Source organism: Monodelphis domestica, chromosome 2 (assembly GCF_027887165.1).
Source record: "Monodelphis domestica isolate mMonDom1 chromosome 2, mMonDom1.pri, whole genome shotgun sequence".
NCBI lineage: Eukaryota > Metazoa > Chordata > Mammalia > Didelphimorphia > Didelphidae > Monodelphis > Monodelphis domestica.
The window spans coordinates 338606740-338678828 of NC_077228.1; the positions used below are offsets into that span (position 1 = coordinate 338606740).

Below are 72089 nucleotides of genomic sequence, written 5' to 3' on the forward strand. Positions count from 1 at the left end.
TTTAAACATTGTTTCTGTTGCTTTATATAATGTTCAGTCATTCCCCAATTGATGGACATTCCCTCAATTTCCAGTTACTACAAAGAGAGCTGTTATAAATATTTTAAAACATATTGATTCTTTTCCTTTTTCCCTGTCATCTTAGGATACATACAGACACAACAGTGGCATGCTGGGTCTAAGGATATATAGTTTTATAACTTTCTGGGCATATTTCCAGATTGCTTTCCAACATGATTGGATCAATTCATAGTTCTACCAACAGTGTATCAGTATCCCCATTTTCCCACATCCCTTCCAACATTTGTCATTTTACTCTTTTATCATTTTAGTCAATCTGATAGGTGTGAAATAATGCCTCAGAGTTGTTTTGATGTGGATTTCTCTAATCAGTATTGACTTAGATAATTTCGTTATGTCATTCATATATATGACTATATATAGCTCAGATTTCTTCAGCCAAAAAGTGTCCATAATTTTTGACCATTTATCAATAGGGGAATGACTCATATTCTTCTAAATTTGACAAACTTCTTTATGTATTTTAGATATGATACCTTTAAATCAAGAACTTTATAAAATTCCTTCCCCCTCAATTTTCTGCTTTCCTTCTTATCTTGGGAAGATTATTTTTATTTGAATAATCCTTTTTCAATTTAATATAATCAATATTATCCCCTTTATATCTCATAATGCTCTCTATCTCTTATTTATCCATATTTATAATTAGATATGAAGCAAACAAGTACATAGACAACAGGAGCAACTAGGTAGTACAGTGGATAGAGTGCCAGACCTGAAGTCAGGGAATCTCATTTTCCTGAGTTCAAATCTGGCCTCAGACACTTACTAGTTGTATGACCCTAGATAAATAATTTAACCATGTTTGTCTCAGTTACCACATGTGTAAAATGAGCTGGAGAAGAAAAAGGCAAACCCTCTAGTATCTGTGCCAAGAAAACCCAAAATGGAATCACAGAGTCAGATGTGACTGAAATGACTGAGAGGCAAAAACATGTGACGCTTTATGAAACATAAAATGAGAAGGAATCCTAAATTCCAATCCTATTTTCAGGGAGAAGAGGTAAGAAGAAAGGGAAAAGGTCAGTGTTCTAAAAGCATTCCAAGTTGGAATTCTGAATTCATAATTCATAATTCGACCAGCATTTAATATCTATCTTACATATGCAAAGCACTGTACTAAGTGCTGAGCAATAATAGTGCAGTAGACATTTCAGTTACATTATGGGTTAAGTTGAAATTTACAATTTCTGGCTGGATTTTAAACTCGGTTAGGAGACTCCTAAGGGGAAATTAAAAAAAAGAATCTTTCTTCAGTTTTGTGGACTTAACCGCTATATGTAATATATTGTGTCTGTGGGAAAATGCTCAGTGTTCCAAACAGTTGACTCACAAACTTTTAGAACACAACCAATTCTTAAGCTAGTGGCTGCCTGGAGAGACCATTGTAGGCAGGGCATTTTCCCAGCATTTCATAAAATGTAGTGGTTCTCTTGCCTTCTGTTTTCTATTTTAGGATTGTAAGATCACAGATCCAGAACTCGAAAGGACTTCAAGAGCCAGTTACTTCAACCCACTTATTTCACAAGTGATAATACTGAGGCCAAGGGAAATAATTGGTTTTCTATCCAGATTCTCCAACTCATGAGTCAGTAGTCTTTCCCCAGGACCATAGTACTAAGATTGTGCATTTATTTAGAATTTTATCTTGGAAAATGAGAGAATTCTTTAATTAAATAATTAAATAGCACACTTTGGATTCTACTGTTTGTGTGTCCTTGGATAATTCACTTAATCTTTCTGAGCCTCAATTTCCCTATTTAATAAATGAGGGGGTTGGATTAGAAGACGTCTAAGCTTTTTACCTTTTTTTTTTTAAGACTTCTACAGCTTTTTAGCTTTAAATCTATGATTAGACCTGCTTTTGATTGACTGATCCAAAATGCTAAACATTTTGAGGCATTGGTCTAATACTCCTTTGCATTGGCTGAAGGATTTCAAATTATCAGGCAGCTTGTCTTTATAACATCTTAAAATTTCAGGTATAAAATTTAAAAACTATGTTACTAGACATGCTAGAAGGAGATCTGGAAGAGTTGGGTTTGATATTTGCTCTGATGCTTACTGGCAGTGTTAGGGTTATGGACAAGACTTGTGATTTCCTTGGTGTAGGAAACCGGGGTCAAGGTCTACAACACCCCTGGTACTACTGAATGAGATTAAAATGCAATTGGCAGGGGGCAAGTAGGTAGCTCAATAGATTGAAAACCAAGTCTTGAGATGGGAAGTCTTGGGTTCAAATTTGGCCTTAGATACTTGCAATCTGTGTGACAATAGGCAAGTTACTCAATCCCTGGCCCTTACCACTCTTCTACTTTGCAATAGAGTCAGTGAATAGAGTGCCAGATCCAGAGTTGGGAGGACCTGGGTTCAAATCTGACCCAAGACACTTCCTAATTGTGTGATTTTGGGCAAGTCACTTAACCTTGATTGCCTAATCCTTGTCATTCTTCTGCCTTAGAACTGCTACTAAGACAGAAGGCAAGAGTTTTTTTTTTTTAATGTAATTGGAAAATAGGTAACAAAATGAATAAAAATACAATAAAATATAAATAATATGTAGTCTTCTAAGTCAATATGCCTCCCAGGTATCCTTATGTGCCATTTATGGCTCTTGTTTCTATGGGAGCTTGATTCCACTGGTTTAGGGAGCTCCCAGGGATGAACTTGGTCAATGAATGCAAAGCTGTAGTTTCTCTTAGAGAATCTAGCTTCTTTACCTTGGCTAGAAGGGGTATGGCTGTGAGGGAGACTTCCATTAGTGCTCTTTTCCTTCTTACCTTTTATGGTCAGCTCTTCTTCACAGCTCCAGCCTTATGGGAGAATGCCAATAAATTGAGTCTATAGCAGCAGCTTGGCCCTTATTTCCTGGGTTAAGAAGCACCTAAACTAATTGCCTAAAATTGAAAGAGAAAAAAGGGGAAGAAATCCAAAAGACAAAAGGTTTTTAGTCACTTGCAGATCATGCTCCATTCCTTGATTTTTAGAAACAGATCTATCTGTTGTCACAAAGCAGTGCTATGTTCTGAGTCATTTTTCTCAGAAACACACAAAAAATTGTCAAAGAAAGAAAGATTTCAGGCATCTGTATACTAATTAATTTTTGACCCCAACTGATTTTTCTTACTGTTCTTCACTTAATGGGGATGAGAATTTCAAGTTAATGAAGGCAAACCAAGATCTCTGATTTGTTGTTGCTCAACCTCTATTTAATAGTAAATATCCCATGGAAAGAAAGGGGAAATTAGATAAATAAATACGTTGCCTGATATTGCCCTTATGAGTCCAAGGATTGAAACTGATATTGTAAAGGTTTGCTTAGTCATTTATGTTGTCAAATCTATTTTAGGAAGATGGTGAGATACCAGAAGAGGCCAGTTGCTTTATAATGGGATAAAATTACTTCTGAAGGATAAAATTAGAGCACAGGGATAATTTTAGATTTAATTCAGCATATTACTATATAACTTACATTACACAATAGTATATGGGTATCTCTAGAGAACGGTAGTCATTATTACCTGTATAGTATGGTGAGTGAAAAATACTGAGATGATTTTTAAAAAAGTCTAAATACCACCCAGAGTATTTTAAGTTATTAGAGTCTTGGAGTTAGGAACACATCAGTGTTTTTTTTTGGGGGGGGGGAGAATTCGACTGGAAAATTGTAATTTAATGACTTCCTTCATTAAATGGGAAAATCAGAATGAGGACGCAAATATGTTATTTTTCTATTGAACATTGAACTGGGGGCAGGATTCACTTTGACCAATTTGAGAGCACACTTCTCTAATAAGCAGTACTCTGGTACACTGGAACATCCAGGGCATAGGACAATAAAAGAGTTCATTGCTTCCAGTCTTGAGCCAATTTACAACATGTTTTCACTTTGTAACCTGCCATAAATTGGTCTGATAGTTGGCCAATAAAAGGATCTTTGATATTTGGGATGAGAATCAAAGCAAATCATTATGTGAGGCCCAAGGTAGACATGGTAACCTAGTGTTAAATGTCAATGAGTTCCAAGAAGAGGAAAAAAGAATTGCTTGGGAGTGGGGAGTGTAAAAAATAGACTCGAATACAGGACTACAATCCCCATGAGCCTTTGCTCCACTTCCCCAGAATGCCTTGTAATCTCACCTGGGCCGAGATCTAGAAGGAATTTAAACTGATTCAAAGGCTTTTGAAGGGTGGGCTTTTTTTTGGACTTCCGTTTTGGAGCAGGCGGTCTCTTGCGTGATGTGAGATTATTTTGTCTAGGCCTCTGGCCTAGGCACATGTTTCCTACTTGTATATTCTTTAATCTTTAACCTTTAATAAACCTCTAAAAATATAATACTTCTTGCAGAGAGAAACTAATTTCTACCTGCCTCAGTCTCCCCATCTCCCCTAAATTTTAACTGTTACAGGAGTATGGTGGAAGGATGGTGATAATACAATAGGTAGCCACCAGATTGCTTGATTAGATAGTGGAGCTGGCTTGGACAAGCTTAGGAGGACTAATTGTTAAATTTTCAGTGTGAGCATTTACTTATTGGAAAAGAGCAAACACTACAAATCAGGGCTTGATTTAATTATTTTGTTGATTGTCTAGAATTAAGACAGCATTAGAGAAAATGTTAATAATTTGGATTATGTGTCATGGGTATATTCCTCCCATCTCTAGAGCTGGTTGTTAAACATTTATCAACACATCCCTGATAAAAACAACTTTTGTTTGCTTGGATATTGTTGATATGATCATGTACCAGAATTAGAAGTATAGGAATAGGGTAAGGAATACATTGATATATCTTATCCTATGTGTACTAATTACTTATAAGTATTGGGAAACATGGAATTCCAAAATCAGCTCCTCCCTGGGACATGGTCTGAGATATGAATCATCAAGGAGACAAAGAAGAAGCATTCCAGTGTCCCTTTGACTTTAGGGTGCATCCATTAGCTCAGCCTGGCCTATGAGGAAGGAAAGAAGGGAAGGCCAACAGAAGGACTCATGATCAGAAAGATGGCAGAAGAATCTGGGAGGAGAGTCTAACTGGAAGCAAGAGGAGGGAAGTAAGGTTTAAAGAGGGAGGTCATGGATTCCATGGTCTTCATATCCCTTAGGTCCCAGATCATAGGGCCCCATGCCAGTCTAAGGCAGTAAATAGCAATAGTGATTTCACCACTGAGATCAGATCCAAACATAACAACCCAGCTAGGGAAATTTGCTCTAGGCAGATAAACCAGAAATGGCAAAAATATATAGGTCATGGGTAAGAGAGGGGGAAAGAGGAAGAGGGAAAAGAAGATGGTGGGGTAGGGGAGAGAGAGAGAGGGAGAGAATGAGAATGAGAGAGAGAGAAAGAGAGAGATAGAGAGAGAGAGGAGAAAGAGAGAAACAGAGAGAAATGGAGGAAGGGAGGGAGAGAGAGAAAGAGAAAGAGAGAGAGAGAGACAGATAGACAGACAGACAAAGAGACAGAGAAAGAGAGGGAGGGAGGGAGAGAGAGAGAGAGAGAGCTAGCTGCCTTCTAGTAGACCAGAGTATCAGTATTTCAAAAACATTAGCCTGATTTTGGGGAGATAGGAGTTCTAGTCCTAGTTCTTCCATTAATTTGTTTTATCATCTAGGGAAACTCAATTCCCATCTCTTGGTCTTAGTTTCTCCATCAATAAAATGAGATTGTTGGGCTAAATAATCTATCAGGTCCCTTCAAGCTCTAAGCCTGTGGGAATCTCTGATGGGGGTGGAGGTATAGTGACTTTAGATCAAGAGGGAGAGGAGGGTCAGATAGGGTAGGGCATGTAGGTAGTATGAGTTGGATATCCTGTGGGAACTGTACTCCATAGTTGGACCTGATTATCCACATCATTATAGCTAGCAATTATATAGCACCTTAAAGTTTGCAAAGCACTTTACATAAATTAACTCAATTGATCCTTCTGACAACTCTGTGAGGTAGCTGCTATTATTGTCTTCATTTTACAGATGAGGGAACTGAGGTTAAGTAACTTGTCAAGAGCCTCAAAGCTAGTAAGTGTCTGAAGCAGGATTCAAATTCAGTTCTTCCTTGCTCAATCTACTGCCCCACCTAGCGGCCCATCAAAGAAACAAAGTGTAAATTTCATAGAACTACTGGGTATAGAAAAATCATATCTTGTGGGTTTTTGAGATTAAGGAAATGGGCAAGTTCTTAGCCAAGTGGTCAACATTTTATGGACTATTGTGCATTAGATCTCTTCCTGGATCACATCACATCAGTTTGGGATTAGAAAAAAAGATTTGTAGACAACTAGACATCTGTGAAAGCAGCAGAGGACTTAAAAGTCAGTAAGAAAGCTGTCAGAATGAGCAAATAAAAAAAGAACTAATTTTTATGAGAGGGAAGCTCAAAGCATAAACACAGAAGAAGATAATGACTTAAAAACACCCACACGCAAAACCTTAAAAACTGCAGCTTGGAATACAAGTCTAACAAGAACTTCTAGAAGTTTTTTAAGCTAAAAATGATTAAAAAAACAAATGAAAGTTATGGAAGAATACGAAAATTAGAATATCAGAGACAAAACCTTGCCAAAGAAAATAATCTTTGAAAGTTAGAATTGGCCAAAAGGAAACTAATGACTCCATAAGACATAAAGACATAATAAAACAATGTCAAGGGATTAAAAAAAATTTCACAGAAAATGTGAAGTATTTCATAGGAACAACAATTGACTTAAGAAGGAATTGCTTAGAGGGAAGTAGAATGATTTGGCTTTAGTTTTCCTCCCCATACCTCTGCACTCCTTCCCTTCCTCTTTCAGAGAAAGACCAAAATTTGGGATTTTCAGCAGTTATAATAATATTCCTGGGACAAGAGAAGCTGGAAACAGTATCTACACTGGACATCAAGGATAGGGTGGACATGATGAAGAAAAGGGCAACTTTAATGTCAACTACAAGCCTAAGAGAAAAGCAAAAAAAATGTGTGTGTGTGTGTGTGTGTGTGTGTGTGTGTGTGTAATACCTAAGGGGACCTTCAGGACTACCCCATATAAAGGAGAAAAGAAGATTTCCAGGAACTGGGATCTGTGAGTTACCTTCCTTTGCTACATGTGCTTGAGTCCACTTTCTATAGGATACTATATGAACTTTTGGGAGAGTATGAGATACTTAGAGGAGTTGGATATTTTATACCAACCATCATAGTAACAGAAAATTCCTATTTCTAAAATCTAATTAACTCTGACTAATTCGTATCAATTGGTAATCATGAGAAGTATTGGAAGGGGGAATTTATGAGCTATAACAATGGCACAACATCTCACAAACCCTCAGGGACAAGGAGCCTCCCAAACACTGGGGACCAGTGCAAGTGTTGGAAGGGAAAGGATATGTATTTATAAAACACCTACACTATGTGCCAGAGTTTACAAATACTATCTCATTTGATCCTGCAGAGTGGGTGCTATTATTACCCTCATTTTACAGTTGGGGAAAGAGAGCCAACTAAGGTTAAACGGCTTGCCCAGTATCACAAAAGCAGTAAGTCTCTTAGGTTTCTTTTGAACTCAAGTCTTCTTGACTCCAAGTCCCAGGATCCATCCATTGTTCTACCTAGCTGCCAAGAGAATGCTGGGACAATAGCTTGTCTGCTTCTGTATAAAAGTGACTCATGGACCAATGGAGAAGAGATTTGGAGTGAGAAGGCTTGACTTCAAATCCTTCAGTCCCAGCTTCCCCATCTGCAAAGGGACAGCACTGGAGTAGATGATTTCTGAAATCCCTTCCAACTTTAGATGTTTGAGCCTAGGGCTTTCTGAAAGAAAGTAAATTCAAGAAAGGAGATACAATTTCACCAGTGGGTTGGGGCTCTGAGCCAAGTTTCAAATGGGGAGAACAATGAATCAGCATACCCCCTTAACAACTGAGTCAGTGTTGCTCTGTAAAGAGAGGTGGAGCTGAGGAGTAGAAAGGTCACTAACTTTCGGTGAGTCCATACAGAGCATTGCAATTACTCAGCACTTCTTCCCCATGGGGCATGTGCAAACCATCGAGATGAGTGGAGGACTTCCCAGGCAGAGGAGATCAATGCCATCTGGTGGTTAAATATACAAATTCTAAAATTTGGGGTGACTCTAGGAAAACACAACACTATGAAGCAAATGTGTGTACTGAGGCTGTTCCTTAAAAACTACTAGTAATAGCACTTCTAATCTCTTTGGTCTCACATTTGGTCTTCAAATACTGTGACTCCTTGGGCCAATGACAAAATCAAGATGGAAAGAGGGGTGAAAAGGAAGGAGAAAACCATGAACAATTACACAGAAGAGCTTGTTTATGAATCAAACTTACCTCTAGGTAGCTTGAGTCCATGCAGAGTAGAGTCTTTACTTAGAGTCAGGTTTGTGGATAGATTTCAAGGAGTTAATGAATTTGTTTTAGTATTTTGAGAACTGCATTCCTTTTCCTTTCTTTTTATTTATTTATTTATTTATTTATTTTTTTAAACCCTTACCTTTTGTCTTGGAGTCAATGCTGTGTATTGGTTCCAAGGCAGAAGAGTGGTAAGGGCTGGGCAATGGGGACTTAAATCATACAGCTAGGAATCTGAGGTCAAATTTGAACCTAGGACCTTCCATCTCTAGATCTAACTCAATCCACTGAGACACTTAGCTGTCCCTGATAGTTGCATTTCAGTCATGCCATTAGCTCAATGGAGCATAGATTTAGAGTTAGAAGAAACCTCAGAAGTCATCTAGTCCAACCAGCTTCCTCAAGGTATGGCAAGGAAACTGAGAGCCAAGGGAGTCTGTCAATTTGCCAAAAGTCACATAACTGGAAAGTGGCAGATCTAGGACTTTAACCAGGACCTCTGACTCCACCCTTACTGAGGCTTCCACTTCCAAGTGATGGTCCAGGATTTTTCTCTTAAGCAGGATCCTGTCTTCCAACTGCTTCCTCCTTGACAGCATTGCAGACACAGAGCAGGTGGGCTTGGATTCTCTGGCCTCTCTTTATTTCTGATGCATGTCTATTTATCTGTATTTGCTCAGGTCTTGGCGGATGGTGAAAAGATATTTCCAGCATCCCCTGATGGTTCTTCCTTCAAGCTAGAGCAGGAGGAGGTGTTGCAGCTTCTCCTTGATTTATTTATTTTTCCCTAGCTGGAGGACCACACCGCCTCCTGTTCATCATGGAATCTTGGTCGCATAAATCATACTTTTAAGAAACCATATGTGGCTTTCCTTCAGTCCCAGAGAAAGTTTTAGAGTGAGAATCTTTGGTAAGATGCAAGATTGGAGAGAGGGGGCTTGAAATGAATCACTGATTGATGGATCCACCTAAGCCACAGGTGGTCTCTATGACCAGTAGAACAAGCAAGAACATCCTGGGACTGTGCCTGGCACACTTTGGAACAGGACTGTGAACACACTTTGGAGTCAATGGTTAGTGGGGATGCAGAGAGATACAAGTCATTAGAGCTTGATTCTGGATTGTGAAGAATTTCCTCTCTCTATTTCAACTTGGCCATCCTTGACCATTTTAACAAGTTTTACTATCAGCGGAAAACAGTTCTATTTTGGTCTGAGCTTCTAGTCTGGTCAGAGCCTAAAAATGCTCTCTGTTCTTCTATAGGAACACCCACAAAATTCATGGGAAAATAAGAAATAGCTGGCATTCATATAGCACTTTAAGCTTTGTAAAGCACTTTACATGTTAACCCATTTTATCCTCACAAAAACCCTTGAGCGTTGTATCTATTTATTATCCCCATTTTACAACTGAGTATATTGAGGAAGGCTAAATGATTTATCCAGGATCCCTTGGCAAATTAAAGTCTGAGATCGTTTTTAAGCTTAGCCTTCCTGATTCCAAATAGAGCTCTCTATACATTACATCTGCTAGTCAACTAGCTGCTAACAAATCCCGAAGTCAAAGGAAAACGGATAATTAGACTGAGATCTTAGGAGCAGGGATTTTTTTGGATGACATTTCTTTACCCTGTACCTAGCACAGTGCCTGGCACATAGGCACTCAATAAATGTTTGTCAACAGACTGACAGACAAGTCACTGAAAATGGACAGATCTTTCTGGTGTTGGCAGTTACTTTATGAATTCAAGAGTTAGTTGAGTCAGTGGAGGTGGTTCCTGGTTACTCTAAAACTTTTTGGTGGAGATAACCACACATTGGATCTGAAGGAACTTAAAGGCTGGTCAGAAGTTCTGGACTTTGTGAAATGCTCAGACAGTACTGGCTTTAACCAAATGATCTTCAACATAACACCCAATCCCTGAGGATCAAGGACCCAACCAGGAGCTGCTAAGCCATGTGTATGTTTCAACAAGGAGCTGGAATATAAGTCCCACCAAAAGGGGCTGGAGCAAATGCCAAGCTCTCTAGGAAGTACTCTTGTCTGCTCTTCTAGGAAAATTACACCCATGCACATTTTCACTCAGTCATTTTTCAGTCATGTCTGACATTTTATGGCCCTATTTAGGGTTTTCTTGGCAAAGACACCAAAGTGGTTTACCATTTCCTTGTCCAGCTCATTTTATAGATGAGGAGACAGTAGAAAAGGGAGTTAAGCGACTTTTCTAGGGTCACACAGCTAGGAAGTGTCTGAGAATGGATTTAAACTCAAGAAGAATCTTCCTGGCTCCAGGCCTGGCATTCTATTCACTGTGTCATCTAGCAGTGTGTATGTGTGTGTGTATATATATATACATATATATATATAATATGCATATATAATATATGTGTGTATATATACATTTTATATATTAAATATATTATATATCACAAATATATTTTTAACTTTATATATTACAAATATAACATTTACAGCAATATATAAACATATATAAAATATATATTAGTATATTTTTATTTATACACACCCATATACACAAACACAAACACACATGTATATATTATAAATTATATATTGAGTTAAATATTATATGTACATGTTATACATTATACATATTTAAATGCTATATATACCAATATATATTTCCTGACAAAAAACCTGTGAGCTAGACAATATTTGAATATTAGTGTCTCCATTTTACAGGTCATGCATTCCTAAATATAGGGCTGAAAGCGACCTCAGAAGCTGTCTTTTCCAACCAGATTTCACAGATGAAGGAATTGAGGCTCAGAGCCATTGAGTGACTTGGCTGGAGTCACACAACTAATAAGCATCTGAGACAGGATGCAACCCAGATCTCCTGACTCCAAGACCAGCATAATTTCCTCTACTTCTGCCTCCCTCTCAACAACAGTTTCTCTCTCCATCTCTCTGTGCTCCTTTTCTGTCTTTTATCTCTCTTCTTCCCCCCCTCTCCTCCCCTCTCCTCTGCTCTCCTCTCTTATTTTCTCTTCTTTTTCCTTCTCTTCTCTTTGTCTCTATCTCTTTATATATTTATAGATTATATGTAACACACATATATGTCAGGGATAAATTGATCTATATGGACCATTCTAGGAATCATGCCTGGAAATTTTCAAGGGAGGTCTGAGCACCTGCTTCCTGGAATGACTCCAGAAGTCCAATTCAATCCCCATTACTCCCTTCTCCTGGTTAAATATTTGTCATTCTCTACAAATCACCTGGGAATGTATTTTGCACATTTCCCCATATTCAAAATTCTGGAGAGTTCTATGGGGTGCTGGGGAGGCTCAAGCATTATCCTTTCTAGTTCTTTCCACAGTGCCTTGCACTAAAGTCTTAAACACATGTGGTATAGTTCTTATTGGCTCCCCTAAATGCCATTCCATTTAGCACAGTCCTTATATACACAGTTCATAAAATTAACAGTCTTTAGAGAGTTCCTGGGCCTAACATAGCTGGTTTATCTAGAGATCACAGTCTCTCCCAAACACAGTTATGTAAATTTAATAAACTAGAAAGCTTTTACTTTTTTGCAAAATGCAGCAAATATTTTAATTTTTATATGAGAAAAGGAAGTGTTCAAAAAGGTATATATACGTTTCAAGTTACTGTAATTATTTCTGTGAGAAAGTTGCTGTAGATAAAAACAACAGTTTTATTTTTAAATTTTTATTTAAATTTAACCAACAGTAGAAATTGGTCAGTGTATTTAAAATCATGACAAAAATCTCTCTGATCCCTAGTTGTCCATGGTAAATTATTATGATGTTATGTATTTAGGGTAACATGCCAATACAGCATAATCCCATGGCATTTGGGTGTTCTTCTGGAGATTAAAACTGTTTTTCTTGGGATAAATGCAGCAATAAAATACAAATCAGTTGATAAAAAAAACCATTTCTCCCATAACTCCAATAATTTTCAGGGCATGTCAACTGATAGTAGTCCTGTCATTCCCAGTTCTCTTAAGGTTTACATCATTGCACTGTTGCCTTAAATATGTCTTGTAAAAGTTTGTCCTCTGTTAAGCCAATTTAATGACTACAGCTCACTTGAAAGAATTTTTTCTTCCATTTGAAACTTTATTGAGTACTGCTTTATTCTTTTTTAAAAATTTTATTTCTTTAATTAATTAATTTAGAATACTTTTCCATGGTTACATGATCCATGTTCTTTCCATCCCCCCTCCCATAGCCAACGAGCTATTCCACTGGGTTTTAGATTGATTAAGACCTATTTCCATATTATTAATGTTGGCAATAGAGTGATCATTTAGAGTCTACATCCCCAATCACATCCCCATTGGATCATGTGATCAAGTGAATGTTTTTCTTCTGTGTTTCTACTCCCACAGTTCTCACTTGAAAGAATTTAGCTGGTTGGTCTGTTTATCTAGTGCAGCATACTGGACATTGTTCCCCTTTTGATGATCCCATTCTAGGAGCTTTTTGACTTGATCAATTCAACCATGAATATTATCCAATATACATTGGATTAGTAAATTCTTTATTTCAACTACATTTATGTTTAATTCTCTAGAAATAAAAGAAATATGTATTCTTGTGTAAGACAATTTTATAAGTACTTGTTTTCTGATGTTTTGCAAAAGCTTTTTGATGTGCTCTCTTATGACAGGATTGCCCCTGACATTGCTGTGATTTCTTTTCAGAATCTTCTCAAAGTAGGTGATGCTATTATTCTGACAGGCACTTAACTAAATTCATCATTGCTAGAATCTCTGGATCATTTTTCTATGGCTTTACTTCCTGAGAATCAAATGGATTTATTCCCAGCTTCATTAGTATGTTTAGCATGTTTGCTAAGATCAAATATTTTAAGCTAGTGCTTCATCTGGAATTACCTGACTTCATTCTCATTCTTGAATGCTTCAAAAACAATCACTATGAGCCTTCTCAAATTCACCTTCTCTTAAGTGCATTTTACCAACACATTTTCTAATGACACCCATGATCAGTGGATGGGAGATGACTGACTTGTTATGCAGTGATTGTCTATATGATGTTTTGAATTTTTTGTAATTTTTCTGTGCTGTATACATTTGAATGCTTACATTTCCAATAATTGTATATCTTTTTAAGGTCATCTTCATCATCTATTTGATATGACTGATGCAACTGGTGCAAAATTTTTTGACGCTTTCTATATTCTTCTCATTCTAGATAGAATTTTCCATGCTTTGTGTTTGTCCTAAACCACAGCCTATCATTCTTAGCATTTCTCAGAGCTCTCAGTGTTGTTTCATAGAATTCCTGCTGTAAATCCATCTGTTTGGAAGGAGATATAATCAAGAATAGATTAATGGGCTTTTCAGACGAATTTCCTGTGATTGCACTCCAAATGTGGGTTAATAGTTGTTTAATATCTATTCATCATTTCTGGAGAGTTTATCAACTTGAAGTTTATTTTAGTAATCTACTTCAGTGCTTTAAATCCCCATTTTCCTTTTCACCTTCCAGCTCCAAAACCATCTGGAAACTGCTTTGGAGTCACCTTCCTTCAATGCTTTGGAATTGTAACACTGATTTTCCAAATCCACATTTGGTTCAGTTACTATCTTTAAAGTATTCTAGGTCATAGCCCTCTTTATCATCACACATGAAATCATCCTCCATGTCAGACATTTTCACAGAGCTTGTCATAAGTTATCACTTGCCTAATACTCATAAAGGGTTTATTTTTGTTTCTACTTTCATGATATTTCTCCTCTATATCCCCTCTTTTAAAAAAGTATCCCCTAAGGGGGCAGCTGGGTAGCTCAGTGGATTGAGAGCCAGCCCTAGAGACGGGAGGTCCTAGGTTCAAATGTGACCTCAGACACTTCCCAGCTGTGTGACCCTGGGCAAGTCACTGGACCCCCATTGCCTAGCCCTTACCACTCTTCTGCCTTGGAGCCAATACACAGTATTGACTCCAAGACGTTTAAAAAAAAAGTATCCCCTCCTTTCCACTCACACAGCTGTCACCTTGGAGTTGAATATGAGTTCTGTTCCACAACACTCTCAACTGTGGTCTGAACTAAATTAAAATGCAATTGGGAAATATTTAACAAAAATAATTTAAAAATACAATAAAACATAGATAATGTTAATATGTCATTTTCTAGGTCAATACTAAGTCTCCAGTGATCCTTTTGTGTCATCTATATCCCACCTGCTCCTCTTTCTTATTTGATTTTGACACCATCCATTGAAGGCCCTGTCCTCCCACCTAGACTTTTGCAATAACCCATTTGGTCTATTTGATTCAAGACTCTCTCCTCCAGTCCATTTTTAACTTAGCTACCAAGGGATCTTTCTAAAATGTCATTCTTTCCCTCTAATAATCTCTAATGGTTCCCTATTGCTTCAAGGATCAAATAGAAAATTCCCTATTTGACTTTTTAAAAATTTGGTCTCTTTGTTTTCCTATGCTTTACTGTCTTCCTTATACTCTACAAATCTACAACATCCTCCTTCCTCCCCAATTTAGCATCTCATTGCCTGCTCCTCATGCCTAGAATGTTCCCCCATCCTCAACTCTGCCTCCTGGCTTTCTTCAAAACTCAGCTCAATTCCTAGCTTCTGCAGGGGACTTTTGTGCCCTTTTTTACCAGTACAGTTTTCCTTCTGAGAAAGGAAAACTTTTTCTTCCATCTACTCTGTATATATCATGGATATAAACAGACAGTTCTTGATTTACCCATTACAAAGACTTCTATGTAAAATAATGTGAACCTAATATGAATTTGGGGAGGGAAGGGAAGGAGGGAGGGAGGCAAGACTATTTCCCTCCTCCTTCACCTCCCATAACTGATGGAGGGGGTCAGAATATATCTCAAGGACTGAGTTAGAGAATGAAGAGTAGGAGGAAGAGCCTAGGAGAGGAAGAAGACATTTCGGGCAGACATATGTGCAATGGATTGGATGGTGGCGGTCTCTCCATAGCCTCATTCTTCTGATTTCACTTGGGGAGTTGTTTTTTAGAGTTGTTTTTCTTTTCTTTCTTTTTTGGGGGCATTTTTTTTGGAAGGAGTGAGAGGCTACAGAAGACTAAGTTGAGGGGCAGGAGCAAAAGCAGATAAAGAGAGAGCAAAGTACTGTACAATATAGGGGTTTTTTTGGAGTACAGATTCCTTTCAGAGTTCTTTATATAAAATGATATGAATTTACATTAAGTGAGAAATGTTTATATAGCTGTTTGCAACTCCTCCACTAGAACATGAGATCCTATAGGACAAGAACCGTGTTTATGCCTTTCTTTGTAGGTTATGAGGTCCCCCAAAACAGTTCTTGGTGCATTTTATTCTTTTTAGTTCTAGGTGAAGGGAGTGTAATTTTTAACTTTGTGGATTTAAAACGCTGGGAGAAGCAAGCCACTTGGCTTGGTTGAACACCAATATTAAGTCTATAGTCAACTTACTAATGATCCTTCAGAAGCAAGAAGAAACTTTTGGAAATCTCTTCTGTAACCAGGTCAGAGAAATCTGAAATAAGGACTCATTTAACAATCCTGCCATACCTGGACATAAACTTGGTGAGTCAAATGTAGTAACTGAGTTCAATTATAAACATACCCCCAGGTATTATGAAAAATGTATTTTTTTTCTTTTTTTCTGAGTTATACGCATATTATCACATAAAACATTCCCATATTATTCATTTTTATAAGTGAATAATCTTACAGAACTGAAACCCCCAAACATATACCCAAATAAATAAGTGATAAATCATATTTATCATCTGCATTTCTACTCCAACAGTTCTTTCTCTGGAGGTGGATAGCATTCTTTTTCACAAGTCCCTCACAATTGTTCTGGATCATTATATTGCTGATAGTAGCAAAGTCTATCACAGTTGACCATTCCACAATATTGCTGCTACTGTGTACAGTGATTTTCTGGTTCTGCTTATTTCACTCTGTATCAGTTCGTGTAGGTGTTTCCAGCTCTTTCTGAAATCATTCCTTACATTCCTTACAGCACAATAGTATACCATCACCATTATGTACCACAATTTGTTAAACCATTTCTCTATTGAGGGACAGCCCTTTAGTTTCCAATTCTTTGCCATCACAAAAAAGAGCACACACACACACACACACACACACATATTTGTAAAAGCTGGCCCTTTCCCCTTTTTAAAATCCCTTTGGTAATGTCATATCTTTAAAGTAAATATCCAGTTGTAATTAATGATAATTGATATTAAGTGGACCAGAGATTTAAGTCACTGGCACTTATAGAAAGCACATAGCCAGCTGATGCTGAAAGAGATTAATTCGGAGGTCAGTAGAAAGAAACCAATTGAATCTATTTGTCAAAGTTCAGCTTGGATTTTGCAAGCAGTTTGGCATCAAAGCCCCAAGAAGCAAGAAGTGGCCTTCAGGTCCCTTTGTTAAAGCTAATTAATGCTAAGTAGTTATGTGGAACTAGGGAGAAAACAGCTAATGGGGGCTTCAGATGATTGCATTAGAGAAAAGGACGTTTTTAATTACCTCACAATACTCTAGAACCTTGAAGAGATGTGGTCCTCTTGACTCTGGGGAGAATGAGCCAGACCTGTGCATACCTAGATATAACCATGGACATGGGATTTCATATGTATTGTGAACTCTGTTTAAAGTCCTGCTTTGCCTTTGTCACTCTTAGAAAGCTTAGAAAGCTTTTTTTGTCTTAGAAAGCTGCCAAAGGCACTGAGAGGTCATATTACTTGTCTGAGGTCCCTGAGATAGGATGTCAGAAGCAAACCTTCAATTCACCACACTATACTGCATCTCAATAACATCTCACATATTTTTAAAAAATAACCTTACCTTCTGTCTTAGAATCAATACTGTCTTAGACTCAAAATTGGTTCAAAGGCAGTAAGGGCTGGACAATTGGGGTTAAGTGATTTGCCCAAAGTCACACAGCTAGGAAGGGTCCGAGTTTACATTTGAACCCAGGACTGTCTGCCTCTGGAACTGGCTCTCAATCCACTAAACCAGCTAGCTGCTCCTCTCACATATTAAGATTTTTCAATGGCAGGGACCTTCCTGCAACCTTGTTCCAGTTCAAGTTCATGTAAAATTGTTCCCATTTTACAGATGAGGAAACTAGCTCAGAGAGGGTTAAGCGCTAAGTCACAAATCACAGTTAATAAGTTTCCGTATCTATTCCAGATGTCCTGACCCGAGGCCCGTACGGGCTTCAATGATCCACGATGAATACGAAACAACTTGAGGTGGCTTTGGAGCTCCCCGGGGAGAGCGGTTGGCCACCGGCTCCCCTTGTCTCCCTAGATTCATCCTTCCTCCCTCCAGACCTTGAGCCAGGGTCTCACTCGCTGGGAAGGCCAGCCGCCTTGGAAGTGGAGGGGAAACCGTTTTGCAGGGAAGAGGCAAAGGATTTGCCTAGTGAGAAAAAAAAAATGCGCTGAGCGCTTTGTCTAAGAGCAAAGAAGCCAAGTCTTACTTCTACTAGTAGATCTCAGCTTGGGTTCCCGATCCCTCTGAGAGCTCCCACCCCATTCCCCGCCCATCCTCTCTCCCGGCCCCCCAGCCCATCCCCTAGAGAGCCCAGGGGGCTCTTCAATTCATTACTGGACTGCTCCATCCCATCACCCAGGAAGTGCGCATCCCTGCTGGGAGATGCTGAGACTGCATTCCTAGGGCAAGGTCACTTTCCCCTTTTCTTTTATCCCTTTTAATTCATTGAGGAGAGGGCACTCCCCAGAATTTCTGGTCCCTCCTTCGCTCTCTTCTTTCAATCCCCGAAGAATTTCCTCCCCCTGCCCTCCAGATTCCTTCCCCACCCTCTTCTCATTTTCCTCTCCTTCCTTTCCAGAGAAAGACCCCTCCCATATCTTTTCACCCTGAGCTCGCTCCGAAGCCTGGGAATCATCCACTTTCCCCATTTCTATTCCCCTCCTCTGCGCCCCCCTCCCCTTTCCCTCCTCCTTCTCTGGAAAGAACCACCCGGCTTCCACTTCGCCTCCTCAGTCTCCTTCACAGTGCTCTTCGGTGGTGGCTCTAGTTCTTGCCCATGCCCTGGTAGCCCATGGCATTGGAGCTCTCCTTTAACCCATCCACGAGGCTACATGACCGAAACAGGAATCCCCTAAGCCAAGCTGGGTAGTATCTGTGCGGCCGTGGTTCCACTCACCCTTCGGGAGCCAACAGGTAGGAGCAAGTAACCTTTCTCTTGATTCATGTTCATGACTCAGAACACTAGACTGTGTCAGAGGACATTGATTCAAATCCTGCCTCTCACTGACCTTGGCTAAGTCCCTTCCCTTCCCTGGCCTCAGTTTCCTCATCTATAAAAATGAAGGGAAGTTATATTAGAAGTTCAAAGTTATGATTCTTTGATCTCACGATTCTACCGAATGAGACTTTCTCCCTCCCTCAGTTGTGCTTAACTTACATCCTCATGCTCTCAGAGACCCTGGGAGTATCTCTAGAAAAGGGCTGGTGACTCTTCAGGCAACAGAACTTTTAAGTGCCCCACGGATGAGGACTAAGCTCAACACTTGCAGAAAATTTCTCTTTGGACAGTTTCTCCCATTCCTAGCCTGGGTAATAGGGTTGCAGAGAAGTTTTTCTTTTTTTCCTTTCTGCCACTACATATGCTTTAAATATTAAGTGACAGTGTTTCATTTGGAATCCAAATGAAATTCTTGCTATTTAGCAGTATGAAGGGTTTGCCTCCCTTTTAATTTATATAAGTATTAACAGATGCCATTTTAAAAAAAGGTGTAAAACCCATTCCTGGAAAGCCTACTCTTCTTGTTGAAAGTATCTTTGGCAGGATTATAGTGGGTGGTTTTCTTTTTCTCTGTTTTCCTTTCTCTATCAACCTAGCTGCACACAGACAACCAAAAGAGCCCAGAGGGAGCATTCACAAAGTCTTGCAGAGAGAGACTGGGCTGCCCATCCCCTCCATCATTTCCCCACTAGTGCCTGTTTTGGAGAGGAGGAGACTAAGTACAGTCTGGCTTTCTTCTCTATCTCTAATTTCCCCTACACTGTTCTGAAATGAGTTGCCCCTTTTAACCTGATGGCTTCCATGATTGGAGAAGAGGTTCAGGGAGGGCATAAACTGACCTGTTCTTGAAAATGACTTGGCCATCTGTAGAATCATGCCTAGAACCAAACTAGCTCAACTTCTAACAGAGAAGGTACCCACATGAGGCATTTAGGCTTGGAAGAAGTGACTGAGCATTTTCAAGACTTTATAAGTTGATTAAGAATTGTTAGAGGGTCTCTACAAGTTTAGTAAGGAGTTCAATTTGGAGACAATGTTGGCAACATGGCATTTGGGCTGATTTTAAGTAAATGTTCATAGAATCATAGATTTCCAGCTGGAAGGCATCTTAGAGGTTGGCTTAGGTCATCCCCTTCATTTTAAGGATGTGGAACCTGAGACCCAGAGAGGCTGAGTAATTTGTCTCAGAACACACAGGCAGTAAGTGTTAGAACAGGGCTTGCTTTACCCATATTTTCTGTGGGAGTTGTTTGAAGTGGGAGAGAGGCAATGAATATTGGTTAGCATTGATTGTTTCTGATCAAATCTGAATCAAATACTTGTTTATTTCTACCTGTCTTAGATAACCAAGTTATGCTTCCTGTATTTAAATATAGTATTTACTTGCTATGTGAACAAATCACCTTTCTGAGAAGGTATTTCTTCATCTCTAACAAGCAGAGGTTAGACTAGATGATCTCTGAGGTCCCTCCTACCTCTAAAACTGGTGGCACAGTACACAGAGTGAATCAATCAACAAGCATTTATTAAGTGCCTACTATTTGCTACTGCTACTTGGTATATAAAGAAAAAAATGTAGGGTTTTACCCGTAAGCAGCTTATATTCTATTAACCATAAAGGACACTATTATTTTTTAAAATTTATTTCAGCTCAGCAAAAGCCTACTGTGCTGGGCATCTTGTTAGTTGCTGGCAATACAAAGACCAAAATTAATAAAAGTAATAATGATAATGACAATACTAACTCTAAACAGTCCATGACCTCAATGAATTTACATTCTATTTGGGTGATTTGTATTTCCAGATTTCATGTTCTCTTCCTATTCTTTGTGACTAGTTAAAAGGGATGATCACCTAAGCTAAAAAGTATCATGACTAAGTAAACTTATAAGTCTGAAAATAACTCGCCATCAAGAATTTATATGGGTTTTCTGCTGTAAGAAAACTCAGTATGCCAAACTTAGAGAGCATACCTTATTCATTTTGATATTTTTTTTCTTTTCCCTCTTTCTACTTGGCAGGAATCTTTATTTTAGAAAAGACCCCAGTGCTGGATTTCTTCATGAATAAGTTCCAGATTAATCGATCCAGATTTCTTTGAGATACAGCTTTTTAGAAATATACTTACTGTGTACAGTGAGACTGTACCAATAAGACTTAGAGGCACCCAAAAGCAGTGAAATGACTGTATGACTGAATAGCAATCCACAGTGCCTCTGCCATCAGCCCTCCCCCCAAAGTACTGCAAAATGTCACAGACATTATATTTTTTCCATTCTTCAAACTGCATTTAAAAATAGGGCCACAGACATTCCCAACATCTGTTGGAACAGTCTTTTGACATTTGTTTTCATAGAGAGGCCAACAAAAATCTTAGTGTTTGTTGATTGATTCTAGTGTTCCTAAATTCCGACATCTACAATATGGGTAGTGGGCAAAAGAGTGTTCCCTTGCAATGATGAATGAGGTAGCTGTCTCTACAGCTTTAGAAGCTTCAGCAGGGATCTGGGTCGAGGGAAATCAATTGGCACCACAGTGATGGTTGGCAAATGTCTAGCAGAAAAGTTGGCTGCTAATGGATAATAATAATATCCCTCAGTTCATCAGTCTGCACTATGTAGACTACACGGTAGTTTCCTTCATGTAATACATTCCATATGTAACAGGCAGTGGATGGTGGATTAGATTTGGAGACAGGAGCATCTTGGTTCAAATCCCATCCCTGACAATAATTGGCTGCAACCTTTTTGAAACTCATCTCAATTTTTTAAAAGTGGGGACAATTGCACTTGCCCCATTGTTGTGAGCTTCAAAGGAGAGAATATATTTTATGAAAGTCACCTGTCATTATCACATTTTACTCTGTTAATCTGTTAACCATTTTTGTACTGAATCTTTCAAAGTAAAATACGATTCACAGATGAGTGAATAATATGGACAGAAATAGAGATAAAGACTGGACCTGTGAATTGAGGGATATAAGGAGGGAATTGTCAAGAAAGGAAACTTCCTCTGCCAGTGCAGGTCAGTACCTTCTCTGCCCCTTCTCACTTTATAGAGAGCCACCCAGAGCCCTGCCTAAAGCATAGATTTTAGATCTTGGCCAGAGTTTCCTGATTTTGAACCACTCTTAATATACTGTGGCACACAGAGTAACAATTCAAATTATTGAAATAAACCTCCGTTTCCTTGACTATAAAATGAGAGTCAAAAGACCTGACTTCTAAGGATCCGTCCAACTTGACCATTCTGTGAATCTCATTGGAAAAAATTCTTGTTTTGTCTCATTCTGCCACCTTGTGGACTTGAGGAACAAAGCATGAAAATTTCTAGCCCAGAACCAAAAATTGTGTTTGGAAAAATGAATAATATTTCTTACTTCATAAGAAAATCAGAGAATTTGGGGACTAGAAGGAACTTTAGAGATCACATAGCTAAATAGCTAAAAGGATTCTTGGGGAAAAGTTGGTAGTTTCATTTTTTAATTTAACTCATTCAGTTATTTTTCAATCGTGTCTGACTCTTCATGACCCCATTTGGGGTTTTCCTGGCAAAGATACTGGAGTGGTTTGCCATTTCCTTCTCCAGCTCATTTTACAGTGAATAACTGAGGCCAACAGGGTCAAGGGACTTACCCAGGGTCACACACAACTATTAAGTGTCTGGGGCCAGATTTGAACACCTAAAAATGAGTCTTCCTGACTCCAGGTTAGACACTCTACCCACTCTGCCACCTTATCATTCAGTAAACATTTATTAAGCATTTACTATGTGCCAGGCACTGTGCTAAGTAACTCATTATTCCTTATGACTTTGAATTTTTCAGTCGTAGTATTTGGAGAAAATAAGAGAAAAGAGATCTACAGTCTAACTTCCTCATTTTATAGATGAGGTTTGATGACTTGTCCAAGGTCACATAGATTGTAAGAAACAGAGCCAGATCCTTTGACTCCAATTCCCTTGCCAATATCCCAATTACTTCCCAAGCCATAAGCATTCCCAAGTCTAGAGTTGTGGTATGATAAAAAGAGTGCTAACTTAGGAATCAGAGGACTTGGGTTCAAATCCAACCTCTGATGCTTACTACTTGAGTGACCTTGGCCAAATCCTTTAGTTTTCTAAGTCTCAATTTCCTCATTCGAGAGGGTTATATTAGCTTGTCTCTAAGCCCTAAATCAGTGATCCTTTGAATTCATCTGAGACCAGCACTCTACCTTAGACCTAAAAATTAACTCTCTCCTTTTATAGGTTCTTACTGGAGTAACAGACCCCCTAAGGAAAACTCAATGAGGAAGATTTTCTTTCTTTTTGAGTTTATATGAGTATAATTCGTAGACCACTGGTCTGGTAGTTGGTCCTTTTACTCTCCGTGGGGACCTGATTAATTGAGAGCTTTACAAAGACCAGGTGATCATTGTCATAGCTTAAAAAGCTCCTAATGCATTCTTAGGCAACAATGAAGGCACACAGAACCAGGCATAACATTAATGTTAAAGCCTGGGCATAAGAGTTAGGAGTCTGGTTTAAATGTGAAGAAGATATAGATTGTACATTTATTTATTTAAAAAATTCTCACTTCCATCTTAGAATCAATACACTGTGTATTGGTTCAAAGGCAGAAGAGCAGTAAGGGCTAGGCAATGGGGGTTAAGTGACTTGCCCAGGGTCACACAGCTGGCAAGTGTCTGAGGGCAGATTTGATTGGTTATATACATTTAGAAGTGATTTGATCTTTTCTATCTGTATAAAAGAGTGATTGAGATGCAAGTGTCACACAGCTAATAGTAACCTGGTCATCTTCAAGCCTATCTTCCATTAGAGGAGTCAAAGAAAAAGGTTTGGGGGAATATATATTTGTTGCCTTACATTGCCAACTTGAATTTACAACCTTACAATTTACAATTTTAAATTCAGCTTCATTTGCAAGATCAATAAAATGGGTCTGTTTGATTGCAGATGGTAGAAGAAGGAGCAGTGGGTAAAAGCTGTGGAGGAACAGCATTAGTAACATGTGAGCCCCTTGGAGACTAGGATTACTTCTCATTCTGGCTTTGTATTCCAACAGCTTGAACGGTAGTATCTTGAACACAGTAGGCACTTAACGAATGCTTGTGTGGATGGAATTTTACTTCAATCTAAGGAGAAACCTCCTAAGAATTAGACCTTTCAGAAGTGGAATGGGTTGTCTTAGATCAGCTGAATTGCTTAACACTGGAGACTCCTTATTGTGAATGTTATGGAAGAGAATCCTCTTTAACTAAAGGTTGAACTAGATATAGCATAAAGAGCAAGAGTTGGAGGACCTGAATTCAAATCCCACTTCTCTCACTTATTCACTTATCTACATGGCATAGGGCAAGTTACTTAATCTCTCTCTGTTTCTTCCTCTGTAAAATTTGAGAGCTGGACAAAGTCCCCAGTACCTCTTTGTCTATGACTCTATGGCCTTTGAGGTCCCATACAGCTCTAAGACTCTATGAAACATTTCTTTGTAGAGTATTGTGCTGGTGCTAGTGCTCGGGAAGAAGTTATCAAGAGTGAAATGGGCAGAACCAAGAGAATATCATATATAACAACAGAAATGTTGTTAGAAGAATGACTTGTGTATGTCCTCCTCCAGAGAAAGAAAGAACTGATCAGTAGAAATAAAGAGGACATAGTTTTGCATATACATATATCTTTTTTTTGTGTGTGAAATGCCTTCTCTAATTGGGGGAGGAGAGGGAGAGAGGGAGTTATCTGGGTAACAAATAAACACACAAATACATTTAAAATTTTTTAAAAAGATAGTCCCATCTCCAATGGAGTTTACAAGGGATGCAGACACAAATAACTAAAATACAAATTTCTATATATTATGTCCCCACAACAAATAGAAATTAAGTTGTATTTTTGGTCTGAAGTTGGAAGGATACATACTTTCTGAGGATTATCAAAAGAGGCTCCTTGGAAAGGATTCTACATGGCCTGGACCTTAAAAGATGAGGATAGTATTAACCAGTGGAGATGGGAAAGAGGGCTTCACAAACATCTAAACATCTATCAATATAGATATCAGAACAGGGATCACTAAAATAAACCCATCTTCAATTCTTCTAACTTCAATTAACACTAAAATATATTAAAAACCATAAATTTATTCAGTGTATGAATGACACCATAGTTATAGGGCTTCAAATATTCAAAATAAAATTAATAAATTGGCATTATGATATATTTAGAACTAGAAAGTTGCTTAGAGATCATCTAGTTCAACCCCCTCATTTAGGGATAGAGAAACTAAGTCTCACAGAGTATAAGTGATTCCTCCTCCTCCGAGATCACACAGTTAATAATTGGCAATCAATGTAGTCAACAAGTATTTATTAAGAACCTATTATGTGCTAGGCACTGGAGATACAGAGACAAAACTAAAATGATCCCTGCCCTCAAGGAGCTTATATTCTATTAGTAGGGACCACATGCATAAATGAAAAATTCATGCAAAGTAAGTTTTGGGGTCAGCGAGGTCCTTGCTGCTGGAAACTGGAGGTGGAAATCAGAAAAGTGGTTTTCTGTAGAAAGTGGTACTTGAGCTGAGCTTTGAAGGAAGCTAGAGACTCCAAGATGGGCAGCTGGGTGGTATAGTGGATGGAATCTTGGGCTTGGATTCATCTTCCTGAGATCAAATCTGTCCTCAGACATTTACTAGCTGTGTGACCTTGGTCAGGTCACTTAATCCTGTTTGCCTCAGTTTCCTCATGGATCAAATGACCTAGAGAAGGCAATAGCAAATTACTCCAATATCTCTGAGAAGAAAACCCCCAATGGGGTCACAAGAATAAAAAACGAATGAACCACAGCAACAGGGACTCTAAGAAGTAGATCTGAGGAAAGAATGAATGTAAGACAACTTGGACAAAGTCAGAGAAAGGTGATATGGAGTTTTGGGTGGGTGAGGGACAGTCAAGCTGTGATGAAAAAAAAAACATATAAAGAGTATAAAGACAAACATTAAGTATACCAACAAATCCTTCAGAATGAAGTTTGGATTTTTTTTGTTATGTTAAGCCATGTACAAATGACATCTTACTCATAGTTGTGTCACCACTAATTGATTATAAATATGATAATAATAATAGCTCACATGTATATAGTACTTTAATGTTGGCAAAACTTAAATATAAACTTATATATTTATAACATTTATAAAATAAATAATATAAATTTACAAACACACATATATCTTTATATATATATATACATATATATATATGTATATATATATATACACACACTCTTTTGGTTACTGTAAGCTTTTCTCTTTTCCCATGTTCCCATCTGCCATCTGCCCACCCCATAATCAGCTGTGCAGGCTGACTCAGTAGAGCATGACTACTCTGACCTCAGCCTTATTATCCAAGGCTGGGGTTTGGAACAGACAGCTCCAGTTGCAATGGAGAGCATGGTTACAGAGGAAAGCCGGACAAAGGAAAGGGAATGGAAGAAGGCAGGACACACCTGAGCCTTCCATGTATGCTGTCCTCTCTTCACCAGAATGGGTTGCTTTAAAAAAAACGAATGCCTTTTGCACACTGTGTGAAAAAGGGGCTGAGTTCCTGCTTCTTCCATCAGGACCAGCTATCATTGATGTTGCATTTAAATTTCACCACAAGGCAAACTCAGATTTTCCAAAGTAAAGTGCTCTTCAGTATTCATCCTGTTTTAAAATATGCTTAATTATAGACTAAATTAGAAAGGTTAACCAGATGCGTAGTCTCTAATTGCTTTGATTTTGAGGTCACATTAAAAGGCCCTGCCTTTTGCAAGCTGACCTTGGCATTTCTAGACTTGGTTGTGTATTATAGTAACACTGGACGTACTCAAATATTCTCATGTAGCTGGCAAATGATTTTAAAATGCTGAAAGTAATAACCTGTAGAGTGGTAAAATTTACTGAATCATGCTCTTGAAATAAAACATTTTAAGTCATTACTTATTAAATATCTTTAGCACTCAGATTTTTATCTACTTAATGTGGTTAGAAAAAGAATCAAAGCCTACATTAAATTTAAATGCAATAAAACATCAGAGTATTATAGTGGAAAGAGCATTAAATTACGAATCAGGAAACCTGAATTCTAGCTCTGCCTTTGTCAGTAATCGGCTATGTGGTCATTACCTTTCTAGTCTGTATTCCTACTTCTAAATTAAGCCATTTGGATTAGATGATTTCTGATACCTTTTCCAAGTCTAAAATTATCCAATTCAAGTGATTTTTTTCTAAATCCAAGCCCAAAGAGGCCAAGGACTGTGTCTTATCTACTTGTAGCCCATAGAACCTCCCTTTACAAGCAGGCAGAGGAAAGCTATCCCAGCTGTGAGGTTACTGGGCTGGCATTCACTTAAAACCACAGCTCACATGCTTCCACCAATGTGTTTCCACCCCTATGCAACCAGAGGATACAGAAACTCAAAGGAAAAGACCTTTGGCATAGCCAAATAAATAACAAAAAAGATTCCCCCATCCTCAAGCATGCATAGGTATACTCTCCCACAGTGTATATCACAGTTATTTGACAGAGGAGATGATATAGGAAATCACTGTGAAGAGGCAGAGAATATAATGTAGCCGAATGTAGCCAGAGTGGCAAGAGTGATTCATGCTTATGATGCTTTGGAGTCACCTCTGATGATGCCATCTTCGCTTAGCATACAGTAAATGTTTAATTGTTGCTCCTTTCATTCCAAAGAGACATTATTGGCAGTGGTTTATGAGTGGATTGGATTGAAGTGAGTCAGAGTTGCATGGTCTTCAGCCTCACTCTTTCTGAGTCATCAAAGTTCAGTGGGAAGATGAAAGTCAGAAAGACTGGGGATGGCCTGGGATGCAATGGACAGCCTGGTGTTTTCCATGTCTGACTAGACTCTAAGAGCTCTACAGCACCTGCTTCAGCTGCCTTCATGGCCATTGAAACAAATTGTTCTCATCTGGCCATTCTACCGGGAAATGGTCACATGTTTGGGGTAGACACCGCCCCCAACTCAGTGATGGTTTGAGGTCTGTTGGTTGTCCTCAACCTGGTTTAGCCAGTCTGCCAAATTAGTTTTACAGGAATGTGGCCACTGCACAGATTGAATCTTCTTGGAGCCACAGTTGGGTGAGCGGCAGACACCAAAGATGGGTGAGCAGTTCTGAAAAGGACCCGAAAAGCCCTTATACCAAAGATGCTAATCTTCCTGGAACACCCCATATACCCCAAGTGCTTTATACATGCCAAATCATCCACCCATTTAGACTGAGGCATTTTATTCTCCACTAGGTATCTTTGCTGACCTGCTGACTTGTTCTCTGCTACCATCTTGGTCTTCAATTGGGTCTTCAATAGCCTCTTCTCTTAAGGCACGAAGACCACCCAGCTCTTTGGTTTATACACCCCAAGGGCTACCTTTGATTTCTTCAGTCTACTGAGTAGTACCCAGTGAGCTCACTACCCAAGACTTGGTCATTCTTAATTACGTCTTTTGAATCTGTTTTTTCTTTTATTTTTAAATTTCTACTATTGATAGGGGTCCTTCAGTCTAAATATTCACCTAAATTCTTAGGACCCCAATTTTCTTTGAACTATTACACTAGTGAGAGTTCAGGTCCCTTTCAATTCATTCTAAAGACTCTACTTAGTAAATTTGAGAGTTGAGTGGAGTGAGAGTGAGGAGATTCTTTTCAACCCCTGGAATGCTCCCGATTGCTGTGAGAATCAGCTCAGGAACAAGCCTGGAAAGGATTAGGTAGACCTAGTGATGGTGACGACTTTCTTTCAATTACTAGTTTCCTCCAACCTGTATCAAACAAAATCACTCCATAAACTCTATGTTTCCTCTAGTGCCCAGCATAGTGCTCTGCTGAGGGATTAAACACATTAGCTACTCAATAAAAGTTTCCTGAATGGAATCTCCATTCTTTACATTTAAAAATGATGTACTAGGTGGTGATTGCTATTTCTGTTGGGCCCGGAGTCAGGAAGACCCGAGTTCAAATTTGGATTCAGGCACTTGTGAGCTATATGACCCTGGGCAAGTCACTTAACCCTGTTTGCCTCAGTTTCCTCATCTGTCAAATGAACTGGAGAAGGAAATGGAAAACCATTTCAATATCTTTACCAAGAAAACCCCAAATGGAGTCATAGTCAAACACAACTGAATAACAATTCTTATTTCTGTGCAGAAACAGCTGAAATAACAACTCTCTCCAGAGTAATGCATGGGGTTCCAGTTTTTACATATATGCTGCTGTTCAGATGAATGAATGAATGAATAATAGAAAAGCATTTATTAAATACTTACTATATGTAAGGAAACTATGCTAATAGAGATAGCAGTAGATGGTCCCTACCCTCAAGGAACCCACGATCTGAGAGGGGGAAGCAATGGTTTTAGGAAAATTCAGCTTTAAAGTCCAATGGAAAGGTTCAGAGGGCCTTGATGACAGGAAGCATGCTCAATCTCTACCCCAGGGACTGAAAGATGCAGGACTGTGCTGGGCATGTTTAACAACTGGCTCTCTGGGGGTGGGGGAATGTACTTACATCACACTTCATTAGGAACATTTTCTCCATCATTTTTCTTAAAGTTTAGAAAATGAGCACACCAACAAGTCAAGACCTCATTTGTAACATTTGCCCATTTTCAAGGTATAAATAAATGGTCACTCGGAAAAATTTAACAGTTGTCTCTCAGGAACTGCATGAGCAGCCTCCAGAGCATTCCTTGGTATATATACCTGTGCCAATGTGTTTTTTTTTAATCCCTTAACTTTTGTCTTAGAATAGATATGGTTCCAAGGCAGAAGAGCAGTAAGGGCTAGGCAGTTGGAGTTGAGTGACTTGCCAGGGTCACACAGAGAGGAAGTATCTGAGATCACATTTGAACCCAGGACCTCCTCTCTCCAAGCCTGGTTCTCTATCCACTGAGTCACCTCACTGCCCCAACCCAGTGTTCTTACTCAATATTTACTGAAAACAGTTTTACTACCAGCCTTGCTGTGCCTGTGATCTTAATAACAGAGCAAACAGTGTAGTTGACCTGTAAGGTCTTGCTGATCCAAGCCAGCATCCTTTTGCTTTTGATTCTAGTCATTTCACCATCAACTATTAATGACACAACCCAGGTTCAAATCTGACCTGATACTTCCTAGTTGTGTGACCCTGGGCAAGTCACTTAACCTCCATTGCCTAGCCCTTACCACTCTTCTGCCTTGGAACCAATATACAGTATTGATCCTAAGATAAAAGGTAAGAGTTTTAAAAATAACAAAACCCCCTTTTCTGCCTGACATCCCTTCACCCCACATATCATTGAATTCCAACTTGAGACAAAATTTCTCTTGAATTCTATTGGCCCTGAGCCTGATTAGCTCCATGGGTTTGGAGATCTGTACTGAATCCTTAATTCTCTTTCCCCATTCTCCTGCCACTGCCACTGCCACTGTAACTGGATGCCCAATTCTGGCAACTGCTCCCTCTTTCTCTTCTACTCCATTTCCACAAACTCTTGACCACAAGAGTATGTTTTCTAAAGTTTATTTATAAGGGAAAATAAAACACAGTATACAAATTCAGAAATAATATGCCAGAGCAAGATAATTAGAAGTGAAGATAAAAATAAAACTCTCCATTCTTGGTTTGGGCAGTGCTTAGCTTTTAAGCTCTTCTGTCCTTGAATCTAGTTTGGCCTTTGTCCCATCTTCATTCTCCCATAGTCAAGAAGTATCTTTTTCCTCATGGATACTAGGAGACAGTGAACTCTTCTACTCCTACAATTCTACTACCAACACCAACCTATAGCTAATTTGGAATTGGTTCTACTGGATGCTCCATGTCAAACAAATTGGTCAATCAACTTAGCCAATCAGGAATTCTCTTGATTGTGTGGCATCCTTTTGGTACTCTACCAACCTCTGGCTCTCTAAATGTATTTTTTTCTTTCATTCCTATCTAAAATTCACTTCTGCTTTTCAAGAGGAAGACAAAGAAATGTATACTGATACTGAATATACCACTCTCTCCTAAAGCTTACAGTAGAAGAGAGGAAAGTCAGGAATTATCTGACATGTTCCTTAAATCGAAATATAGAAAATTTCGAAGGAAGGCTAGGGAAGAGGAAGGCAACCCAAGCAGAATGGGAAACTCTCAAAGATGAAATTCTGAAGACATTAAAAGAAGTAATTCTAATGAGGAGAAAAAGCAAGTTTTCTGAAATGATGTTTGTATAGGAGCTCACCAATGAATTTAGATTTTCTAAAGATATGCCCAGAAGATGCAAACCAAGTTGGGTAACAGAGGATAAGTACAAAAGTGTGGCCATATAAGAATAATACCAGAAGCATTCAAACTCAGAATGAACTGAAGCTTGAAATTAAAGCTGAGGACTTCAAAAGTGGGATTTTTTGTTTTCTTTGGAAAGAGGACCATGACTGTGGGGAATGAGATGATAATAAGTAGTAATAGAGAAGGCAGTGCTATTCAGGTTTTTTTTTCCTCCTGTTTTCTTGAACAAAGAGTGTGATCTTTGGACTAGAGAGGAAAGAACCAAAATGGCTAATAGGGATCTGATGCCCAAGGTTTAAGGTTTAAGCAAGGGAGCACCTAACTGCTCTTGGTGAATTCACGTCGCCTTGCCCCATTGAACTATATTCCAGGGTACTGAAAAAACTGGTGGGTATAATTTCTGAGCCCCCATTAGTGATGTCTAAAATATTCTAGAGGAAAAAGAGAGGCATTTCAGGACTGGAGAAAAGTACATGCTCTGGTTTTCAATAAAGGGTGGGGAATAATCTGCAAACTAGAGTTTACTGATTTTGACTTTAATTACTGATGAAATTATTAAAAGGATGGTTAGTGGAGATGAATGAAATGCTAGTGGTGATCACAAAAAGCAACCATTATTTTATTTAAGAAAAGATCTTTCTAGACTTTCAGATAGGCAGGGCAAGATGATCATTAATAATTCTTAGAAAATAGCAGGTTTGGGGAAAATACCTGGGTTCAAATCTTGTGCCTAAAATTTACTTGCTTTGTGACTATTAACCTTTTAGAGCCAGTGTGGCATAGGGTATAGAGTGATAGATAGGGAGTCAGGAAAACCTGGGTTCAAATCTCAACTCGTATACTTACCAACTGGTTGATGACGATGATCAATTTCTTTGAGCCATAATTTCCTCATTGTTAAATGTATATAATTATATTTGTATACTTACCTTCCATCATTGTTATGAGTATCAAATGAGATAATTTAAGTAAGTCTCAGAAATTGTATTCTTTCAACTCTCTAAGCCTTGGTTTCTTTAACTGTAAAATGAGAATTATAAACACCTGCATTACCATTTACCCAGGATTGTTGTATTGGAAAGGGCTTCAAAAACCTTAAAGTAGGGGGTAGCTGGATAACTCAGTGGACTGAGAGCCAAACACAGAGGTAGGAGGCTCTTGGTTCAAACCTGGCCTCAGACACTTCCTAGCTGTGTGACCCTGGGCAAGTCACTTAACCCCCATTGCTTAATGCTTACTACTTTCCTGTCTTGGAACCAATACACCCTATTGATTCTAAGATGGAAGGTAAGGGCTTAGGACAAACAAACAAGAAAACCCCCCTTAAAGCACTTTAGAAATGGTAGTTAGTAATTTACTAAGTATAAATCCACCTTTAATATTCTGGGAGTGGTTCTAGAAAATATTTCATGTCTCTTTCTCCTTGACAGGGAGCTTCACAAGGCTCTTTAGTCTTATTATTCAGGTATTCTTGTGGGCACCTTATGGCATTTGATACCTACACGTTGCTATCAAGATTTTAATTTTACTTAATAACTATTTAAATTTCCCCCCTTTCTATCAAGAGGAAGACATGAAAGAAAATGAAAAGAAAGAATAGGATAGCTGTGCTTCTTGGGGTCAGATCTCTGTTAGGATCCTGATTCTGCTCTTTACTGACCTTACACAAGTCTATTAGCATTTCTAGACCTTAATTTTCTCACCTGTAAAATGGGGGATCTGGACTAAATCATCTCTGTGTTCTTCCAACTCTAAATTCTATGACTGCACTAACACAAGAAATCTTTCACTCTCAAATACACCAACTCAGCTGGTGTAAAAGCAGCCATGGTCTTTCTGCTAATGTGACATTCAAGTCACACCTCCATGTGTCTCCTTCCTTGCTTGCCCTTACTCTCTTAACAGGTATCCATCCTCTGCCATGGGACCATCTTGTGGGGAAAGGAATGGCCTTTAGAAGCCAAATCAGCCAGGACCCACCGAATCTCTATCTCACTAGAATATAAATTCACCAGGAATAGGGTAAAGCCTAAGCCAAGTGTTTGTCACTAGTGGATACTTAAAAATACTTATTGAATGGTGATACCATTCTGAACATCACTGACCAGTACCATTTCTGCTGGGATCTTTGGGTAGCCACCAGCATAGACACACAAGGCATTCCCAGAAGAACATATAACTCATGCCCTCATGCTTCTTTTCCCTGGATGAAAGATTTATCAGCAGAGCACAAAGAACTACATGGAATGGAGGGCATCTTCAGACCCTAGACCACTGTAACAGGGTTGCTTTGCTCACTCATTCCCTTGTCTACTTGATGTTGACTTTGCATTTTTTCCAGTAAATATTTATATATGTACACTAAAGAGTGCAAACTCCTTCAGGACAGGGACCATTTTTGCCTTGTTTTTATCCCCAGCACCTAGTGCCTGGCACACAGTAGGGACTCAATCGATGCTTGTTTTTTTCTCTTTTTCAAACCCTTTCCTTCTGTCTGAGAATCAATAGTATGTATGAGTTCCAATGCAGAGGAGCAGGAAGGGCAAGGCATTTGGGGTTAAATGACTTGCTCTGGGTTACACAACTAAGAAGAATTTGAGGCCAGATTGGAACCCAGGACCTCCCATCTCCATGTCTAGCTCTATATTCTGAGCTACCTATTTACCTGAGCTCCCTAATTATCCCAATAGATGCTCATTGATTGCTTATTTGGTGATTTCTACAACAAAGATTCTACTTTGCTTCTTCTCACCACTGTTAAAATATATGAGGAAAGAATTAATTCTCCTTTTTTTTTTTAAAGGAACCTTGATACCTCACTTAGAATAGCCCCTGCTTTGCTTCCCAGTATCTTGACTATATCCAAGTTCTTCCTGTCCATTCCAGGTGAGTCTCCCTATTAAACCTGTTTTTCTAATAATACCAAAATTTCTGTGATCCAGTATGACCCCCATACATATCAACGTATGTTCATCTCTACTCCCATAACACAAAGAGGAAGACTAAAGTATGCATCTAGTATTTTATAGTTTTGACTTTGTTTATTAAACAACCAGAACACAAACAAGAAATAGTTCAATGTTGATAAATAAATCAGATTTTGCCATCTAGTGTCATAGAACATCATCTCAAACATTAATTTAATTAATTCATGAGAAGTCTCAGAGGATCCAAAAGTTGTAATTTTGTTTTTATTCCCCTGGAGATAGAATTGTAAAAGGAAAAGCACCTCTGACTATCACTGTTGGGTTTCAGTGTTGCAGTGTAGGATGGGGAATTAGGGGTATTTCTTTGGTGCTTTGGGAGGAACTAAGAAGTTACTACCTTATCTCTTACTTTTAAGTATACTAATTATCTCATTACAATCAGACACATAAAAAATCACTTATGGGCTCTCAACATATTGGAAAAGTGAAAAAATAGGGTTGTTTTGCTTCTTGGGAAGTCAGCCTTATTGTTAAGTGAAATTTGATGAGTATCCTTAGAAAATAAAATACTAACCATTTTTTTTTTCTTTTTGAAGGTCAAGCTTGAGTTGTATTATCAAAATGGAAAATATACCGTTCTGGCTGATCTTTTATACCCTTATGTGGACCATCATTGATGGCTCTGAAACAGAACAGGATTTTACCTGGCACTTAAGAAAAATACCTCGGTTAGTTGGTGAAAGGACCTTGTATCTTTCCAGCCCCAAATATGAAGCAGATGCTAAACTGGTGCTAAACAGAGTATGTGGCATTGAATGCCAAAAGGAACTACCAGTGCCAAGTCTTTCTGAGCTAGAGGAATCCCTCTCCTATGAGACTGTCTTTGAGAATGGCACTCGAACCTTGACACAAGTAAATGTCCAAGGATTGATACTTGAGCCTATTCAGAATACTACAAGAAAAATAATACCCAGGAGAAAGCGGCAGGTATATGGCATCGACAGCCGCTTCAGCATCTTGGACAAGCGATTTGTAACCAATTTTCCTTTCAGTACAGCAGTGAAGCTCTCCACAGGCTGTAGTGGTATTCTTGTCTCCCCTAACCATGTTTTAACTGCAGCTCACTGTATTCATGATGGGCAGGATTATGTCAAAGGGGGCAAAAAACTAAGGGTGGGATTGCTTAAGATGAGGTCTAAGAGGAATGGTAAGAAAGCCAGAAGTTCTAAGAGGAGTCGACGAGAAGCCGAGAATGGAGATCCAAAACAGGGCGCCCAAGAGGAACTGAATATGAGATCCAAAGGAAGGAGAAGAAAGAAAGAATCAGGAAGGGGTCAGAGAGGTTCTGAGGGGAAGCCATCTTTCCAGTGGACCAGGGTGAAGACAACTCACATTCCCAAAGGCTGGGTTAGAGGAGTGAGTGGACATGTTGCTCTGGATTATGATTATGCTCTTCTCGAGCTGAAACGTCCCCACAAAAAAAAGTTTATGGAGTTGGGTGTCAGCCCAGCCATCAAGAAGATGCCTGGCAACATGATTCATTTCTCAGGTTTTGACAGTGATCGATCTGGGCAGCTGGTCTACCGATTTTGTAGTGTGTCAGATGAATCCAATGACCTCTTCTACCAGTACTGTGATGCAGAGCCTGGCTCTACAGGTTCTGGGGTTTATCTACGCCTAAAGGACCCTGAAAAGAAGAAGTGGAAGCGTAAGATCATTGCCATCTATTCAGGCCACCAGCAGATGGACGTCAGTGGAGTCCAGAAGGATTATAATGTTGCTGTACGTATCACTCCTCTCAAGTATGCACAGATTTGCTTGTGGATCCATGGAAATGATGCGGATTGTACTTATGGCTAATTGTTACCACCTCAAAAAGCCATATTCCCAAAATACAGCAAAAACAAGACTCAAGTTACTGCAACAGCATCTCATCTCAGGTTATGCTTGACTTTGACATCTATCATCAGCATTTCAGCATTTTAAAAATTATTCCTAAAAGACGAAAACATTTTCATAAAAAATTTTTTTAAAAGAGAATTTTAAGTCTATATAGCTACTACAATGGAACAGGCACCCTAGTGCCAAAGTTTATACTTTTCTTTCAGTTGTGGTCATTTTAAGTTGTTTATGAGCAAATGTGTTTCCTTCTGCCTTAAAAAAAATTAGACAAACTTTGAAGCCTCAAACTGGTACTATTAAATAATAGGTAATTTTTCAATAGACTTATTCTCAGGGTTCTGCTCTAATTCGTATCTAAGGTGATGGACATTCCATAGAATTTGTGGACCTGTATCTGCAGAAGCAGGTAAACCATGACAGATAGTATTCAAAATAGGTCAGCTGAGAGATACTGAGAACCCAGTGGGTATAAACACTGTATTACTACTCTCTATTACTAGGTGCTATTTTTTTCCCCAGAGTAGAAATTCCGTTATTTTCCCTCTCCTAAGAAATAGGTTTTTTTTTTGGGACAAATATTAGCTTTTTGTCAACTCTGCCAGTTCTTTCGTGTTCTTTTTATTTTTAATATACTCTTTTTCTATGTCAAAATTTTTGTTTTTGAATGAACTGGTCATTCTAATCAGATAATTTCTTACTGGGAACATCCACATTAATTCACTCAAATTCAATGTTAGCCAAAACAGAGTCTTGGGATGTAGCCCAGAGTGGGCATGGGTCTGGGAACCTAGTAGCTAGGATGTTCCAAATTAAAGATTTCCTAACTAAGAACCAAATAGCCCAGAGAAGACTTTGATATCTGGAATATATTCCCATCACTCCTCCAACCTCTATCCAATTCATACTCTGCTTAGCATAAAAGTATTCTTATATTAGCTTCCAAGGAACCCCCGCCACACATTTATACCATTGTACAAGCTGCATGTTTGCTTGGTAATACCAACTTCCTAAAATGGAAGATTCGGAGGAATCAACTTCAATAGAGTTCCAGCTCATATTCTTTTATACAACTTGTTAGAAATAATTATATGCCGGTTTGCTGATTGGTACTTTATTGCTGGTGATCCACTGAGAGTATCATTATGGAGTCAACAACTAAAATCTTTTCTTGGCCATCTTTTTTATGATAACAGCAGACTTGAAGGAAACAAACATTTTTGTGGTTAGATATATTCACATTAGGCAAGATGGAATATGATATAATGGCTAGGTAGCTGGCCTTGTAGTTGGGAGGACCTGGTTACCTCTGATACATATTGGTTATGTGTCATTGGCAATGGGGAATTTTTTAAGATGATAAATTGAAGACAAATGCCATTCTGTATTGGTAGAGAGAGTTCCTCACCAGGAGCTTCATACATCCATAAAATCATAGACTCTCATTAAAAAAAAAAGATAGGTGCTTAAGGTTAAATGTACTGTATTTACACACCTGTTATGTAGTCTACCTTTTTCCTGAACAAGATTCAGAATCCAAATCAGTTAATGTCAGCCTAGATGGTTGTCTCTTCTGTAGGGCTCTTCCTTTGGCTCTCTTCTATTAAATGTTTTTATCAATGATTTTTGACAAAAAATAGAAATCATACAGTCATAAGTTTGGAGCTAGAAGGTCAGGAGGTCATTTATCATATCCTCATTTTGTAGATGCCTCATCTATAAAACTGAGATTCAAAGAGTTAAAGTAACTTGCTCAAGGCCACACAGGTAGTAAAGAAGAATTATGGCTTGAATTCAGGACTGCTAATTCCAGAACCATCATTCTTGGGCTTATAAAATTTGTGGATGACATGAAGCTAGGAGGAAAAGTGAATACATTGGATGACAGAATTAGGGTAAATTCTCTCTTGGCTGAAATGATGGATGAAGACTAAGAAGATGAAATTTAATGGAGATGAAGTAAAGATTTACACTTGGATTAAAAATATCAGTGGCACCCATATAGTAACAGAGTGTATAAGAAAAAGACCTGACTCAATAGCAATTCATATGAAAAAAAATTAGGGTCTTAATAAACGTCATGCTCTATGTGAGTCAACAGGGTGATATATCAGCCCCCCCCCAAAAAAGGTAGGGGAATCTAGGGCTGCATTAATAGATGCATGTGGGGAGCTGTCATTTTATTGTTGGACTAACTCTATTACCAAAGGATAGTCACTTGAACCTGAATATTGGGGGCTTCTCCATTTAGACTAACAGCATAATATTTGGATTGAAGGACTCAATCAGTTGTATGAGTATAATCTGTCCTAATCAGACCACCATATTATAGGAAAGGCATCATGATATTGTCCATTGATGTCTAAAGCTCATCACCTGACCAAGATGGGGTGTGAACTTGAGACCATGTTGCCTGAAGTTTGCTTGAAGGAACTAGGAATGTTTAGTTTAGAGAAAATAAAAAGGCTTAGGGAAGTCACACCTGCTGACATTAAATATCTTTAGGGGATATCATGTTATAAGAGGAATTGGACTTATTTTTTTGCTTGAAGGGGTAGACTTTACAATGGAGAACAATTTCCGTTTCATATAAGAAAGGATTCCATAATATTGTAATTAGATGCATCCAAGAGTAATAAATAGGCAGCTAGATGTCCCAGTGGATACAGTGCTGAACCCAGAGTTAGGAAGACCTGAGTTCAGATCTTACCTCACACTCTTATTAGTGACATGGCCCTGTACAATTCAGTTAACCCATTTTGGTTTCAGTTTCATCACCTATAAAAGGGAGGTCATAATAGCACTCACATCACAGTTGTAATGATCAAGTCAAAGGAGATCACATATATAAAATGCTTTGAAAACCTTAAAGTGCTGTACAAATGCTAGCTATTATTATTATTATTATTATTGGGACATGGTGAGTTTCCCATCACTCCAGGTCTTCAAGTTGAGACTTAGACATGTAGTAGAAGGAAATCTTGGTTAAGTACAAGAAGACAAGATGACCCTAGAGGTTTCTGGTCCCTTGCAACTCTGAAAGCATGTGAGGATTATGAATTCCATTTAGAAATTACTTCCTTATTTAGTAACCAGTTCCACTCATTAGGAAGATCAAGACTGTGCCCCAATCGGATCGCTAGTGAAAATCTGCGGGAACCTCAGTACCCCACCAAATCAAAGACTCGACAGCTTGTTTCACTTCTCAGACCTGTCAATTTAAGCAAAGCTTGAATCAGAAAGAAAAAAATTCACGGGAACTTGAAATTTAGTGTCAATCTCAATATAACATTGAAGCCAGGCATGGTGTAATCTCTGCTGCTTAGGAAGTGAAGCTGAAGCTGAAGCTGGTGGCTGATTGAGTTTAGAGATTCTGAGCTACAATATAGCTAAAGCCAGAACTAAAACTAAATCCACTAATGGGAAGGGACCATGGGAGCAGAGGGCTGCCAGGCTCCCTGAGAAGGGCAGACCAGCCTGGGTCAGAAAAGTGGGGCAGGTTAAAGTTTCTGTATGAGTTACTATTGGAAGTGGGCCAGTGAATGAATGAGATAGGGAGGCCAATATGATTTATGTGTGTGTATACATATATATGTATAAAACATGTGCATAAATGTATACCTAAAGATGTTGTCCCAAAGTCTTCATCTTTAAATTTACACTTAGTCTTTACATTTAGTCTTTAAATTTACACCTTAAAACTACACTGAGATTTTTGGGACACCTTGAAGATAAAGTTCTACCACTGAAATTAGTATTACCAGTTGCAATTGGTTGTAAATCTACAATGAATAACTTGATTTTTATGAGGTCATTAAAAAACACAATTTACATTGGAAAAAATTAATGAAAACATTTGGAACAGTTTTTATACAGCTTGAATATGTCATCTATTTAGTGAATTTCATTTAAGCTCAGAGTTGTATAATTTTTGAAATAGACAATTTAACATCTTTGATTTGCATCTTCTTCTTTGTTAAAGGACCTGTGATTTCACTGAGGCAGATATTCTCTCCAACCACATGAACCATGCTTAGAAACAACAATCAACAAGAATTCATTAAGTGCTTTTTAGTGCCCCATTGCATTGGCGAGGTAGTACAGTGGATAGAGTGCTGAGCCTGGAGTCAGAGAGCCTCATCTTTTGAGTTCAGATCTTCCCTCAGATACTTAATAGATGTATGACCATGGACGATTAACCCTGTTTGTCTTAGTTTCCTCATCTGTAAAATGAGATGGAGAAGGAAATGGTAAACCACTCTAGTATCTTTGCCAAGAAAACCTCAAATAGGGTCCACCAAGAGTATGACATGATTGAAATTGCAGAACAACAACAATAAGTGCCCCACAAATTGTGTGAGGTGCTGGAGATATAAAGGTAGAAAAAAAATAGTCCTTGTCCTCAAGGGGCTCACATTCTATAGGAGCCAAAAGGAGCATCCTAGAAACCTCTTCATTTTATCTTGTAAGGATGAGGGCATGGCAGGATTTTTTGGAGCCCTGACAGGAGGGCTAAAGCAGAATCTGTGTCAGCTGGAGAGAGCATTTTTACAATCTGAAACTGAGGACCAAGAGAAGTCATTGCCTTATGAATCATGGAGTTCCAAAGGTTATAGAGGTATTATGGAATGATGCTTTAGTAGGTGGCTTCTTAAGTTTGCTGTGGCTATTCACAGCCATGAACGGTGAACCTAACTAGTGCCTTCAGATAACAGATGGGTGGGTAGTCCATAAACATACATAGTTTTTTTGAGCTTACCCGAAATGTTTAGTCTTTCAGTGTTTATTCTCTGGTGGCATGGAGTCTGGAACCCAGGATCACTTCCATTTTAAGATAAGGTATTAGAGTACCCTTTAGTGGAAGTTTAGATATATAGAATTTCAGTATGATAGCATAGACTTAAGGCTAAAGGGACTTTAGAGACCATCTAGCACAATTCCCTCACTTTACAAATGAGGGGACTCATGCCCATGTAGGAACATGATTTGTCCAAGGTGATCCAGAGAAGTGCCATGGGCAAGATTTGAATTAAAGTCCTCAAACTCCACTTTATCATCCTGCCTCCCACTATTCAGGGATAGCTTTGTAACATTAGAGGAAAATAAACTTGGGAAATCTCATTCTCACCACATTCCCTTCCCCATCTGTGACCTTCATATTCAGGTGCATTTTCTTTTGGTGAAATGATACTTAAATAGCATGTAAACATGCAGATCAGCTTAAGGAACAAAGCAATACCCAGCTGAAAAGCAAGTCATTTGGAAAATGAACCATAAATTCAATTCAATAAACCTTTATTACATACCTACTAAGCTCCAGGCACTGTGCTTAAGCTAAGAAATCAATACTAAAGGTGCAAGTAAACTATTAGATAACTGTTCAATTATTTGCTTCAACCATGTCTTATTTTAGTTCTATTTTTGTTTTTCCAAATCATGCTGAGGAGAAGCAGTTAGGTAATGCAGTAACTAGAGTCCTCAGTCTGGGGTCCAGGAAGAATTAGTTTCCTGAGTTCAAATCTAGCCTCAGACACCTACTAGATATGTGATCCTGGGCAAGTCACTTAACTCCATTTGTCTAAAAAACCCAATAAAACAAAAACAAGTCATGTAGAGAAATCCCTTAGTTCAGTCAAGAAGAAGTTCTAGAATCAGAAGACTTGGACAGAGATCCTGGCTCTATTTCTTACCATTCAACTGTGAGTCCCTTGAGGGCAAATACTGTCTTTTACCTCTCTCTGTATCCCCAGTGTATCAGCACAATGCCTGACATGCAGTAGGTGCTTAATAAATGCTTGTTGACTGACAAGCTGTGTAATCCTAGACAAGTCATTTTATCTCATTGGGCCTCAGTTTCTTTATCTGTAAAATGAGAAAGCTGGTCTAGAGCATCTCTAGGGTCTTTTCTAGTTCCTAGCTCAGGGTCCAGTGCATACTTAGCAAACATTTAGTAAATGCTAATAAATTGATTGATTCTGGCTCTAAATCCCACAATTCTATGAACTCTGTCTCTCTTTCTCTTTGTAGAAACAGGGATAGACAGTTTTACTATGTTTTCCCCCACTTCTTTCTGATAGATTTATTTTATTTCTCTTGTGGTTTATTTGTTTGTTGGTTCCTTTCTTTAAAACCTTACCTTCTGTCTTGGAATCATTACTATCAGTTCCAAGGCAGAAGGGTGGTAAGGGCCAGGCAGTTGAGGTTAAGTGACTTGCTCAGGGTCATACAGCTAGGAAGTTGACTGTCAGATTTGAACCCTGGACCTCCTATCTCTATACTTGGATGTCTATCCACTGAGCCACCAATTGCCCCTCCAACATATTTTTAAGGTCTTACTTTTCCAACTGAAAATTAATAATTTTTGTATAATAATTATGTAATGTCATGATCATGCCACTTTATGCCTTTATGTATAGAGCTCAATAATGTTTCTGAAATGTTTATTTTCACCTATAAAATGTTATTCAGTTATTTAAAAAGTAAGATAAGAAAATGGAAGTTATACATTGCAAATTTTGTGTTTAAATAAATCAATAAGCTTACCCACTGCATGTTTGTCATTTAATTTTCAATGGAAGCTTTTGGGTTCTGTAAAACCAGAACTGGTGCTAGTCTCACCACGCTTGGGACCATTGGATTTCACTCATGGAAGTGTCAGGCAATTGAAATGTACTATTTTGAAAAATAACATGTGCTAAAGAGATTTTGTTTTTTATCCTTACCTTCTGCCTGAGACCAGTATTAATTCCAAGGGAGACGAATTGGAAAGGCTAAACAATTGGGATTAAATGACTTGCCCAAGGTCACACAGCTAGGAAATGCCTGAGATCAGATATGAACCCAAGATCTTCCATGTCCAGGTCTGGTTCTCAATCCACTGAGCCACCTAGTTGCCCTTCTTTTCAAACTTCTTAATGAATAATCCTAGAATTATATGCAGTGTGATATAGTAAATGGAGTGTTGGACTTCAGTTGAAGAAGACCAGGGTTCAAATCCTACCTCTCGTACTTTCTAGCTGTGATCATGGAAAAGTAATTTAACATTGGAGTCTTATAAGCATTAGAGAGTTGCCTAATTTTTATAGCTATGTTGTGATTCCCTGGTTGGGGAAATCCCTACGCTGATGAAATCATAGATCCTTGGTACATTGATGAAGAAGTTGAAAGACATTATTTGATTTTTATATATTTCTGAGATAGAGAACCCAGAATTGAGCCTGTGTTTTCCAAGGTCAGGACATTCAGTGAAGCCATCATTATACTTCAGAGATGCTTAAACCAAGAATCAAGAATTTGAGTGACTTGCCCAGTGCCTGTAGTATAGTAGGTGCATAAATGCCTATTGATTGATTGTGCAAGGGCAAAAAAGGTAGTAAATGGCAGAGGTAGGATTTAAACCCAGAACTAGAGCTTCTTCCATCATAAGAAGTGTTCTGTAGGGTTAATTTAGCTCAACTTAAGAGAATTATGAAATTAAAGTGCAAGGTTAGCAGGCTTTTTACCTAAGTCCTTCAAGAGTGTCCTGGCTTGTTGTATTGCTACTAGAGAGAGGCTAATAGAGGCTAGAGAGGCTAATAGAGAGAGTAGCCTGCTGTCTTACCAATATGGAAGTCAATGAAACATGTAAAATCATTACAAGTCAGAGAGGAGCACTGGCATCATTTTGCATTAATTACCCTTCTCTATTATCTTGGGACTTAGTGAGGAATCCTGTATCAGAGCAATACATTCTACCATCAGACAATGAAAAAACCAGTAAGCATCCATTAGCCTTTGTTATTCTATCACTTTTTACAAAATCTGAATTTCACTAAAACGGATTTAAACTTTTATAGGTAATCACTGCAAGTCTTTGAAATAAAAGTTGTTACTCTCCCACTTCCATATTTCTGCTCCCCAATTCCCCAACATCATCTTTCTTTTTGTGCAAAATGTTGGCTTAACCATAAAGGATGGAAGGACCTCAAGAGATAGAATATAATTTGTGGTAAAACCATGTCTGAGTCACCTACTCTTTTTTTCCCATATGAACTGGGAGAACCTCAATGAACTGATGCAAAGTGAAATGAGCAGAACCAGAAGAACATCGTACACAGAAAGTAAAACATTGTGGAAAAATTCAGTGTAATAGACTTTGCTACTAGTAGCAATACAACAAACCAGGACACTCTTGAAGGACTTGTGTAAAAGAATGCCATCCATGTTGAGAGAAAGAAGTATGGGAGTAGAAATGCAAAATCAAAACATATGACATCACTTATCACATGTACATGTGGGTATATGATTTGGGGATTAGACTTAAAAAAATTGTTCCATAGCAAAAATGAAAAATATGGAAATAGGTATCAATTGATAGCATTTGTACAACCCAGTGGAATTGCTTGTCAGCTCTGGGAGCTGGGAGGGAAAAGAGGAAGGAAAGAAAATGAATCATGTAAACATGGAAAAATATTCTAAAAAAAAAAAAAGCTGCTGTCTTATCCAGACTAAATAGAATGGCTCAAAGACTGGCTCATAACCCAAGGATGTCCACATGGCATCACACTACCTTTGAATCACCAGAGATGTGTCTTTAATTTCAATGTACTAGGTGGGAACCTTGCAATTTTTGCAAAGACTTCCCTGACAGAATCTACTTTCTATATCTGTTGATGGAACCACATTGGGTAAATATTGCTCTGGATTAAAATGACAAGTGTCAAATTGAAGACTTCAGTTAGCATATGCCATTTTCCCCAACCACAATGATGGTGTTATTCAGTATATGTTCTAAGTTCAGTAGTAAATTCAAAATTTAGTGTCATCTTCTAAACCAACCTTTATTTGAAGACAAGTATTTAATCAGTGCTACTTTTTCCTTGGCAGTAGATCCTTGCATGAAGCAGATTCTGGTTTTAAAAAAATAAAGCCTGTATAAATGCTTCCAGAAAGATTATGAAATAAGCAGAAATGACTGTTGTCCTTTTAGACTCTTGCCACATGATTATGACTTGAATGAATAAGAGTGTTTAGACTGGAGAAGACAAGACTTAGGGAGGATATTAGAGATATCTCCAGTTATTTGAAGGGTTGTTATAGGTTCATACTAAGCATTTTAAGTTCCAGATTGGTGGATCATGGTTCTTTTTATCATGGTTTTCTGGTAGACCAATGATTCTTAAGTTGTCTCTCCTGGAAAGATTTTCTAAATCTTCTGTGTTGTGAATGAGGTGTTTCATATTTTCCTCAATCTTTTCACTCTTTTTGATTTTGTTTTATCATTTCCTGCTGCCTTGTGAAGTTACTTACTTCTAATTGTTGTATTCTGGTTTTTAAAGTCTGAATTTAATCCCTGGCTTTTTGGTCGTCCTCCATATGGTCTGATTTTCTTGGGAGATCATCTTTCATCTCCTTTGCCTCATTTTCAACCTGATTAATTTTGGCTTTCAAGACACTATTTTCTGTTTCCAGATGACTTATCTTGCTTTTTAAGTTCTTTTCCCAGTTGTCTCAGCCTATCTTAATTGTGTTTTGAATTGTATTTTGAGTTCTTCCAAAGCCTGTGTCCAATTTGCTGGAGTTTCTTTGTTTTTGCTTGGTGTTCCTTGATCTTCCTCTGTTACATTTGCTCTCTGTTCATTGCCTGCATAGAAGCTGTTGATTGTAATTTCTTTTTTCTTTTTCTGTTGTTTGCTCATATTTGCCCTTTCTTTTCCCCCTGTAGTTGCCTGTAGTCTTGCTTCTCTCATTATGTGCTGTATCTGTGGGTTTGGGCTTTTCTGTCAACCTTTGCCCTTGGAACTTAGCAAGGCTCTGAGCAGTCTGTGGGGGAGGGGTGTTGGAGCTTGACCTTCCCTGACCTCTGAAGGCTTGATAAGATTAAGGAGTTGATCTTGCAGAGCTGGATGTGCCCCGAGGCCAAAAACTCGGGGGGGGGGGGCAATATGGAGTGTCTCAGCTGTGATTGGGCTGCCTTCTTTGAGGTTCTCCACCAGCTGCCTCCCCGCAGCCTGTGATCAGGGCCCTGAGCCTGGCATAGCTTTGCCTACAAGATACTCCCTCTAGACTAGTGTCCTTGCCTGCCCAGAGAATCCAGCCACTGCTGGAGGCTCAATACTGTAAGTGGGGGAGGGGTCCTGGGACCTTCCTTTTTCTTTCCCCTTAAACCCAAGTGTTTTCAAATTCAGGCTTTTTGGGGTTGTACCTTTTAAGTTGAGTCCAGTAGGAGGGTTCCTTGGCTCTCTCTTGCTGTTAGATTTGGTTTCCAGTCCCCTAGGAGCATTTGGTTTTTAATCAGTGAGGAAGGGTTTTCAGAGGTCTGAACTTTTGCTGCCTCTAGGCCGCCATCTTGACTCTGCCCCATCATGGTTCTTTTTGGCCCTAGAGGGCAGAACTAAGAGTGTTAGGTATTGATCTGAGGGTTCACTTTCTAAGACTGGAGCTATCCAGAAGAAAATGATTCCTCAGGAATTAGCAGGTTCTTCCTCATTGAAGGTCTTCAAGCAAAACCTTTTTAGGTAGAGGTGATTCTTTTTTTTTTAAACCCTTACTTTCCCTCTTGGAGTCAATACTGTGTATTGGCTCCAAGGTAGAAGAGTGGTAAGAGCTAGGCAATGGGGGTTAAGTGACTTGCCCAGGGTCACACAGCTAGGAAGTGTCTGAGGCCAGATTTGAACCTAGGACCTCCTGTCTCTAGGTCTGACTCTCAATCCACTGAGCCACCCAGCTGCCCCAATAAAGGTGATTCTTATTCATTTATAAGTTAGGCTGATAACCTTTGAGTTAATAATCAACTATGTGAGTCTGTGTGTATATGCTGAATTGAATTGAATCTAACCTAATCACTTTATTTTATAGATCTCAATACACCAATGCCCCCAAAAGGAAAGTGATTTGCCCAAGGTCTCATAGTAGGTGAGAGATCCAGGCATAGGAGTCAAGCCTTTTGACTCTCAGCAAAGAAAAAAAAAATTTGACCAGATCCTTCTGGAGGAGTACATCCAGTTCACATGGAATAGTGCAAAAACATAGTAGTAGTAGTCTCTCGGTAACCGAGGATGATGATTGTCTTTGTGCACTTTCATATGTGATGTAGATGAGTGTGCACAAAAACACTTGTGCGTGAAGGAGATTTAAGTGGAAAAGTCAATGCACAGAGACAGTCCCACTCTCTCGGCGTTGGAAGCCTGGGTCCAGTGGCACGAAAAGTCGTTACACCTGGAGACTTCCTCAGCTGCATTGGATGGCCGTGTTGTCCTTTGTGCTCCAACATGCCCTAAGCACTCCACAGTGCTTTGCTGCGTCGCCCTCTCAGCCGTTGAAACTTCTTATTGGTTTCTTCCGTCTGTTCGGCCGTAGCAGTATTCACATGCTGGGTGAGCAAAGCCCTGGTTCACCAGGGGTCGATGACGACCCGATGGCTACCCTCACAAGGTTTAGCCGGCCTGTCGAAGCCATTGCCCGGGGTATGGCCGCTGCCGCATGCTAGCAGCTATTAGGAGACACAAGTGAGAGCTGGGTGTCAGGTGGGGGTCAGAGGCTGGAGAGCTGCCCTAGAAGGGCACAATAAGCCCTCCATACCAGAGATACTACCCCTCCCTGAGCACCCCATACACCCCAAAACATATGAATTCTATAATTCTATGAATGAATTTCAAACCATCATCCATTGTGTATAGGGCATAAGCTATATTTGTTCCTAATCCCTCTGTGTCATTACTCATTTTGGTGAGACAGATGGTTAAGGTCTGGAATTTGATCTGGATCAGGGCATAGAATTCTTCTCAATGCAAAACTGACTAGGGCAAATGGAAAAAAAAAATTAGCAGCCTATGATTCTGACCTATTGGCACAATGAGCTACAAGTCCCTTCCTCTTATTATCTGGACAATATTTTGTTTTAGGGTTGCCTAGATTTTCAATTTTTTTTGGTCCAGGATAGTTCTGCATTTGACATATGCCTACTGTAGATACCAACTGGCCCTAGAATTTCCTTTCCCCAAGTTTTATACTGCTAGGTGGCTTAGTTAGCTATTAATTGAATCTATTGGCTGATAAATCAATGGAAGCACTTGGATGGGGAGGCTCAGGGCATGATGACCTCCATCACTGTTTAGGATTTTATGGTCCATCTTCATCTCTCCTTTTATACAACAGCTTGAACTAGGTGAACAGCCTTCAAAATAACCTATCTCTCTGAGCCATTGACTCAGAGACAAATAGGTAGTCCCACTATATAGAATTCAAATTATTCTGAGAATATAGGAAGGGAAAATTTTTTCAGAAGATTGGGTCCTACTGTTTGGGAAAAATGCAAACCCAAACAACTCTGAAATATCATTCCACACCCATCAGATTGACAAAAATAAAAAAAAAAGGACAAAATGACAAATGTTGGAAGAGATGTGGAAAAATGATGACACTAATACACTGTTGGTGAAGCTGTGAATTGATCCAATCATTTTAGAGAGCAATTTGGAATTACACTCAAACAATTATAAAACCGTGTATATACTCTTAGGTTCAGCAATATCATTACTAGGTCTTTTCCCCTAGGACATCAGTGGAAAAGGAAAAGATTCTATATGTTTCAAAATAGTTATAGCATCTCTCTCCTTATGATGGCAAAGAACTAGAAGCTGAGGGGATGTCCATTAATTAGGGAATGGCTAACCAAATTGTGGTAGATAGATTTAGAGCTAAAAGAGACCCTTGTGTCATGGACCTCTTTGAAAGTCTGATAAGGTCTATGGACAAATTCATTGTCCCTGTCCCCTTTGAAATCCAACCCTGTATCTTAGGTTAAAAACCTCTGATTTAGGCTACCATTCTTATTTTGAAGATAAGAATACTGAAGGCTGGCGAGGGGAAAGGACTTAATAAGAAACACCCAGGGAGTAATTGGCAGAGTAGGAATAGGAACTCATTTCCTCTGACTCCAAAACCAAAGTAGCTGATGGTTTTAAAAAACATTCCATTCCATGCACAGCTTGGGCAACGTGGGCAGCTTGAGTGTGGGCAACCACTGCATGAATTTGCTATTCTAACATGGCACTTCCTGCTGTGGGAATTGTTGGACTCAGAACCTAACTTCCTTTTAAGTACTCCTGCTCTGCCAGTCATAAGCTAAACAGAGTATGTGTCCAGATTAAAATGTGGTTATCTGCACAGGCAAATATTTTTCTCTAACACCTCCTATCCTCTTCCCTGTCTTCCTCCCTCTCCCATAAAATAAATCTTAAAACATAGATATAGATAGGGAAATAGCCTGGATTATCTTGGGAAAAGTCCAAGGAGTACCATTCAGTTCCCAGAGCCAAGGATTTATTTGGCTTGCTTCTGTGTCCCATAATCCCCTTGTTTTTTGACTTGCCATTATCAATTCTGGATCCAGGTTTGGAAGATAGAGTGAGAATTTATACCTGGTAAAAAAGGTAAAAATCTCAGATTTAAGCAGAACAAAGAAGCTTTTAAAAAATAACTCCTAAAAAAATTAATTTAGCTCAACGAACATTTTTTATCTGCCTACTCTGTTCAAGGCAATCAAACAATCAACAAGTATTATTAACACTTGGCACAGCTACCATGGTATCAAGCATGATATCTGGGTACAAAGATGAAGGAAGCAGTCTTTGCTCTCGAGGAGTTTACAGGATCAAACAGGATCATTGAAGCAAAGATCTAGTGCTACAAGGGATCTCAGAGGCCATCCAGTCCAACCCTTTTATTGTAGAGATGAGGAAACTGAGCCTCATGGATGTTCAGCCATTTGCCCATGGTCATGCAGGTAGGAAATGTCACAAGTGAGAGTTGAATCAAGGTACTTTATCTCTGTATTTCATGTTTCTTCTATTATAAAGGAGGGAAGGGTTTCAGATTTATTCAAAATACAAACTTTGCTTGGTGCTGCAAAAAAAAAAGATGAAGGAAAAACCCCTCCAACAACACCAACCAACTCAACACAGTTCTTGTTTTCAAAGAATTTACACTATAATTACCAGATGTAGCTGTGACCAAAGTATCTCTTTTTCTCCACTTAGAAAATAGAGGACAGGTATAGTTGCTGGGACCTTAGAGCTCATCCAGCCTAATTTTTTCACTTTACAGATGAGGAAACAGAGGACTAATGAGCTTAAGTGACTTGCCCAAGATCACAGAGCTAGTTAGTGGCAAAAGGAGGATCCCCAAAGTGGTCAGTAATCAGGGTTCATTCAATTGGTATACTCTACCTTTTTTCAATTCCCAAAGGCAAACTTTGTTTCCCCACAAGGTAATGACTACTCTCTCCCACTCAGAGTTCTTGGGTAAACCCTCTCAGTCTGGGGTTTCTAGTACTGTTGCTCATGAGCCTCTATCCAATGTGCTTCTCACTGTGTATCAGCCAGTAGACTCCATCAGTTTTTAGGGGGAAAATGTTATTTATTAATGAGGTAATATAAGAATAGTTTGTACAAACCCTGCCTGCCCCTCTCCCCCATTTTCAAAGTCCAGAGCACATTCTCCCACAAATATACACAGAATTCTATGGGAAGATTGGCCTTGAATTTAGAGTGAAAACATAGGATGCATACATGGCAAAGAGGCAATTCACATCTTTAGGTTACTAGAATTTCTTTTCTCCCTTCATGGAGTTGTCATTTATTTTTTCTTCAATAATCTTCCTCTTCTCAATCCTTAGAATCAGTCAATATCCCTTATAGAAACCTGAAACTGGATGCCCTCCTTGTGCTTAGTTTGCCTTTGATGCTTCTGACTACTCACATGGATCTATTATCTCTTATTTGTCCAGACTCTCCATTTTCATGGTTAGTAGGAAAAGTTTAATGCTCCTTCTAGCCTTATTTCTCTTCCCTTTTGCTGCCCTCTGCTATAGGTGCAATGGCTTCTTCAGGTGTTTCTCTGCCTGGAAGCTTCCAAAGCTTTACTAATTTGCTGTCAAATTGCTAGATTCTGAACAGGCTTTCTTTATTGTATGTAAGCCCAGGAGTGCATCTAATTTTTATCCAATCACCAAGAATTCCCGGTGTAATCACACATCCAGTGGTCAAAGAAAGCACTTCACTACTTCCAAATTGAATTAGGTTTTACTTGTTCACACACAACTTACATCTTTGACTGATTAGTTGATTGCTGCATTCAAGAAATCTGTGCCTTTTGTGTTTATGTTAATTATGAGGGGGTTTTCACAGGTACCTTATCTACAAGTTGATCAGATTTAAATGATGAAAACAAAAGGTGGAATGAGGATCCTGTAAGTAAATGAAAATACAGAATTGCCTACAAATGAGTAAGAATTATTTCAGGAAGGTTAGAACCAAATGCTGACACTTGTGAAAAAAATCTAAGAATAAGAAAAGCTTTTAAAAAATGTTCAGAATAAAGAAAAAGACTTGGACAAGAATATTCCTAGCTGCGCTGTTTGTGGTGGCAAAAAATTGGAAAATGAGGGGATGCCCTTCGATTGGGGAATGGCTGACCAAATTGTGGTATCTGTTGGTGATGGAATACTATTGTGCTCAAAGGAATAATGAACTGGAGGAATTCCATGGGAACTGGAATGACCTCCAGAAATTGATGCAGAGCGAAAGGAGTAGAACCAGGAGAACATTGTACACAGAGACTGATACACTGTGGTACAGTTGAAAGTAATGGACTTCTCCATTACTGGCAATGCAATGATCCCGAACAACCTGCAGGGATCTATGAGGAAGAACACTATCCACATTCAGAGGCAAAACTGTGGGAGCAGAAACACAGAAGAAAAACAATTGCTTGAATACATGGGTCAATGGGGATATGATTGAGGATGTAGACTCTAAATGATCACCCTGGTGCAAATATCAATACTATGCAAATAGGTGTTGATCAATGACACATGTAAAACCCAGTGTGAATTGCATGTTGACTATGGGAGGGGAGGGAAAGAACATAAATCATGTAGCCATGGAAAAATAAAATAAAAAAATATTCAGAGGAAGAAGAATAAATACTCACTGCTTGGGGGAAGATCAAATGAAGATTAATGATCAATACGAAGAGATTTTTTTTAAAAATGTAGGCTTATTCAACTTCCATCTTGTTTTTCCTTCTTTGCCCAAAAGAATTTTATTCAAGCTATAAACAGAGTAAATGTCATAATGGATATAAACTAAAGTTAAAAGTGCCTGAAAGTCCTAGTGAAGTTGTTCAAGGTTTCAGAAGGAATAGTAGATATCCAAAGAAATAGGCTTCAGGGAATCTACCTCTCTCCTCTACCTTTCCCAGCTGGAAGTGAGTTGCCAGTTGGATTGTCAAGCTCCTGATTCTTTCTTAGAATTCTCAGTTTTTTCTTTGCCCCTCCTCCACTCTCTCTCTTCAGCTGCTCTCTCCAAGAGACTCATCTCTCCCCAATGTAGAATCTCTCTTCTATTATCTTACACCGGAAGGAAGTTTGGGTCTCTGAGATCACATCCTCACTGTTTGTTCTGTATGATTTCTCATAGTCTTAAAACTTTTTTTCTTTATTTTATTTTGGTAAGAAATTTACACACAAGTTTCCATTGGTTACATGATTCATGTTATCTCTCTCCCCTCCTCCCTTCCTCGTCCCGGAGTTGACAAGCAATTCCACTGGGTTATACATGTATTATAACTCGAAACCTCTTTTCATATTATTCATTTTTATAATAATATTTTAAAATCCAAACCCCAAATCATATACCAAAGTAAATAAATGATAAATCACATATTTTCTTCTGCATTCATTCTCCAACAGTTCTTTCTCTGAAGGTGTATAGCATTCTTTTCACAAGTCCCTCAGAATTGTCCTATATTATTGTATTGCTGTTATTAGTAAAGTCTATTACATTTGATCGTCCCACAATGTTTCAGTTTCTGTGTATAATGTTCTCCCAGTTCTGCTCACATTTTACTACACATCAATTCATGTAGGTCTTTCCAGTTCTTTCCAAAAATATTTGATTCATCATTCCTTATAACACAATAGTATTCCATCACCATCATATGCCCCAATTTGTTCAGCTATTCCCCAATTGAGAGACATTCCTTCAGTTTCCAATTTTTTGCCACCACAAAAAGCACAGCTATGAATATTTTTATACACACAGGTTCATCCCCATTTTTCTTGATCTCGTTGAGGTACAAACTTCTTGCAGGATCAAGAGGTATCTCATAGTCTTTTATTATGCAGTTCTTCTCACTGACAGTCACTTAAAGACAACTGAGGCAAAGAGGATCAATTCACTGCAATAAAATTTATATCCATTGCTGGTACACTCTCTGGTGTAAGTCCCAGACTCTCCCCTACACTTTCATGTGATAAAAAGTACCTTGCATGCAGGGGCTTTCATTCTTTATCATAGACACTGACAATCCCTCATGTGAATCCAAATTGACATTTAAGCAGCAGCATCAATTACCTTTTCCCTCTGAGGCTTGCTCCAGCTGAGGAAAATAGCCACACCATTTATTACATATATATAGACTTTTCTGAGAAAATATAAAGGGAAGTAATCTTCAGAAAATTGGGCCCTAAAAGAAAATTAAACGTGCTCTTTCTGAAACAATACCTTCAGTTAATTCTTAATTGTCTTTGGAAAATGTGGGATAAAATACTGAAAAATTGTGAGTTTATTTCATATAGTATAACATTCTCATCTTAAAGAAAATCTTAGAGGAAACTGAAAATCAGGAGAGGAGAAGTAATTTGCCAAAAGACATAGTTAAAAAGTACAAAGCCAGTATTCCAGACCAGCCAAAATGATTTAAAAAATAATTTTTATTTTGAACCAATGTTTTTGAGCAGTCTATTTTATCCTCCTAATTCAGTTTCACTGAGACAAATATTCAAATTAGTTGTCATCCTCTGAATACAAGTTAGCTCTAGTGGGAAGAGACAACTTGGAAACATAAAATGTATAAGGAAACCAGTGTATGATTGAACATTGGTTTCAGGTAATTTATAAGTGAGAGTTATTCAACTCATCCATCATGACTTGCCTTTATTAGAAAATGCTCCCATTAAGTGTTGCTGAAAGAGGAAATGTGACTAGAAGTCTTGCACATTTTACCATCCCCTGCTTTTAATTATTCTAGGAGCTGTTTGGAAGACTTGATATTTGTTCTGGTAACTTCTCTATTTCATCAATTTCCCCTCAGAACTTCAAAATGAGTCAATTCTTTTCTGTTGGCTACACATTCGTATGCAGGAAATAGCCCATTTGCAAAATGGCAGCCATGATCTACCAAAATTCACAAGAAAAAATATTCATTCAGTACTTTAAAAAAACTCCTTGATTGGGAAATGGCTGAACAAATTGTAGTATATGCTGGTGATGGAATACTATTGTGCTATAAGGAATGATGAACTGCTTGATTTCTATAAGAACTGGAAAGACCTCCATGAATGATGCAGAGTGAAATGAGCAGAACCAGGAGAACATTATACACAGAAACTGAAACATTGTGGGATGATCCAATGTAATAGACTTTGCTACTAATAGCAATTCATTGATCCAAGACAATCCTGAGAGATTTATGAGAAAGAATGCTGTCTACATCTATAGAAAGAACTGTGGGAGTAGAAATCCAGAAGAAAACATATAATTTGTCACTTGTTTATATGGGTATAGGATTTGGGGTTTGGGTTTTAAAAGAATAATTTATTACAAAAATGAGTAATATAGAAATAATATTTGAGTGATAATATATGTATAAAATTGAAATTGCTTGTCAGCTCTGGAAAAGGGTAGGGAAGAAGGGGAAGGAGACAACAAGAATCATGTAAACATGGGAAAAAACAAAACTTTTGTTGACTTTAAAAATCAAGTTTAAGCCATTTGATATAACATATTTAAGCCATTTGATATAACATCTTTTATACTTTTTAATAATATGAAGCCAATCATTTATACTTAATTCTTTTTTTTTAATATTATTTTATTTGGTCGTTTTCATACATTATTCACTGGAAACAAAGATCGTTTTCTTTTCCTCCCCTCCCCTCCCCCCCCCCTGCCTTTCCCTCTCCCATAGCCGACGCATGATTCCACTGGTTATCACATGTGTTCTTGACTCGAACCCATTTCCCTGTTGTTGGAGTTTGCATTATAGTGTTCATTTAGAGTCTCTCCTCAGTCTTATCTCCTCCAACCCTGTGGTCAAGCAGTTGCTTTTCAGCGGTGTTTTTACTCCCACAGTTTATCCTCTGCTTGTGGGTAGTATTTTTTTTTAGATCCCTGCAGATTGTTCAGGGAAATTGCATTGATACTAATGGAGAAGTCCATCACCTTCGATTGTACCACAATGTATCAGTCTCTGTGTATAATGTTTTCCTGGTTCTGCTCCTTTCGCTCTGCATCACTTCCTGGAGGTTGTTCCAGTCTCCATGGAATTCCTCCACTTTATTATTCCTTTGAGCACAATAGTATTCCATCACCAACATATACCACAATTTGTTCAGCCATTCCCCAATTGAAGGGCATCCCCTCATTTTCCAATTTTTGGCCACCACAAAGAGCGCAGCTATGAATATTTTTGTACAAGTCTTTTTGTCCATTATCTCTTTGGGGTACAAGCCCAGCAGTGCTATGGCTGGATCAAAGGGCAGACAGTCTTTTATCGCCCTTTGGACATAGTTCCAAATTGCCCTCCAGAATGGTTGGATCAATTCACAACTCCACCAGCAATGAATTAATGTCCCCACTTTGCCACATCCCCTCCAGCATTCATTACTTTGCATAGCTGTCATGTTAGCCAATCTGCTAGGTGTGAGATGATACCTCAGAGTTGTTTTGATTTGCATCTCTCTGATTATAAGAGATGTAGAGCACTTTTTCATGTGCTTATTAATAGTTTTGATTTCTTTGGCTGAGAATTGCCTGTTCATGTCCCTTGCCCATTTATCAATTGGAGAATGGCTTGATTTTTTGTACAATTTATTTAGTTCTTTATAAATTTTAGTAATTAAACCTTTGTCAGAGGTTTTTATGAAGATTGTTTCCCAATTTGTTGCTACCCTTCTGATTTTGGTTACATTGGTTTTGTTTGTACAAAAACTTTTTAATTTGATGTAATCCAGATTATTTATTTTGCATTTTGTAATTCTTTCTAATTCTTGCTTGGTTTTGAAGTATTTCCCTTCCCAAAGGTCTGACATGTATACTATTCTGTGTTCGCCTAATTTTCTTATAGTTTCCTTCTTTATGTTCAAGTCATTCACCCATTTTGAATTTATCTTGGTGTAGGGTGTGAGGTGTTGATCTAAGCCTAATCTTTCCCATACTGTCCTCCAATTTTCCCAACAGTTTTTATGAAATAGTGGGTTTTTGTCCCAAAAGCTGGGATCTTTGGGTTTGTCATATACTGTCTTGCTGAGGTTGCTTGCCCCCAGTCTATTCCACTGATCCTCCTTTCTGTCTCTTAGCCAGTACCAAATTGTTTTGATGACCGCTGCTTTATAATATAGTCTGAGATCTGGGACTGCAAGACCCCCTTCCTTTGTATTTTTTTTCATTAATTCCCTGGATATCCTTGATCTTTTGTTCTTCCAAATGAACTTTGTTATGTTTTTTTCTAAATCAGTAAAAAAAATTTTTGGAAGTTCCATGGGTATGGCACTAAATAGATAGATGAGTTTGGGTAGGATGGTCATTTTTATTATATTGGCTCGTCCTACCCATGAGCAGTTAATGTTCTTCCAATTGTTCAAATCTAGTTTTAGTTGTGTGGAAAGTGTTTTGTAGTTGTGTTCATATAGATCCTGTGTTTGTCTCGGGAGATAGATTCCTAAGTATTTTATTTTGTCTAAGGTGATTTTGAATGGGATTTCTCTTTCTAGTTCTTGCTGCTGAGCTGTGTTGGAATTATATAGAAATGCTGATGACTTATGTGGGTTTATTTTGTATCCTGCAACTTTGCTAAAGTTGTTGATTATTTCAATTAGCTTTTTGGTTGAATCTCTAGGATTCTTTAAGTAGACCATCATGTCATCTGCAAAGAGTGATAATTTGGTCTCCTCCTTGCCTATTTTGATGCCTTCAATTTCTTTTTCTTCTCTAATTGCTACTGCTAGTGTTTCTAATACAATGTCAAATAATAGAGGTGATAATGGGCATCCTTGTTTCACTCCTGATCTTAATGGGAATGGATTTAGTTTATCCCCATTGCAGATGATATTAGCTGATGGTTTTAGATATATATTGTTTATTATTTTTAGGAATGACCCTTCTATTCCTATGCTTTCTAGTGTTTTTAGTAGGAATGGGTGTTGTATTTTATCAAAGGCTTTTTCTGCATCTATTGAGATAATCATGTGGTTCTTGTTGGTTTGCTTGTTGATGTGGTCAATTATGTGGATAATTTTCCTAATGTTGAACCAGCCCTGCATCCCTGGTATAAATCCTACTTGATCATGGTGGATGACCCTTCTAATCACTTGCTGGAGTCTTTTTGCTAGTATCCTATTTAAGATTTTTGCATCTATATTCATTAGGGAGATTGGCCTATAGTTTTCTTTCTCTGTTTTTGGCCTGCCTGGCTTTGGAATTAGTACCATGCTTGTGTCATAAAAGGAGTTTGGTAGGACTCCCTCTTTGCTTATTATGTCAAATAGTTTGTATAGTATTGGGGTTAACTGTTCTCTGAATGTTTGATAGAATTCGCTGGTGAATCCATCAGGCCCTGGGGATTTTTTCTTAGGAAGTTCTGTGATGGCCTGTTGGATTTCTTTTTCTGATACGGGATTATTTAAGAAAACTATTTCTTCTTCTGTTAGTCTAGGCAATTTATATTTTTGTAAATATTCATCCATATCACCTAGGTTGGTATATTTATTGCCATATAGTTGGGCAAAGTAGTTTTTAATGATTGCCTTAATTTCCTCTTCATTGGAGGTGAGATCCCCCTTTTCATCCTTGATGCTATTAATTTGCCTTTCTTCTTTCCTTTTTTTAATTAAATTAACCAGTACTTTGTCTATTTTGTCTGTTTTTTCAAAGTACCAGCTTCTAGTCTTGTTTATTAGCTCAATAGTTCTGTCACTTTCTATTTTATTAATTTCTCCCTTAATTTTTAGGATCTCTAGTATGGTTTTCTTCTGGGGGTTTTTAATTTGTTCATTCTCAAGTTTTTTGATTTGCATTTCCAATTCCTTGGTCTCTGTCCTCCCTAATTTGTTAATATATGCACTCAGGGATATGAATTTTCCTCTAAGTACTGCCTTGGCTGCATCCCATAAGGTTTGAAAGGATGTTTCGCCGTTGTCATTTTCTTCAATGAAATTGTTAATTGTTTCTATGATTTCTTCTCTAACTATCCGATTTTGGAGTATCATGTTATTTAATTTCCAATTAATTTTTGATTGGGGTCTCCATGTACCCTTGCCGATCAATATTTTAATTGCCTTGTGATCTGAAAAGGCTGCAGTTAATATTTCTGCTTTTCTGCATTTAAGTGCCATGTTTCTATGACCTAGTGTATGATCTATTTTTGTGAATGTGCCATGTGGTGCTGAAAAGAAGGTGTATTCCTTTTTGTCCCTATTTATTTTTCTCCATATGTCTATTAATTCTAATTTTTCTAAGATTTCATTCACCTCTTTTACCTCTTTCTTATTTATTTTTTGATTTGATTTATCTAAATTTGATAGTGGTTGGTTCAAGTCTCCCACTAATATGGTTTTACTGTCTATTTCCTCCTTCAATTCTCCTAGTTTCTCTATTAAAAATTTGGATGCTATACCATTTGGTGCATACATGTTGATTAGTGATATTTCCTCATTGTCTATACTTCCTTTTAGCAGAATATATTTACCTTCCCTATCCCTTTTGATCAGGTCTATTTGTACTTTGGCTTTGTCAGATATCATGATTGCAACTCCTGCCTTCTTTCTATCGGTTGAGGCCCAAAAGGTCTTACTCCAACCTTTAATTCTAACCTTGTGAGTGTCAACCCGTCTCATATGTGTTTCTTGAACACAACATATGGTAGGGTTTTGGGTTCTAATCCAATCTGCTATTTGTCTGCGTTTTATGGGTGAGTTCATCCCATTAACGTTCAAAGTTATGATTGTTATTTGTGGATTCGCTGGCATTTTGATATCTTCCCCTAGTTCTGACCTTTCTTCTTTAGCTTTCTCCTTTTGAACCAGTGATTTACTTTAGTTCAGTCCCCCTAGTCCCCTCCCTTGAGATGCTTCCCTTTCTAGCCCCTCCCTTTTTATGCTCCCTTCCCCTCCCCCCTCTCCTTCCCTCCCTTTTTGTACTCCCTCCCCCCTCCCCCTCCTTAATTTTCCTTTCTTTCTTGCCCTAATGGATAAGATAGAATTCAGGATCCCCCTGGATCTAGATGTTCTTCCCTCTCAGATTTGATTTCACTGAGAGTAAGGTTTAAGTAATTCCACTTCACGCTCTCTTCCTCTCCTTCTCGTATGAGAGTTCTTCCCCTCCCCTTCCCATGTGTATCTTTATATGGGAAAGTTTATTCTATTGATTCCCCCCCTAATTCTTGAAGTTAATCTTAGTATTATGGTGGTTCCCCCCTCCCTTTTCCTTTTTTTGCCCCAACTTTCCCCAAATCTTCTTAATTCCCCAATCTTTCCCTATGCATGTTTCTTCTAACTACTCTTATGATGATACAATTTATGAGAGTTACACAAAACATTTTCCCCACATATTAATATATATAATTTGATGTAAATGTAGTCCTTATAGAAGAGAGTTTGACTTAAAGAGAAAGATAAGATTTATCTCCTTTTCCCTTTCTTTCATATTTACCTTTTCATGTTTCTCTTGCTTTCTGTGCTTGGATATCGAACTTTCCACAGAGCTCTGGTCTTTTCTTAGCAAATGCTTGGAAATCTTCTATTTTGTTGAATGCCCATACTTTCCCCTGGAAGTATATAGTCAGTTTTGCTGGGTAGTTGATTCTTGGTTGGAGACCCAGCTCTCTTGCCTTTCTAAATATCGTGTTCCATGCTTTGCGGTCTCTTAGTGTATTAGCCGCTAAGTCGTGTGTGATCCTTATGGGAGCCCCCTTATATCTGAAGCTCTTCTTCTTGGCTTCTTGTAGGATTTTCTCCTTTACTTGGAAGCTCTTGAATTTGGCAATTACATTCCTAGGCGTTGTCTTTTGGGGATTTAGTATAGAAGGTGTTCTATGAATCCTTTCTATTTCTATTTTGCCCCCTTGCTCCAGAACGTGAGGGCAATTTTCTTTTATAATCTCCTCTAGAATAATATCCAATTTGTTGTTTACCTCTGGTTTTTCTGGGAGACCGATGATACGGAGATTTTCTCGTCTTCCTCTGTTCTCCAGGTCCGTGACCTTCTCAGTGAGATATTTTATGTTTTCTTCCAATTCATTAATTATTTGGGTTTGCTTTATTGATTCTTGCTGTTTTATCATCTCACTTTCTTCGAGGTGCTTAATTCTGGTCATTAGGGACTGGTTTTGCTTTTCAGCCTTGTCTGCCCTTCTATTGGATGCTTCGAGTTCTTTTTCCAATTGAACAGTCTTATCTGTCAGACAGCTGATCTCTTTCTCCCATTTTTCTTTCCAGAAGGTTTCCATCTTTTGGATAAGTTCCAGTTTGAGATCTTCCAGAGCTTGTTGATAGTTTCCAATTTGGGAGGCGTGTTCTGAATTTTTTTGGATTTCCTCCTCATTCTCCTCTTTTCCTTGGGTACTCCCACCATAAAAGTTTTCAATAGTCACTTTTTCCCCTTTCTTCCTGGAGGCTTGATTTTGGGCCATGTGAGCCATCCCTTTGGTGGTTTTATTCCCCTTTCCTTTTTGGTCTGGGGTCTGGGTTATAAGAGCGGTTTTTCTGTGAATTTAGGTTGCTTCAGACTAGTTCTTCCCAGCCTCCGAGCCCAGGTATTCAGCTCCGCCCAGATAATCAGCGCGCGTTGTTCAGCGCAGCCCGCCCCAAGTACTGTTCCGCTGGATTCTCCAGTGAAAGCGCCCTGAGACGTTTTTTCCTGGCAGTCCCCAGATCCCAAGGACCCTGGAGTGCCCCCCCAGACAGAGACGCTCCCCACTCACTCGCTGTCCCGGTGTGCGCTCAGGTAGCTCACTCTGGTTTAGTGGGGGAGGTGGGGTGGGGGAAGGGCGGCTCAGTTCACTTTTCTGTGCAAGCTTTTCCTTCTTATTTTAGTGTGGAAATGTTCAAGCCCCACGTACCTTTGCCTCTGTGGGGTACTGGGGAGTCCTTCTGTTCCTCCAAAGGTGATTTTATGCTCCTTTGATGTAGTCTATTTCGTTCGGTGCTGGGGAGAGGAAGCGTGTGGCGTCTAGATTGCAGCCATGATTACCCGGAAGTCCTATACTTAATTCTAAAGGTTGATTTTAGAGATTCTGTCAGCATCTAGAAAAAGACAGAAAATGAAATTTTAAAAAATATGAATAAAACACATTGAAGGAGAATAGAGGAAGGGAAATTATACTTGACTGAGAGGAAAATTAGAGGGGAAGAATTAAATAGATAATAGAAAGAAAAAAAAGGATTCAATAAATCAAAACCAAGGAAAGGGGAAATCTTGCAAGAGGTTCCTTTTAGGGAAGTGCCTGGTATATAGTAGGTGCTCAATAAATGCTTAGTTAGAGACTATTATTCCATGCATTGGGATCTTTATACTGATTAACGCTTTAAGCTTGCAGATATTCAAATTTTTGATCAAACTTTAGAATATATTTAAGGATTTCCCCCCTCAATTGTATTTCAAAGTTGGTATTTTTTAACTGTTGAAAATTTTATTAAAATATTTTATAATGGCTTCATTACTTTAAAATTTTATTTATTTGTATGGCTATTACATTGAAATACTCAGTTCACTTCCTCTGTCTCCTCCCCCCATTGGATAAGGAATCATTTGACAAAAATTAATATGTATATACAAAACTGTGTTTTATTTCTATTTATCAGCCATTCTTCAAACAATATTTCTGTTGCTGTAGATAATATCCTCTTGGTTCTGCTCATTTCATTCTTCAAAATTTCATGTAGGTCTTTCCATGTTTTCCAAAATTATAAAATTGATATGAACTCAGATGAACTATAATGGAAGGCATGAACGTTCTGTTTCTTTATAACCTAAAACTGTACTATCTCTATTTTCCTTATAGGTGGAAATAGAAAATGCATTTTTGTAATCTACAGTGACTGACAAACTTGCTTTCTCTGCAAAATTTCACTTGGATGCACGATCCTACAAATGGATGCAAAAACTTGGTCATCAAAATATTCTCTTGGCTCAAAGTAAAAATACAAATTTCAATTTTGAAAAAAAAAACACATGTTGAAATATTTCACACAGAGGCCTTTAGGATTGTCCGTTTGTCTCACAAAGAACACACCAAAATGAATATGGTTTCACTTTGAAGGAAATGTTTTGACTAAAAAGTACTACAAGTAAGTTGTGCTTTTTTAGCTTTGGCACACATAGTTAAATGTTGAATAAATGCTGTATCTGTCTATCTAATTCTTCGTTAGATTTCTGAGCATTATCAAAGGCATAAAAACTTTAGCTCAATGAAAAATTACTTTGAGGATTAGATATAGCTGATGTAAAACATGTATTTCCAATGTAGTGCCTTATATGGAACTCAGTTGAAATGTCTGTGGTTAGACTTAACTATGGATTTTAATTTATTGTGAAGTTATTAACTGCCGTTTTAGAGGTACAGTGTACAAAACATTTGGACAGTCAGGAAAACTTAAGTTAAAATCTAGTCTCAGACTCTTATTAGCTGTATGATTCTGGGCAAGACACTTTGCTTCTATTTGCCTCTATCTGTAAAATGGAGAAAATAGCAGTGCCTATCTTATAAGAGTTGTTGTGAGGAGCAAATGAGCTAATGTTTTTTTTTTTGAAAATTTTATTTAATTAGTCAATTTAGAATATTTTCCCTTGGTTACAAGAATCATGTTCTTTCCATCCCCTTCTCCCCTTCCATAGTTGATGCGCAATTCCACTGGGTTTTACATGTGTTCTTGATCAAAACCTATTTCCACATTATTGATGTTTGCACTAGGATGATCATTTAGACTCTACATCCCCAATCATATCCCCTTTGACCCATGTGATCAAGCAATTGTTTTTCTTCTGTGTTTCTGCTCCCACAGTTCTTTCTCTGGATGTGGATAGCATTCTTTCTCATAAGTCCTTCAGAACTGTCCTGGGTCATTACATTGCTGCTAATAGAGAAGTCCATTACATTCGATTGTATCAGTCTTTGAGTATAATGTTCTCCTGGTTCTGCTCCTCTCACTCTGCATCACTTCCTAGAGGTCGTTCCAGTCCTCATGGAATTCCTCCAGTTCATTATTCCTTTGAGCACAATAGTTTTCCATCACCAACATATACCACAATTTGTTCAGCCATTCCCCAATTGAAGGGCATCCCCTCATTTTCCAGTTTTTTGCCACCACAAATAGCACTGCTATGAATATTCTTGTACAAGTCTTTTACCTTATTATGAGATAAGATTTGTAATGGGCTTAGCACAGAACCTGGCACATAGTCGATGATATATAAATGCTTATTCTCTTCATTACTTCCCAATCCTGCTTACTCTCCCATTCCAGCAAATATGGGTAAAAGTACTTTCTGTCATGTGTTATGGTGGGATTAAAATGTCTCATTTCTAAAGCAAATGATCATTAGTTTTCAATTGTAGAAGCAGGAGTACTTTCATTTACACTGCCTCTAGAGGTGAAAAGAAGTGTTCTATAGGGCAGTCAAAGCTGTTTAAGGGACGGAACTGGAAAAGCAACCTGGCATGTAATCTCTGTGTGAGACACAAGATGGTACTTCAAGCTAAACTACCATCTTGGAACCTTTTGGATAGAAATCTACAGGCACTCCTCACTTGTTCTAGTCTTACCCAGGTTCTGTTTCTTGGAGTTTAGGGTATGAAGAGTGGAAACTTTTGACTATAATTCATTACATGATTTTCTCTTCTTGTGTCTTCATGCCTAGTAAGATTCTCATGGGCTTCCCAAGCTCGTTGTGACCCCAAAGGACTATTTATTTGATATTTCTACTAAAGTATCAACAAAATTAGCTGTGTTGGATTTGTTAATGAGTGGCAATGAACTGGTATTCCTTGTAAGATATGAAATCTCACCTACGCACCTACTCTTTTGTGCCAGATGTTTTTATTTACAGACTTTGTTGGTGGAGGGACTAACCCTCAAGCATTTTCTGGCTTGGAAGTCCAAGAATGGGGTATGGGATTACCTCTAGCCCAGTGATGACAAATTTTTTAGAGTGCCAGGTTCTGCCCTCCCCTAGATTGAGTGTCATGCTATGCCCTCCCCCTCCCAGAGACCAAGTGTCATACCCCACCCCACTCTTACCCAAGACAGGGGAGGGAGGTAGCACTCTCACTGGCCTGCTGGGCAGAGGGGTGAGTGAAGTGAAAATGTCATCAGGCATAATGGAGGGGGGGAGGGGACCAAATCCATCCAAGTCCCTCTGCCTTTTTAGAAATGAACTCTGGGGAGTGGGGTTGGTTTTGGGGGGAGGGTAGCCCATGTGCCAACAATGAGTTCTCTGTGCCATTTTTGGCATTCATGTCAAAGGTTTGCCATCACTGCTCTAGGCTAACCACCATCACCTTACACTGTCTCATTGTATGATGGGGTATATTTATCTGTTCCCAATACCTGTGGGAATAGCATTTGCTTCCTGGCCAATTGCTAGGCAAGTCATCTGGTCCATTGATCCAACCCCTGGTCCATGGTCAGTATCACATTATTGGAAATCATCTTCCAGGACTGTCATTGGTCCTGAGGTTTCTTAAATCAATTAAACTAAGCAACCACTTGGTGAGTGCTGGGGACCAGCCCCTTACGACCCCTGAGAGGGGAGGGGGAGAGAGAGAAGGAAAGGGGAAGAGACAAAGAAGGTACGGACAGCTCTCACATGGTATGCAAAGAGGAGTCGTTTATTGAGGCAAAAGCATGGTATATAAAGGAAAGGGGGAGAGAGAAAGATTAAAGATGGAGCTTGGCCAGAGGCCAAGCTCCTGCAAGGACAGCCATCAGCTAGCCTGAAAGGGAGAGAGAGGAGAGAGCGAGCGAGGCGGAGCTTGCTGGGCCATAAATACCATTTGCTACGTAGTACATAGGGATGACCCTCATTGGTCAATGACAAGGCATAGGTGTGGTTTCTCTTGACCAGGGGAGAACAAAGAAACCTGTTTTCCCGCCTAACCTGGGAGAAGCTGGGGTCAAGGGTCAGGGGCCTTCCCAGCCATGAGCACTACTGAGCATGCCCAAGACTGACTGTTCCCCTTGCCCCTGGGCTGCTACAGGTGAGTATTAGTTGAAAGGTCACCATCTTTTCTCTTAGTCATGTTTCCTTTATGGCACAGAGACCTAATCTTTGTTTTTTTTTTAAAGGTCTCCACATAAAATTAATTTATATTGTTTCCTTTAGGTTAAAATGACCCAGGTAATTTGTCTTCTGGCCTTATATTTTCTGCTTTTTTTCTGGTGCTTAAAATTACAGAAAATTACTGCAGAGAAAATCTAAATTATTTCAAGTGTGTATTATACATGTGAAGCAAGCAATCCATAAAACTGTTAAAATATTCTCCTGGTAAATGCTTGACAAGTATTAACTCATTATTATTTTAAATTGGAGCAGATGTGAAGAATGTTATATTATAGCTAGAAGGTCCCAGCTGAGTATGAATAAGAGTTTCATAATTGGCACAGTGGAGATAATCTCATTTAAAATTCATTTTCCCCACACTTCTGATTAATGCTTTGCTTTATTATGGACTAATGTGAAAATCTCCTAGTCACCATTAGTTTGTGTATTTATAATGGTGGGAAAATCAAGAAGAAAAGGAGAGGGAGAATATTAAATAGTTCATAAAATATAGGAAGTTTTTCCAGAAGTATTTGAATTGGCTCCAGCCTCCAACAAATGCTAATTATTTTCTAGTTAATAACTTTGCATTGGAAAGGCAGTTACACAGTGGGCAGAATACTGGTGCCTGGAATCAGGAAGACCTGGATTTAAAATCACTCTTTAAATACTTACTGGCTCTGTGATCTTTGGAGTATCACTAGGTTTGACCTTTGTTTCCTAATCTATAAAATGTAGATAATTTCTACAAAAATCAAAGGGTTTTTGTGAGATTCGAATGTGATCACATATGCAAAATGCTTTGCAAATGTTAAACTGAGCTCTATAAATGTCAACTAATAATAATGGCTTTTTTCTCTAAAAGAATATTTGATGATTTTTATCAGATGTCAATTAGCCAAATTTGTGTTTGTTCCAAAACTTTGTCTTTACCATGTTGCAAAAATGGCATTGTGATGTGTGACAGAGGGAGAAATGAAATCTTTATAGGTCCTGGTGATTTGAACTTGAAAGATTCTCTTTTATTCTTTCCCTTCCTTCCTTCCTTCCTTCCTTCCTTCCTTCCTTCCTTCCTTCCTTCCTTCCTTCCTTCCTTCCTTCCTCTCTCTCTTTCTCTCTCTCTTTCTCTCTCTTTCTTTCTTTCTTTCTTTCTTTCTTTCTTTCTTTCTTTCTTTCTTTCTTTCTTTCTTTCTTTCTTTCTTTCTTTCTTTCTTTCTTTCTTTCTTTCTTTCTTTCTTTCTTTCTTTCTTTCTTTCTTTCTTTCTTTCTTTCTTTCTTTCTTTCTTTCTTTCTTTCTTTCTTTCTTTCTTTCTTTCTTTTTCTCTCTTTCCCTTACCTTCTGTCTTAGAATTGATACTGAATATTAATCCCAAGACAAAAGAGTGGTAAGGACTAGAGATCTGGAGTTAAGTGACTTGCCTAGGGTCACACAGCTAAGAAGCATCTGAGGCCAGATATATACTGAGGATCTCCCATTTCCAGGCCTGGCTCTCTGTTAGCTGCCCCAACTTGAAAGATTTTTAATGAAGTTGTCAAAGACCATTTCATATAGCTACAAAATATCATAGTCTCTCACCTTTCTGCAGCTAGAGGTGGCCAGAAAAATTAGCAATGAAATATTATATGCATGGTCCTCAAGGCTCCAGTGAAAAGGCAACTTTCTTCAAGGCAGTATGGATCTTGAGATTAAAAACGAAAAACCTCAAAACACACAACAACCAAAATAAAGACTGTGGCTTTGAAATAGTGATTCCGATGTGCATATGTTGCAGTAGTTTTGGGGTATATGCATGCAGTAATCACTGTTGAGCAACCAGACATCAGTTCTATCCTCTCACAAACTTAGGTGGTAATATGGATAGTACTAAGGTTAGTATTAAATGGGGCCAGCTGGGGCCCTCGGAAATTATCCTTGCTTTCATTTCAATTCACTTCCCTTTTTCATTTCCTAAATCTCCATTATCCCCCATCCCTGCTCCAACTACAAGAAAAATCTTGGTGATTTTGACAAGTTTAGCAAACAATAAGAAAAAGCCTTCATTTTACCTTGGGCTCAGTGGGATTTAAACAGACCACAGTTACAAAGACCACCCAGAGTGGAATACTAACAATTCAGACAGGTTAACTTAATTGGTGGTCCTTTCCTTACACTAGCATTAACAAGCTTGTCTGCTGACAAAGACCGAGAGGTATGTTAAGTATTACTTAAAAGGAAGAGTCTCATAGAAAAGATGCTCTTCAGTCTTCTGCAGGTTGAATGAAGCCTAAATTAAAATTGTAATCAAGCCTACTAATGATTGAGGCTGCTGTGGACCTGGAGTCAGGAAGACCTGAGTTCAAATTCAGATTCAGATTCTTCCTAACCATTTGACCTTGGGCAAGACACTTAACCTCTGATCACCTTACAGAAAGGATCCATTGGAAAAGAAAATGGCACATCGCTCTGGTATACTTGCCAAGAAAACCCCATAGATAGCTATGGTCCATGGGTTCACAAATAGTTGAGATATGACTGAATGATTGAATAATTACCCAAAAATAATTTGTTTAAAAAAATTAAATAGATTTGACCTTTGTCCACTGGGGTCAAGAAATAATACTGATATTCAGAATTTAAATCAAATTATTTCTGGCAGGATGCTATTTTTGATTTTTTAAAAAATCTGATTTTTTTTTCTCTCTGTATAGTAGGGTAAGATTGTATAATGGTTGGAGCTCAGAATTTATAGTCAGAAGAACAGAGTTTGAATCCTGACTGAATGTGGGTGAGATGTCAGATGTACTTGGGAATACTTTGTACTCCTGTAAAATGAGAGAGGTGGATTGGGTTCTCCTTTATGGTCCCTTCCAACTCAAAATCTATGATGCCATAGACTAGTTTACTCCTTTGCTTTTGGTTCTGTGGCAAATACTGGAAGCCATGGGAATTTAATCCCTGGTGAATGCCGCCTTCCCTCCTTACCCATAGAAACGTCTTCGGTTGTGCAACTGGAGATCATCCATTCAGGCTAGGATATGATAGATATGCCCAGAGTCATCACTAGTGAGGAAAACCTATAAAACGAGGTGACTTCTATGGCTGGTAGAACAGTTTAGGTCTATTCTGGGGTGGGCTCCATGCTTTTGTGTTGACCATTCCCTCTGCCTACAATGCCTTAACTCCTTGTCGTTGGCTCAAGGATTCCCTTATTTTCTTCAAGCTACTCAAACATCACCTTTCTTTCTTTTAAAAAATTATATTTTATTTTTCCCCTTTTAAATGTAAAAACAATATTTTAAAAATGCATTTAAAAAAAAGTTTTGAGTTCCAAAGTCTTTCCTTTCTGACCTTCCCTCCCCCTGTGCTGTAGATTTTACATGAAACATGGCCTTTCTTCATGAAACCTTTGCTGAACTCCTCCCTTTTGCCACCCCCACTGCTAGTGTCCTCCTTGCAAAATATTTTCCATTTATTCTATATATGGGGGCTGCTAGGTGGCACGGTGGATAGAGTGGAGCCTGGAGTCAGGAAGATTCATCCTCTCAAGTTCAAATTTGGCCTTAGATTCTTACTAGCTAGGTGACCTTAGGCAAACCATTTTACCTTGTTTACCTCAGTTTCCTCATCTGTAAAATGAGATAGAATAGGAAATGACAATGTACTCCAGTATCTTTGCCAAGAAAACGTCAAATGGGGTTATGAAGAGTCAAGCACAACTGAAAAATGACTGAAAAAAAACAGTCAATAGAATGTAAACTCCTTGAAGGCAGGAACAATTTTTTGCTTTTGTTTTTGTATCACAAGAGCCTAGAAGTGTCTGGTACAGAAATGGTACTTAAGAAATAATTATAGATTGATTCTAGGTTGCATTTATAATGATAATAATAATAGCTAATATTTGCATAGCACATTAAGGCTTATGAAGCATATTACAAATATTGTCTCATTTTCTCCTCACAACAAACCTGTAAGATAGATATTATTATTATGATCCCCATTTTAAAGGTAAGCAAACTGAGGCAGTCAGAAGTTGAATATCTTTCCCGGGGTCAGGTAGTAAGTGTCTGAGGCTGCTTTTTAACTTCCTGACTCAAGGCTTAGTGCCTCTACTGCCTGACCTAGTGACCTTTAACTCAACAAATGGTCAAGAATCAGTCAGACCTTTACCCTTAAGGAGCTTGACAGTTGCTAAACGTCTATCTCTGTCAATGTGGTAGAAACAATGATAATAATACCTTCCAAATCAATGAAAATGAAGTTTTGCTGTGGTAGCCTAATAAAGATTTTCTAATGTGTACAAAATTCAATTCAGTTCTCCTAGTATTATTGATTCTGAAGGTTCTTATCCATATGTCTAAATCATGTCAATCTCATCTTTGCATTACCTTTTGGAAATACCCTGGATAAAGTGAAGCTATTTATTCAATAAAAAAAGAATCAATCAGACATTCAGGATGAGTAGACTTCATATCTGTACTCCAGTACGGGCAATGATAAGGCTGAGTTTATGGCTACTAATTTTCAGGGTTCCTAGGTACTACTTGGAGTTCTTTTTTTTTTTTTTTACAAAGTAAAGAGAGTCTACTGAGAATAATCCAGGTACTTGGAATGAATGCTCAGGCACTATGGGTCAAGCAGGCAGATTTAGGGCAAGTTCTGGCCAGATAGAAGGCAAGCAACTGGCTAGTCCAAAAAATAAAGAACCTCAAATAACTTGATCCAACTCAACAAACATTTATTTATTAAATGGTATGTGCTTAACATGGCGGCACTGAGAGAGGTGCCACCTTTAAACAAATCCTGGTCTCTTAAAGAGATCTTGAAGAGGACCCATTAGGACATGACCCATTTGGGAATGCATTGGAGATGTGTGAAAATACACATTGCTTTTTGATGTCAGAGAAGGAAAAAAGATCATTATTTACTTGAGTGGATATGCAGATTAGAATGGCTTCTTAGAGGAGTTGGTACCTGAAGTATAATACAAGGTACCATTTTTTGGGAACACAGGTCATTTTTCTAGGATTTGGGGGAGAGGAGGGACCCAGGGACCAAAGGACCCTTAAGGGAATTGATACATCGTCCCAAAATGTAAGACCTCCTTCCTGTAAATGGTCAGGGGTTTGTTCTCAGTGCATTTTCCTTGGAGAAGGGCATTTAATACCTTCATAATTATGGACTGATTGATTCTAGGTCTCACTAATAATAATAAAAATAGGTGGCATATGTAGTGCAATCAGGCTTGCTTGGTACAGGTCAGCTCCCAAGCATTTCAAATTGGCATCTGGGTAAAGAACAAAGAATTCTGAAAAGATTAGAATGAGTTCTAAATAGTACTGACACTAATGATTTTGGAAGGTCTGGTCATGACAGAGCCACAATGTTTACTTTTATGTTGATGCAAACAACTTCTGTGGGACATTTCTAGCTTACTTTGATATATCTCAGGTATGGAGCATCTTTATCAGTCTTTATCTGTCAGTCTCATCAATTTGTGTCTGGACTTTCCAGATCCACATCTCCTAGAGTTGTTATCCTAGGAGGCGTAGTTCATGTCCAAAGAAAATTTAAAGGTTTTTAACCTGGGTTTCAATGACCTTTGGCTTTCATAGGTTGTTCATGATATCTTCATTCTCATTAGTCTAACTGAAATTTAACATTTCCTTCATTTATGAGTATAAGTAAGAAATTATAGTAGTATTAAGAGCCTCTATGCCTTTGCAACCAATAGAAATAACAGATATTTCTGTTTTTATTATTTTTTCAGTTACTAAGCATTTATTTTCTCTCCCCCCCCAAAAGAAAAAGAAAACAATACACATAATAAGTATGCCTAGCCAAGAAAAACTAATTCCCGCATAAGTCTAAATAAAACTATATCTTATTCTGCATAGGCATCCCATCTCCTTTCTGCCAAAATAGCAGGCTTTATCAGGGAATTCTCTGGAGTCATGATTGATTATTGCATTGACTGAAGTTTTTAAGGCTTCAAAAGTTGTTCATTTCTACAATATTGTTTTCACAGTATAAACTGTTCTTCTGGTTCTCCTTACTTTATCTGTATCAGTTCATATATATCTTCTCAGGTTTCTATGAAACCATTAGACATTTATTATTCCTTATGGCACAACAGTATTCCATTCCATTCATATACTATAATTTGTTCAGCCATTTGGTTTCTAGTTTATTGCCATTATAAATAGTTGCTATATTTTTGTGCCTATGGATTTCTCTTCCTCTTTCTTTGCTCATTTGGGGCCATCATTGGGCTAAATGGTTTTAGAGCACAGTTGCTTTATTAGAATGGCTGTGCATTATACATTGTGAATATGAGCTTATTTTCCTAAAGTGCCCTTAAACCCCAAATTGCTTTTGGGGGGATAATTTTGACAATCTGATGGATATGAGGTAGAGTTTCACTAGAGTTGCTTTAAATTTGTATTTGTCTAATTATTAGTGACGTGGAACTTTTTTCTTATAGTTATTGATAGTTTAGATTTCTTTCTTCCTGTCAAAATTCTCTGTTCACATCCTTTGATCATTTATCAATTGTAGAATGGTTCTTATTCCTAGAATTTAAATCCTCTTATCAGAAAAGCTCGTAGTGCAGTTAGGTGGCTCAATGGATAGAAAGCCAGATGTGTAGATGGGAGGTTCTGGGTTCAAATATGCCTTAGACACTTCCTAACTGTTTAACCCTGGGCAAGTCACTTAACCCTGATTTCCTTACTGTTATTGCTCTTCAGCCTTGAAATGGATACTTAGTATTGATTTTAAGATGGAAGTTAAGAGTTAAAAAAAAAAAGAAAAACTTGCTACAAAGATTTTCCCAGTTGTCTCTTCATTTTAGCTGACTGGAATTTGTCCTTGGGCAAGATTTTTTAAAATAAAGATATTTTCTTTTTACCAATTACATGTAATAACAAATT

The 72089-nt window shown here is 38.3% G+C and overlaps 1 protein-coding gene and 1 pseudogene across 1 annotated transcript; one reads left to right on the forward strand and one right to left on the reverse strand.

The window, feature by feature from the left end:
• Positions 1-12806: 12806 nt before the first annotated feature.
• Positions 12807-14091, reverse strand: LOC100616971 (COP9 signalosome complex subunit 2-like; annotated as a pseudogene).
• A 3948-nt stretch (positions 14092-18039) lies between these two features.
• On the forward strand, positions 18040-42372 carry PRSS35 (serine protease 35). The gene is made up of 3 exons (XM_001366334.5): positions 18040-18607; positions 33801-33883; positions 34521-42372. The coding sequence occupies exon 3, from the start codon at positions 34546-34548 to the stop codon at positions 35782-35784; it is 1239 nt and encodes a 412-aa protein (XP_001366371.1). The 5' UTR covers positions 18040-18607; positions 33801-33883; positions 34521-34545; the 3' UTR covers positions 35785-42372.
• The last annotated feature ends 29717 nt before the right edge of the window (positions 42373-72089 follow it).

Excerpts from the sequence above, each read along its gene's own strand:
- PRSS35 (XM_001366334.5), top strand. The coding sequence starts at position 34,546 with ATGGAAAATATACCGTTCTGGCTGATCTTTTATACCCTTATGTGGACC.